Source organism: Plecotus auritus (genome assembly GCF_963455305.1).
Source record: "Plecotus auritus genome assembly, chromosome: 6".
Lineage (NCBI taxonomy): Eukaryota > Metazoa > Chordata > Mammalia > Chiroptera > Vespertilionidae > Plecotus > Plecotus auritus.
In genome coordinates, this window is record NC_137773.1 from 98,720,478 (window position 1) to 98,792,566 (window position 72,089).

The 72,089-nt window shown below is 44.2% G+C and overlaps 1 pseudogene across 1 annotated transcript; it reads right to left on the reverse strand.

Annotated features, from left to right (window-relative positions):
- Positions 1-11,131: 11,131 nt before the first annotated feature.
- On the reverse strand, positions 11,132-22,154 carry LOC308251777 (60 kDa heat shock protein, mitochondrial-like; annotated as a pseudogene). Its single transcript has 3 exons — positions 21,077-22,154; positions 13,282-13,869; positions 11,132-11,142 (listed from the first exon to the last, which is right to left on the reverse strand). The product of its transcript is annotated as a 60 kDa heat shock protein, mitochondrial-like (transcript).
- Positions 22,155-72,089: the final 49,935 nt, after the last annotated feature.

Sequence of the window (72,089 nt, forward strand, 5' to 3'; positions counted from 1 at the left end):
ATCACTGGGAAGAATTGACCTCCGGGCCAGTTGGCTGTAAGGATCAGCTGTGTCTATGCTGGGAGAAGTTCGGTGCTGGAGACAGTCTTATAGGATTAGACTTGTCAAATTGCAATAGGCTCTGTGCTCAGCTTGGATGGGGTGGAGTCTCAGTCTTGGCTTCCTGTCAGCCTTGCCCTTGCGCGCATGTGTGCTTTCAGTCCTCCGCCTTCCCCAGCTCGAGTCTCCGCCTGAGAGTCCAGACTCCCCCCACAAGAGCGTGGGTCCCCAGGGGCTCGCCTGGAACTGGGGTTCACTGCAGTCAGAACTGGGGCTCAGTGCCGTCAGGAGCCTCTGACTCCCTTCCACTAGGGAAAGCCTGTGGCAACTTCCGCAGCCTTTGTGCGCACTGGCACGCGCGCGTGCGCACTTTCAGTCCTCCGCCTTCCCCGGCTCCCAAGTCTCCGCCCGAGAGTCCAGACTCCCCCCACAAGAGCGTGGGTCCCCAGGGGCTCGCCTGGAACTGGGGTTCACTGCAGTCAGAACTGGGGCTCAGTGCAGTCAGGATCCTCTGACTCCCTTCCACTAGGGAAAGCCTGTGGCAACCTCCGCAGCCTTTGTGCGCACTGGCACGCGCGCGCCTTTAGACTTCTGCCTTTCCCAGCTCGAGTCTCCGCCCGAGAGTCCAGACTCCCCCCGTAAGAACGTGGGTCCCCAGGGGTTCGCCCGAAACTGGGGTTCAGTGCAGTCAGAACTGGGGTTCAGTGCGGTCGGAGGCTTCCTTCCCCCTTCCGCCAGAGAAAGTCAGCCAGGCTCTCAGCCGCCCTTCCTCTCTGCGCGCACAAAGCCCCTTTGCCGTACCTCCAATTCTCTGTGAGCTTTTCTTTTTCCTTCTAGTTGTAGAATTTTCACTCAGCCAGCTTTCCTGTGGTTCTGGATGGTGTCCGTTCTGTCTTTTAGTTGTAGTTTTGAAATTGCTGTGCGAGGCAGCAGTTTAGGTGTTTACCTATGCCGCCATCTTGGTTTCTCTCCCTGTAAGATCTCTTTAAGGTATTGCTGGATCCAATTTGTTAATATTTTGTTGGGGATTTTAATATCTATGGTCATCGGGAATAATGGCCTGTAGTTTTGTTCCTTTGTAGTATCTTTATCTGGTTTTGGAATTAGGATAATGCTGACCTCATAAAAAGAGCTTGGAAATCTTTTTTACTGTTGAATTTTTTGGAGTAGTTTGAGGAGGGTTAGTTCTCTGAATGTTTGGTAAAACTCACCTGTGAAGCCATCTGGTCCAAGACTTCTGTTTGCTGGGAGTTTTTTGATTACTGCTTCAATTTCATCAGCTGTTATTGGTTTATTCAGGTTTTCTGATTCTTCCTGTTTGAGTTTTGGAAGATTGCATGTTTCTAGGAATTTATCCATTTTGCCCAGGTTGTCCAATTTGTTGGCAGATAGTTTTTCATCGTATTTTCTTATAATCCTTTGTATTTCTGTGATTTCAGTTGTTACTTTGCCTCTTTCATTTCTGATTTTATTTATTGGGTCCTCTCTGTTTCTTGATGAGTCTGGCTAAAGGTTCATCAATCTTGTTTATCTTTTCAAGGAACGAGCTCTTGGTTTCATTGATCTTTTATATTGTGGGGTTTTTTTTTAGTCTCTATGTCATTTATTTTCACTCTGATCTTTATTATTTCCTTTCTTCTACTTACTCTGGGCTTTTCATGTTGCTCTCTCCCTAATTCTTTTAGTTGTAGGGTTAGATAATTCATATGAGATTTTTTTTTTTTTTACTTCTTGAGGTAGACCTGTAGTGCTATGGACTTCCCTATCAGGACTACGTTCACTGCATCCCATAGATTTTGGGTGGTTGTGTGTTCATTTTCATTTGTTTTCAGGAAGTTTTTTATTTCTTCCTTCATCTCATTGGTAACCCATTCATTGTGCTATTTAGCCTCCATGTGTTTGAACCTTTTTGAGTATTTTTATTGTGGTTGATTTCTAGTTTCATGCAACTCCACACCTTGCTGTGAAATATTGGGTAGACTGTTGAACCTCAGTTTTTCTCTATGTAAAATGAGGAATAAAACAGCACTGATTTTATAGGGTATTTAAAAAGATGAATTGAGAGAATGCATGCAAAGCAGATAGTACATAGAAAGAATTCAGTAAGTGTTGTGTTATTATTATAATATTTAATTCCTGACTTAGAAGTCAAATGCTTTTTATTTAAAATATATAAAAACAACATAAATAATCACTTGAAAAGGTAACACATGTTGGTATACCTCCAGCTAATGCCTTGCTTCTTGTTGAACAGCAGCTATAAAATACTTGTGTTATGGCCCAAAGGTAAAAATAAGTACACTTGTACTTAGGAGAGTAACTATGTCCACATTTGTAGTACTGTTTAGAGCCATTGAAAACCATCAACACTGATGTCCCTGACTTGAGATAACCTAGACAGATAAAAGCCAGTTTCCATGGGAACGAGCTTGGCTTTCTCTTCCATAGAATTAAAATCCATTTACCTAAGACTGAATGTTTTATAAGTACCTTCCAATGAGTTCATTTGGTTTACCAAGCTCAGTGCTAGCACAGGCAATGTACCATTTGCAACATCAGTTAACTTCTGTCAAGTGTTGGGACAGATTCTTCCCGTATCTGGTTCACTTGTAGTTCAGACTTGACAAGAATCAGTTTCCACAGAGTGTTCTAAGCACCTGTGGCATCTAATGTTCTGTAGTCTTTCTGAGGAATCAGAGTTTGGTCAACTTTCTTGGTGAGAGAGGTTGCAGGACGGTGATACACATTTCTTTGCATGTATCTGAGGGCAATGCATACATTTTAGGGATTTTGATTCAGCCATTCAATTCCACTGCATTTGAATGTCACTGTTAACCTCCAATCCACTCACACACTGCATTTTCGCCACGCACCTGCAGATTCCTTGCTTTCTTTGCTCTTTCCTCAGAGAAGGAAGTAGAGGAACTCTCTTAACTCAATCTCTGTTTCCTAATGTTTTTTTTTTATTGTTGTTTACATTTTTAAAACTTATTTTTTAAAATAATTTTTAATTTTTCAATTACAGTTGACATACAATATTACATTAGTTTTAGGTGTACTGCATAAGGATTAGACATTTATATACTTTAGGAAGTGATCACCTAAGTCTAGTACCATCTGACACCATACATAGTTACTGCAATACTATTGACTATATTCCCTATGCTGTAATTTACATCTCTGTGACTTTTTATAACTGACAATTTGCACACCTTAATTCTTTTCACCCATCCCCCTACCTCCCTCTCACCTGGCACCCATCAAAATATTCTCTGTATCTATGAGTTTGTTTTTGTTTTGTTCGTTTGTTCAGATTTTTAGATTCCACATTTAAGTGAAATATGGTATTTGTCTTTCTCTGTCTGACTTATTTCACTTAGCATAATAACCCCTAGGTCCACCCATGCTGTCGCAAATGGCAAGATTTTGTTTCCTAGTATTGAATAACTGTTATCTTCATCATTTCCTATCCTCAGGAAGAGAGTCCTTTTCACAACTTATGTTGTCTAGGCTGTTGGAAGGCTGGGAAGATACCCCAGATTTAGGCCGGGCTGCCTGTCGGAGGAGGGAAGAGGAGGACCATGGAAGCCTACTTCACAACTCGGGAATCAAACACCTTCAGAGGAGAGCATCGCTGACCATCCTTTCTTCCTCCGTGTTGAAAATCATTAGTCTTCTCTTCAGCTATTTTCATTCAGAGAGCCCCAGGAGCTGCCAGGAGCCACGAAGCTGCCCCAGTTCCCTGTCTCTTCCTACTCATTGCACTGGTGGCAAGAGGCACGTGGGCTTCTCTGGCAAACTTTGGGGTCTTCACACGATGTGGCCTCTACCTATTGCCAGGTTTCTGACACCTGCTCTGCTTGGAGGAGACAGATAAGGGCAGGGAGGAAGAGGAAGCCCCTGCCAGTTGGCAGGCATGTCTGTCAACCTAATGCCGAGCTGAGCAAGCGGCAGCCTTTTAGGCTGGAATTGCCTTGGAACAAATCCATGCAGGGAATGGCCAGATCCTGGCAGAGGACAAAGGGAGCCCAGATGGAGAAGAAAGCTTGAGAGGTTAATAGACTTGGAGCAGGCTTCATTGAAGGCATCAGGGATTCCGTCAACATGCTTCCCTGGGCTCCTTGGGCGAGGCTCCAGGAAGGGACCCGGCAGCTTCTCATATGCAGCAGCACCTACCCCAATGCCCTGTTGTTTACTCCACGACTTACAATACCAGGCTTCTCAAAGGTGGGAATTGAGTCTTCATCCTTCCCTCTGTCCCCAGACTTTAGCCAGGGCCTGGCAGTGAATCAGGACTCACTTAACTTTTCCCGATTTGAATGGAATTGAGGGAAATTGGTGGAATATGTTTAGGGCCAGAGAGAGAGAGAGAGACACCTGGATGCCTTAGACAAGCTAACAACTTGGCACAACTTTAAACAATATTGTTAAATATTTTCTCAACAATGATTTAGGGAAGAGGTTGAAGGCTGAGTGAACAAAGAGCTATTAAGGAGGACCTCCCCCCCATCCCCCCACATACCTCACTCATTTTCAGACCCCGTCAGATAAAACAAAGACCTACAGTGAGACAGACCCACCCTCCTTAGAAGCATTTGAACAGTCAGTTGTTACTTTAGCCTGCCCCTTGGGGTGGTGGTGATGGAGGTCTCTACATGGATATTTCCTTCATAGGAGTTCTGATAAATACTTTCTCCACTAGATTTCCAATGATATCTTAATGCCTATTGGAGCAGTGCTCCAGGCCTGGCCTGGATGCTGTTGGCCTAATCCAGTGGTCGGCAAACTGCGGCTCGCGAGCCACATGCAGCTCTTTGGCCCCTTGATTGTGGCTCTTCCACAAAATACCACGGCCTGGGCGAGTCTATTTTGAAGAAGTGGCGTTAGAAGAATAAGTTTAAAAAATTTGGCTCTCAAAAGAAATTTCAATCGTTGTACTATTGATATTTGGCTCTATTGACTAATGAGTTTGCCGACCACTGGCCTAATACAATGTGCAAATGCATCTATCTTTAGAAATGGGGTTAAGTCAACTACTACTGATTTTGTTTTGTTGTGTTAAAAAAATGTATGTATTAGTATAACAACTTTAAAGGCCCTTTCAACAGAAAAATAAATTACTCTCTATCACAAGAGTAATAGGTTTTATTTTTGTGTATTCTGGAGACTTTGGCCATAATCATACATATTTTACATCAATGTAATTCTAGTGAACATAAAATTTTCTTTCTTCTTTCTTTTCTTCACATTACATCAAATGTTTTTCTATATTGTTCCATTCTTTTTCTATTTTAATAGCTGTATGATATTTCATCAAGTGGATAAACAAACTATTTAGATTGTTGACATATTTTCAGCTATCATAAGCAACCATGCAATGACAATTTTGTTATAGCTTTATTTCTTGTTGAAATTATTTTGTTTAGGGTTCATTTTTAGGAGAAGGATCAAAGGCAGTGGTGTGCTGGAGCTGGGTCACACCAGCTTGTGAGAGCTTATTTTGCAAACCTCTTGAACTCCCTTGAAATCAGCTGTAATATGTAGGATGATTTAGACCACAAAAATGGACAAATACTGCAAATCAGGGCTTTTTTGTTTTGTTTTTAGAGAGCTGGCTTGCTAACAATAATGATCAAAGGGTATAAACTTGTTTATAGTGCTTGCTATATTACTGACTGCCATATTATTTTAAAAGAACTATATATATATATATACATATATATATATATACATATAACACACATATATCCAGCTTAGTTGAGACATTTTAATTTATTGAGGTGTAATTATGAAATATTTATATTTCATCAATAGTTGCTAAGTTGTGTTTTGTCAAAACCCCCTTTCCCACTGGGTTTGGGCTCCCTTAATACAGGTTGTCCCCCAAAGTGTATAAACACTGTTAACAGCTGATAGCTCGATTTTGAAAAAGAAATGTACTTTAATAAACACTGCCTTTATAATTATTCAGAGTGTGTACATTTTTTGGGGAGATACCCTATATATCTGATTCTTAAATTTAGAGAAAAATGCAAAGGAACCACAATGGCTAAAGCAACTTTGAAAAAAGGAAAACGAAGTTGGAAGACTTGTCACTATTTGACTTTGAACTTATAAATCTCTAGTAATTAAGACAATATGGTGTACATGTATCAATGGAACAGAATAGAAAGTCTGGAAATGGACCATACATATATGGTCAATCTATTTTCAACAATGTTGCAAAGGCAATTTGGTTAGTGGAGAAAAGATAGTCTTTTCAACAAACTGGGCTGAAATAAATGGATATCCATAAGCAAAAAATCCCCCAAAACAACAATAACAAGAAAATTCTACTTATTCCTTGCACCATATACAAAAATTAACATGGATCATATACCTGTGAACTCCCAAACTATACAACTTCTCAATGAAAGCATAGGAGAGAATCTTTGTGATCATGGATTAGGGAAATATATCTTAACTATAATACAAAATGTATGATCCATTAGAGAAATACTTAATATTGTTAATAACATGGCAAGGAAAAAAACAACTTCATTAGATAGTCAATAGCATGGTGATTACCAGAGGGGAAGGGGAATGGGGGAGGTAAAAGAGGGTATATGGGGATAAATGATGATGGAAGAAGACTTGACTTTGGGTGGTAAACACATAATACAATACAAATGATGTATTATAGAATTGTACTCTTGAAACATATATAATGTTATTAACCAATGTTGCCCTAAAAAATCAAATTAAAAACTTAATATATTTGACTTAGAACTTCTGCCTTTCAAAATATACTAAGATAGTAAGCAGGTGAGCATAAATTAGAGGCATTTATTCACAAATCAGAAATCTTATAAAGGACTTGACTTCAGAATTTATGAAGAATTCTCAAAATTCAATTAAAAACAGTTTTTAAAATGGACAAATTTAAACAGCACTTCAGGAGAAACCAAGATGGCGGCATAGGTAAGCACCTAAACTGCTGCCTCGCACAACAATTTCAAAACTACAACTAAAAGACAGAACGGACACCATCCAGAACCACAGGAAAGCTGGCTGAGTGAAAATTCTACAACTAGAAGGAAAGAGAAAAGCTCACAGAGAATTGGAGGTACGGCAAAGGGTCTTTGTGCGCGCAGAGAGGAAGGGCGGCTAAGAGCCTGGCTGACTTTCTCTGGCGGAAGGGGGAAGGAAGCCCCCGACCGCACTGAACCCCAGTTCTGACTGCACTGAACCCCAGTTCCGGGCGAGCCCCTGGGGACCCATGCTCTTACGGGGGGAGTCTGGACTCTCGGGCGGAGACTTGGGAGCTGGGAAAGGCAGAAGTCTGAAGGCACGCGCGTGCCAGTGCGCACAAAGGCTGCGGAGGTTGCCACAGGCTTTCCCTAGTGGAAGGGAGTCAGAGGCTCCTGACTGCACTGGGCCCCAGTTCTGACTGCACTGAACCCTGGTTCCAGGCGAGCCCCTGGGGACCCACGCTCTTGTGGGGGGAGTCTGGACTCTCGGGTGGAGACACAGGAGCCAGGGAAGGCGGAGGTCTGAAGGCGCGCGTGTGCGCTCAAGGGCAAGGCTGATGGGAAGCCAAGACTGAGACTCCACCCCATCCAAGCTGAGCACAGAGGCTATTGCAATATGGCAAGTCTAATCCTATAAGGCTGTGTCCAGCACCGAACTTCTCCCAGCATACACACAGCTGATCCTTACAGCCAACTGGCCTGGAGGTCAATTCTTCCCAGTGATACCAACAACAATAAAGACTTAATTACAACAAGGCTGTACACACAGTCCACAAAGGGGTGCACCAAGAGTGTCCACCTAAGGTTAACTGGGGAGGCAGACCCACTGGGCCATATTGGAAACCTAGCACACAAATATACCTTACCAACTCAGGGAAGCAGTGAAAATGCGGCGTCAAAGAATCAGGTCACAAACGAAAGAAATAGAGGAAAACAAACGACTGGATATAGAATTCAAAACAACGGTTATAAGGCTTTTCAAGAATATCCTAGAAAAGGCCGATAAATATAACGAGACCCTCGAAGATATGAAAAAGGACCAACTAGAAATTAAACATACACTGACTGAAATAAAAAATATTATACAGAGACCCAAAAACAGACAAGAGGAACACAAAAATCAAGTCAAAGAATTGAAATACAAAGAAGCAAAAAACACTCAACCGAAAAAGCAAAAAGCAAAAAAAAAAAAAAAAAATCCAAAAAGTTGAAGGTAGTGTAAGAAGACTCTGAGACAACTTCAAGCGTACCAACATCAGAATTATGGGGGTACCAGAAGAAGAGAGAGAGCAAGATACTGAAAACCTATTTGAAGAAATAATGACCGAAAACTTCCCCCACCTGGTGAAAGAAATAGACTTACAAGTCCAGGAAGCGCAGAGAACCCCAAACAAAAGGAATCCAAAGAGGACCACACCAAGACACATCATAATTAAAATGCCAAGAGCAAAAGACAAAGAGAGAATCTTAAAAGCAGCAAGAGAAAAACAGTTAGTTACCTACAAGGGAGCACCCATACGACTGTCAGCTGATTTCTCAACAGAAACTATGCAGGCCAGATGGGAGTGGCAAGAAATTTTCAATGTGATGAATAGCAAGAACCTACAACTAAGATTGCTCTACCCAGCAAAGCTATCATTCAGAATTGAAGGGCAGATAAAGAGCTTCACAGATAAGAAAAAGCTGAAGGAGTTCATCACCACCAAACCAGTATTATATGAAATGCTGAAAGGTATTCTTTAAGAAGAGGAAGAAGAAAAAAGTAAAGAGAAAAACTATGAACAACAAATACATATCTATCAACAAGTGAACCTAAAAATCAAGTGAATTAAAAACCTGAGGAACAGAATAATCTGGTGAATATAATAGAATCAGGGGCATAGAAAGGGAGTGGACTAATAATTCTCAGGGGGAAAGGGGTATGGGGGGTTCATGAAGAGACTGGACAAAAATCATACACCTATGGATGAGGACAGTGCGGGGGGGAGGTAAGGGCAGAAGGTGGGGTGGGAACTGGGTGGAGGGGAGCTATGGGGGGAAAAAGGAGAAATAATTGTAATAATCTGAATACAGATTTATTTAAAAAAAATAAACAGCACTTCACTAAAGAATACACTGTTGGTAAATAAGCACATGGAAATATGCTTAACATCATTATTTATGAGATAAATGCCAATTAGAAGCACAATGAGAAACCATTCATTACATACCTATTATGTACACCCCGAATGGAAAAGACGGAAGTGCTGGTGAAGACGTGGGGGAACTGGAACGCTCAGCTGCTGCCAGAAATGTAAAATAGCACGGCCACTTAGGAAAGCAGCTCGGCTGTCAATCATACACCTACTATATGACCTAACTAATCCACCCCTAGAATTTTATCCAAGAGAAATGAAAGCGTGTGTTCATGTAGAGACTTGTACTTACCAGTTATAGCAGCTTTATTTTGTCATAGCCTTAAACTGAAAGCAGCCCAACTGTCCATCAAACTGAATGAATATAATAAACTATGGTATATTTGTTCAATGGAAAACTATTTAGCAATAAAAAGGATTACAGTTCTGATATAACCTACAACTTGGATAAATCACAAAGTGATGTGCCAGGTAAAAGAAGCCAGACACAAAAGAGTGTAAGCTGTATAATTTTAGAAATGCAAAATAATCTTTTTTATATGTTAATTATATCTTTTTAAAAAAATTTATTTATTTATTGTCTAAAGTTTTACATATGTCTCCTTTTCCCCCTATTGGACCCCCCTCCCGCCAGTAATTCTCACCCCCAGCAAGCCCCCACTGCCCCAGTGTCTGTGTCCATTGGTTAAGCTAATATGCATGCATACAAGTCCTTTGATTGCTCTCTACCCCCACTTCCCTGCCATTTGTCTGTGGATCTATTCTTGATCATCCCATTATGTTGATCATTATATCCCACATATGAGTGAAATCATGTGATATTTATCTTTCTCTGAGTGGCTTATTTCACTTAGCATAATGCTCTCCAGTTCCATCTATGCTGTTGCAAATGGTAAAAGTTCCTTCTTTTTTATAGTGGTGTAGTATTCCATTGTGTAGATGTACCACAGTTTTTTAATCCACTCATCTGCTGATGGGCACTTAGGCTGTTTCCAAATCTTAGCTATGGTGAATTGTGCTGCTATGAACATAGGGGTGCATATATCCTTTCTAATTGGTGTTTCTGGTTTCTTGGGATATAGTCCTAGAAGTGGGATTACTAGGTCAAATGAAAGTTCCATTTTTAACTTTTTGAGGAAACTCCATACTGTCTTCCACAGTGGCTGCACCAGTCTGCATTCCCACAGCAGTGCACGAGAGTTCCTTTTTCTCCACATCCTCGCCAGCACTTGTCATTTGTTGATGATAGCCATTCTGACAGGTGTGAGGTGGTACCTCATTGTTGTTTTGATTTGCATCTCTCAGATAATTAGTAACTTTGAGCATGTTTTCACACATCTCTTGGCCTTCTGTAAGTCCTCTTTTGTAAAGTGTCTATTTAGGTCCTTTGCCCATTTTTTGATTGGATCGTTTATCTTCCTTTTGTTAAGTTGTCTGAGTTCTCTGTAAATTTTGGAGATTAAAACCTTATCTGAAATATTATTGGCAAATATGTTCTCCCATGCAGTGGGCTTTCTTGTTTTATTGATGGTTTCTTTTGCTGTGCAGAAGCTTTTTATTTTGATGTAGTCCCATTTGTTTATTTTCTCCTTAGTCTCCATTGCCCTAGGAGCTGTGTCAGTAAAGATATCGCTACGACATTTGTCTGCTATTTTGCTGTCTATGGAGTCTTGTAGGATTTTTATGGTTTCCCGTCTTACATTTAAGTCCTTTAGTCATTTTGAATTTGTTTTTGTGTATGGTGTAAGTTGATGATCTAGTTTCATTTTTTTTGCATGTCTCTGACCATATTTCCCAACACCATTTATTGAAGAAACTGTCTTGACTCCATTGTATGCTCTTGCTTCCTTTGTCAAATATTAATTGAGCATAATGGCTTGGGTCGATTTCTGGGTTCTCTGTTCTGTCCATTGGTCTACAAAATAATTTTTAGTGAAGGAAAGCAGGTCAGTGGCTGCCTGGGGATGCAAGGGATGGGCAGTGGTTTGAGGAATTGGATTACAATTGGGTAAGAAGCACGATTTGGGATTTGATGTATAGGTTCATTATCTTGATTGAAGTGATGGTTTCATAGGTGCTTCCATATATAAAAACTTATCAAATCATATATTTTAAATAAATGTATTTTATTGCATGTTAATTATACCTGGATAAAGTTGTTAAAAATGATTGAAAACTGTGAGCATAAGCTCATTGTGCCATGATATACAGTATCCAAAAATAATACTCCATCTAAAAGGGAATGTCCCCCAAATTTGGCCACTATGTTTCCTATGAACATCAATATTATAACATAAGGCAAACACAAAAATTACATAGATATGTCATACATGAAATGGACAGAAGGTAAACCACACCAAAAATTCCCACAATTTAATCAAGAAATGAGATTCTGTGATGTTTTAGGATAGAAGTAAATATAGAGTCGCTCAATAATTAGCTTGGGAACTGCCAAAATAACCCCTAGCTGATGCCTTTCTATATGGCAAGTGGCCTTGCCTGGGTCTGGGGCTGTAGAGTAACCCTGTAAACTTCTGCAAACCTAGCTATTCACATGGACATTGACACATATTATAGCAGGGATCACGCTGTGTTAATAGTATTATCTAATCTTTTGCTTAGAAAGATCAGAGTCACAAATGCAATAGAAGGAATATTTTTATTTAATTTTTAAGAAATTTGGTCAAATTCAGTAAAAGCCTTTGAATGTCATTGGAAAAACACACACACACAACAACACCAATGGACACATTGCTAGGTTCTGTCCATTTTTTTTTTCTTTGACTTTAAACAAATGTTTATTACACAAAGTTCACATAGTTGGGTATTTCTCTACTTTGTATGCAATTATTTTTACTCTCCACAGAAAGGCTGCTTCTTAATTTCTCATCAGGCAATGGCAAGCACTAAAATCCTGATATTAAGAGGATAGTAGTAAAAATGCCTCAGTGATTTAAGTTGAAAGTAATACATTGATGCATGGCTCTTGCATTTAGTTATCAAGAATGTTCAAATGTATTTTTATTCAAAAATACAAAATAAACTATCTGTAGGCATGGACAATGACAGCAGCAAACCATTGTATGTTATCAGCTGAAACCAGAAACTGATGCTATAGTGATTTTCATTTAAAAAATGTATTTATTGATTTCAGAGAGGAGGGAAAGGGAGAGATAGAGATAGAAACATCAATGATGAGAGAATCATTGAGGAGCTGCTTCCTGCACACTCTATACTGGGAATTGAGCCCACAACCTGGGCATGTGCCCTGACATGGAATCGAACCATGACCTTCTGGTTCATAGGTCGATGCTCAACCACTGAGCCACACAGGCAAGGCTTCTTTTGTGTTTGTTTTGTTAATCCTCACCATTGATTTTTAGAGAGAGTGGAAGGGAGGGGGAGAGACAGAGAGAGAAACATTGATATGAGAGAGACACATCAATTGGTTGCCTCTCGCACTCACCCCAACAAGGGCTAGGAATCAAGCCTGCAACCAAGGTATGTGCCCTTGACCAGAATCAAACCTGGGATTCTTCAGCCCACAGGCTGATGCTCTATCCACTGAGTCAAACCAACTTAGTGATTTTCTTAAACATTAACCATCCTTTTCTTCAGCCATTTTCTTCAACTGACTTCTCTGAAGTTATAGGTGAGGAGCACTGCCCTGAGCTTCCTCACATAGTTCTCATTAATGATAGAGAAGCACTATTCTAGGATTAGAACATGCCACTTCCCATACCACCTCTCATTCAGGTCTCTTCTTCTTCTTCTTCTTCTTCTTCTTCTTCTTCTTCTTCTTCTTCTTCTTCTTCTTCTTCTTCTTCTTCTTCTTCTTCTCCTCCTCCTCCTCCTCCTCCTCCTCCTCCTCCTCCTCCTCCTCCTCCTCCTCCTCCTCCTTCTTCTTTAATATATGTGTTTTTATTGGTTTAGAGAGAGAAGAAGGGAGAGGGATAGAGAGATAGAAACATTAATTAGAGAGGAACATCACTGATTGGCTGCATCCTGCATGCACCCCCACTGGGGATTGAGTCTGTAACCCAGACATGTGCCCTGACCAGGAAACAAGCTGGTTGACCTCTTGGTTCCTGGGTCACCCTCAACTGCTGAGCCACACCAGCCAGGAGGGTCTTTCTCTTCTTCAGGAATTTCTGTGACCACAACTTCTGCTGTTGTTAACAGAGAGGCCACTCCAGCAGTATCCAATAAAGCAGTTCTTACAACCTTAGTTGAATCAATGATGCTTTTTTCCACCATATTCATAAAATCTATAAGCATAGTGCTATAACCAACTTCTGAGGAACTTTGCATAATTTTCTCAACTATTAATGATCCCTCAACACCTATGTTCTTAGCAATGGTCACCGCAGGAATTTTGAGTGCTTTTTAAATAATTCCTATATCAATTTTTTGATCTTCATTAGCTGGAGTTAATGAGTCCAAGGTTGGAATGCACTGAAGCAGGGCACAACCCTCTCCCAGAAAAATGCCCTCCTTAACAGCAGCTCGTATAGCATTGAGGGCATCTGTGATTCTGCCTTTCTTTTCATTCACTTCAACATCACTTGTCCCACCTACCTTCAGCACAGCTACTGCATCTGAGAGTTTTGGCAGATGTTCATTTAGTTTTTCCTTTTCATATTCACTAGTCATGATATCTAATTGCTCAATGATTTCTTTTTTTTCTTTTTTCTTTTTTATTAAGGTATTATATGTGTACATATCTTACCATTGCCCCCCCCAACCCCACTCCCATACATGCCCTCACCCCGCAATGTTTTGCATCCGTTGGTTACTCTTATATGCATGCATATAAGTCCTTCAGTTGATCTCTTATTTCCCCCACCTCTCCCTAACCTTCCCGCTGTAATTTGACAGTTTGTTTGATGCTTTACTGCCTCTGTTTCTATCTTTTTGTTCATCAGTTTATAATGTTTTTCATTATCCCCAAATGAGTGAGATCATGTGGTATTTTTCTTTCATTGATTGGCTTATTTCACTTAGCATAATGTTCTCTAATTCCATCCAGGTGCCTACAAATGCTAGTAATTCCTTCTTTTTTATGGCAGCATAGTATTCCATTGTGTAGATGTACCATAGTTTTCTGATCCAGTCATCTGCTGACGGGCACCTAGGCTGTTTCCAAATCTTAGCTATTGTAAATTGTGCTGCTATGAACATAGGGGTGCATATATCCTTTCTGATTGGTGTTTCTAGTTTCTTAGGATATATTCTTAGGAGTGGGATTACTGGGTCAAATGGGAGTTCCATTTTCAGTTTTTTGAGGAAACTCCATACTGTTCTCCACAGTGGCTGCACCAGTCTGCATTCCCACCAGCAGTGCACGAGGGTTCCTTTTTCTCCGCATCCTCGCCAACACTTGTCGTTTGTTGATTTGTTGATGATAGCCATTCTGACAGGTGTGAGATGGTATCGCATTGTCGTTTTGATTTGCATCTCTTGGATAATTAGTGACTTTGAGCATGTTTTCATGTGTCTCTTGGCCTTCCTTCTGTCTTCTTTCGAAAAGATTCTATTTAGGTCCGTTGCCCATTTTTTTATTGGATCATTTATCTTCCTTTTATTAAGTTGTATAAGCTGCCTGTAGATGTTGGAGATTAAACCTTTATCAGTGATAACATTTGCAAATACGTTCTCCCATACAGTGGGGTTTCTTGTTGTTTTGTTGATGGTTTCTTTTGCTGTGCAAAAGCTTTTTATTTTGATGTAGTCCCATTTGTTTATTTTCTCTTTGGCTTCCGTTGCCCTAGGGGCAGTATCAGTGAAAAAGTTCTTTTGGCATATGTCTGAGATTTTGCTGCCTGTGGATTCCTCTAGTATTTTTATGGTTTCCAATCTTATATTTAAGTCCTGTATCCATTTTGAGTTTATTTTTGTGTATGGTGTAAGTTGGTGGTCTAGTTTCATTTTTTTGCATGTATCTGTCCAATTTTCCCAACACCATTTATTGAAGAGACTGTCTTGACTCCATTGTATGTTCATGCCTCCTTTGTCAAATATTAATTGGGCATAGTGGTTTGGGTCAATATCTGGATTCTCTATTTTATTCCATTGATCTATATGTCTGTTCTTGTGCCAGTACCAGGCTATTTTGAGGACAGTGGCTTTGTAATACAGCTTGAAATCTGGTATTGAGATCCCTCCTACTTTATTCTTCTTTCTCAGGATTGCTGTGGCTATTCGGGGTCTTTTTTTATTCCAGATGAATTTTTGGAGAGTTCTCTCTGGGTCTGTGAAATATGCCATTGGTATTTTAATGGGGAGTGCATTGAATCTATAGATTGCTTTGGGTAGTATGGACATTTTGATGATGTTGATTCTACCAATCCATGAACATGGTATGTTCTTCCATCTGTTTACATCTTCCTCTATCTCTTTTTTCAGTGTCCTGTAGTTTTCCACGTATAGGTCTTTTACCTCCTTGGTTAGGTTTATTCCTAAGTATCTTATTTTTTTTGGTGCGATGGTAAATGTGATTGCTTTTTTAGTCTCTCTTTCTGTAAGTTCACTGTTGGTGTATAGAAATGCCATAGATTTCTTGGTGTTAATTTTGTATCCTGCTACATTGCCGAATTCATTTATTAAGTCTATTAGTTTTTTGATGGAGTCTTTCGGGTTTTTTATGTACAATATCATGTCATCTGCAAATAAGGACAGCTTTACTTCTTCTTTTCCAATTTGGATGCCTTTTATTTCTTCTTGTCTAATTGCAATGGCTAATACTTCCAGTACTATGTCAAACAGGAGTGGTGAGAGTGGGCATCCCTGTCTTGTTCCTGTTCTTAGGGGAAATGGTTTTAGTTTTTGCCCATTGAGTATGATGTTAGCTGTGGGTTTATCATATATAGCTTTTATTATGTTGAGGTATGATCCTTCTATTCCCACCTTGTTGAGAGTTTTTATCAAGAAAGGGTGTTGGATTTTTGCCAAATGCTTTTTCTGCATCAATTGATATGACTCTGTGATTTTTATCTCTCAATTTGTTTATGTGATGTATCACATCTATTGATTTGCGGATATTGTACCATCCTTGCATTCCTGGGATAAACCCTACTTGGTCATGGTGTATGATCTTTCTGATGTACTGCTGGATCCAATTTGCTAGAATTTTGTTGAGGATTTTGACATCTACAATCATGAGGGATGTTGGCCTGTAATTCTCCTTCATTGTGTTGTCTTTATCTGGTTTTGGTATTAGGGTGATGCTGGCTTCATAGAAGGAGCTTGGAAGTGTTCCTTCCTCTTGAATTTTTTGGAATAGTCTGAGGAGGATAGGTTTTAGTTCTTCCGTAAATGTTTGGTAAAACTCTCCTGTGAAGCCGTCTGGCCCCGGGCTTTTGTTTGCCGGAAGCTCTTTGATGACTGCTTCAATTTCTTCCATAGTTACTGGCATATTGAGCTGTTTAGATTCTTCCTGATTGAGTTTTGGAAGGTTATATTTTTCTAGGAATATGTCCATTTCCTCCAGGTTGTCCAGTTTGTTGGAATAGGGTTGTTCGTAGTATTTTTTAACAATCTTTTGTATTTCGGTGGGATCTGTTGTTATTTCACCTCTTTTATTTCTGTTTTTGTTTATTTGGGTCCTCTCTCTTTGCTTCTTGGTGAGCCTGGCTAGAGGTTCATCAATCTTATTTATCCTTTCAAAGAACCAGCTTTTGGTTTTGTTGATCTTTTGTATTGTTTCTTTGGTCTCAATGTCGTTTATCTCCGCTCTGATCTTTATTGTTTCCTTCCTTCTGCTTACACTGGGCTTTTCTTGTTGCTCTCTTTCTAACTCTTTCAGTTGTATGGTTAGGTAATTTATTACTATTGTTTCTTGTTTTTTGCAGTAGGCTTGTAGAGCTATGAACTTCCCTCTCAAGACTGCTTTCGCTGTGTCCCATAGATTTTGGATTGTAGTGTTTTCATTGTCATTTGTTGCCATGATGTTTTTTTATTTCTTCTTTGATCTCTCTGGTAACCCAGTCATGGTTTAATAGCATGCTGTTTAGTCTCCATGTGTTTGATTTCTTTGGGTTGTTTTTATTGTAGTTGATTTCTAGTTTTATGCCACTGTGGTCTGAGAAGATGCTTGATATGATTTCTATCTTCTTGAATTTGAAGAGACATTGCCTATGTCCCAACATATGGTCTATCTTTGAAAATGACCCATGTGCACTTGAGAAGAATGTATACTCTGTGGCTTTGGGGTGAAATGTTCTGAAGATGTCAATTAATTCCATTTGGTCTAGTGAGTCATTTAGGATTGATGTTTCTTTGCTGATTTTTTGTTTAGAGGATTTGTCAAATGGTGATAGTGGGGTATTAAAATCTCCTACTATGATTGTATTGCTGTCAATCTCTCCCTTGATATCCTCCAGGAGTTTTTTTTATGTATTTGGGTGCTCCTGTATTGGGTGCATATATGTTTACCAGAGTTATTTCTTCTTGTTGGATTGCTCCCTTTAGTATTATAAAGTGGCCTTCCTTATCTCTTGTTATGTCCTTCACTTTGAGATCTAATTTGTCAGATATAAGTATTGCTACCCCAGCTTTTTTTTCAGTTCCATTTGCCTGGAAAACCTTTTTCCATCCCTTCACCCTCAGTCTGTGTGCGTCTTTTTTTCTGAGGTGGGTTTCTTGTAGACAGCAGATATATGGGTCGTGTTTTCTTATCCAATCCGTTACCCTATGTCTTTTGATTGGGGCATTTAATCCACTTAAATTTAAAGTTATTATTGATAGGTACTTATTTGTCGCCATTTTTATTCTTTACCCCTGTGTTCCTTCTTTGCTTCCTATTTCTTTTTTTTTTTTTTTTTTTTTTTTTTTTTTTTTTTTTTTTTTTTTTACAGCAGACCCTTTAGCATTTCTTGCATTGCTGGTTTGGTGGTAATAAATTCCCTTAGTCCTTTTTTGTCTGTGGAACTCCTGATTTCACCTTCAATTTTGATTGCTAGCCTTGCTGGGTACAGTATTCTTGGATTCAGACCCTTCCTTTGCATGACTTTGTATATTTCATTCCATTCCCTTATGGCCTGATGAGTTTCTGTTGAGAAATCAGTTGCTAGTCTGAGGGGGGTTCCTTTGTATGTAACTTTCTGTCTCTCTCTTGCTGCTTTTAAGATTATTACTTTGTCGTTGGTGTTTGCCAATTTTATTATAATGTGCCTTGGCGTCGGTCTTTTGGGGTTCATTTTGCTTGGGACTCTGTGAGCTTCTTGGATTTGTGTGGGTTTTTTCTTCCCTATATCAGGGAAATTTTCTGTCATTATTTCTTCAAACAGGTTTTCTATTCCTTGCTCAACTTCCTTTCCTTCTGGAACCCCTATTATGTGGATGTTGTTTTGTTTCATGTTGTCCCAAAGTTCCCTTAGGCTCTCCTCCTGCCTTTTAATTTTTTTTTTCTTAGAAGTTGCTCTACTTGGGTATTTTTTCCCATCTTGTCTTCTAGCTCACTGATGCGGTCCTCTACTTCTTCTAGTCTACTCTTCATGCTTTCTATTGAGTTCTTTACAGCAGCGATGTCATTTTTCATTTCTTCTTGGTTCTTCTTCATTTCCTCTTGGTTCTTGCTCATATTGTCGAATTTGTCTTCCATTCTTTTCAGCCACCTTATGACCATTTCTCTGAATTCTTTTTCTGGAAGGTTGCTTGCCTCTATTTTGTTTACTTCCTTTTCTGGTGATGCCTGCTTTCTTTCATATGTGGGCTGTTTCTTTGTCTCCCCATGGTCTCTCTTCTCTGGGTGTCTGGTTATGTAGTTCTCTCTCTCCTGTGTTGATTCAAAGGCACAAAATACAGCACTACCAGGTACAACTCACAAGGCACTGAACAGAAATGTATTCATGATATTAATAACCTCCAATAAAGGTGACCACCAGAGAAAGGCAATTTAGGGGATAGGAGAGAAAGAAGAAGAGGAAAAAGAAAGAAAAGAAAAAAAAAAGGAGTGTCAAAATGAAATTGGGAAAAGGGAAAAAAAAAGTAAGAGAGACAAGAAAGAGACTAAGAGAGAAAGGGGAACAAACTATATATATTGGAGATAAAACTCCAATAGAACAATCACTAATCCCAGCAAATGCCAGCAACAAGTACCTGGGGATTAATACAAACTACAACACCAACTAATATTGAGTGAGGCAAGGGAAAACAGAAGCACAAAACAAACAAAAAAATAAACAAACAAAAGAAGAATAAGCAAAACAATCTCACAAAAAAGCATAAAAATTCGATATAATCTACATTCAAGTGAACAACAACAAAAGGGCAGAGAGAAAAACAATTTTTTGGATAGTTAAGACAGCGAAGAGAGAGGTGTGTATGGACTTGGAGCAGGGGATTGGAGATTAGATATGTAAGTAGGGTGAGATTTTAACAAGGGGTAAACAGAAAGAATAGTGAAAATCTAAAGCAGGAAAGGGGTAAGATAAACAGGACACCAAAAAGGGGAAGGTTAGGAAGAGAGTGATGGCATAAAGGTAGAGCTGAGATAGAGTAAAACGATGCTAAAGGAAAGATAAAAATAGAATGTAGAACACTAATCCCAAAATAAAATGAAGAGAAAATAAAATGACACTTTAAAAAAAATAAAAAGATAAAATAGCAGTAGTAATAATACGGATTGAAAATAAAAATGTAATAATTAAAAAGGTAAAATCAAGTGAGGAAAAAAGAAAAACATATTAGTTTCTTGAGTAAAAGATGCGAAAAATGAAAATAAAAAAATAAAAAAATAAAAAATAAAAATAAAATGTCGAGTAGTGAAGGTCATTTACTTCCTCTGTTGTTCTTTTTGGCACACCTGTTTCTCAGTTCAGACAGTATTGCAGTTCCCTGCATTCCACTGCTCTTCAGTGTTGTAAGCCAGTCCTGATTTTAAGCAGGCAATGTGTCTTAATTTCTCGTATTCCTTTATTTTTGATTACACAAGAGTCCATTTGTGATTCAGCCCCTGGGTGGCAGTGTTTCTGGATTGACTTCTGGGTCTATCTATGGCCTCTTTAGGCAGTGTTAGAGCTTTCTTTCCCTGTGGCACTCACTACTGGTTTGTGGGAGTGGGCTGCCTCAGAGCTGGCTCTCCAATGGTCACTCCCTGCTCCAATCCCCAGGTTCCAGAAAAACACTTTCCCCTGCAGTCTCCCAGGGTGTCCCCAACTGGGTGATCCTATGTATCGGGCTTAGTAATCAGAAGCAAGGATTTGAAGAGGAAAAAGCCCAAGTGTGCGAACTCCGGGGCTGCACGTAAGTCTAGGCAGCCGGCACACCTTTGAAATTCTTAGGGTGTCCCTGCACGTCAGATCAAAATGGGTTGCTTTTTAGAGAGCCCTTCTGTTAGCAGCTCTGAGGACCCCCTTCCACATTCACAGATCACGCCAGCCCCAACAGCCACGGATTTTTCTAGGCACAGACTTCCCTGGTCCTCCAGCTCCCGCAAAACGCGTGTTCCTTTCTCCCGCCGGGACCAGAGACCTCACCTTATCCCAGGCGAAATCTGACCTTTCTGTGGTGGAGTGTAGAGCTCCTCTGAACCCGTGTGTTTGTGCCAATTGGGGAGCGGTGTTCTGGGGCTCACAGCTGTTCCGTGGGTGCCGCATTTGTGGATTCTCAGGCGTCAGATAAGCTCCACTTTCCCGTTCAAGATGGCGCAAACTCCTCGTCAGAGCCCGTAGCTCTGGGAGGGGACCCAGCCTCAGTGGGGGCTGCCAGGTCAGGGGAACCCCGTCTAGCAGTCCCCCACCTTCTTCTGGAGTTTAGCTGTCCCTTAACTTGCCAACAAACACTCCTCGTGCGACCCTCAGCTGTTCTTTCTTTCTGCTCCGGGACAAGGCTCGGAACACGTCTGTCTATTCCACCTCCATTTTTCCTCCCACTCAATGATTTCTTGAATACGTTTTTCAACTTGAGCCTTGTCACCTTTTCTTTCAAGAGCATGGCATCACCTTTGGTCACAATGACCTCTCCAACTTCTCCTGAGTCATAAGGCTGAATATCTTCAAGATTTAGAGTCAATCTTTCTTCTCCCACCACAGTAGCAATAGCCATGACTGTAAGCTGGTTCTTTCTATCATCACCCAAACCTGGAGCTCTAACTGCTACAAATTGAAGACCAACTTTTAACTTATTCAAAACAAGTGAACTTAGAGCTTTTCCATCAACACATTTAGCAATTATGACCATAGGCTTACGGTGAGCATTGGAGTTTCAAGAACAGGTACAATGGACTGAACACTAGACATTTTCTTTTCACTCAATAGAACACAGGCATCTTGGGATTTACATTTCTGACCTTTTGCTGTATTAATAAAGTATGAAGAAATATAACCTCCATCAAACTTCATGTGTCCAATCGTTTTTAATTCATCACTCAGTGTTTTTTTTTTCATCCTTTACTATGATGACACCCTTACTTCCAACCATTTTCATTGGGTTGAAAATTATGTTGCCAATATTTTGGTCTCCATTTGCAAAAATTGTAGCAACTTGAACTATTTCTTCAGGGGTTGTTACAGGTTTAGGCTATTTCTCAAATTCAGCAATTACAGTATCAACAGCTAACATCACACCTCTCCTGAATTCCACCTTTACTAACCTTCTCAAAGCCTTCCTTGGCAACACAGTGTGCCAGTACAGAGCAGTGGTGGTGCCATGCCAGCCTCTTCATTAGTATTTTTGGCAACATCTTGAACAAATTTAGCACCAATATTTTATATTTATCTTTTAAGTCAATGGACTTTGCAATGGTTACACCACTTTGGTTACTTTGGGACTTCTCCAGCTCTGTTCAGCAATTGCTGTTCTTCCCTTTGCCCCCATAGTAATGGCTACAGCATCAGCTAAAAGGTCTTACACCTTGAAGCATTAAGGCTCAGACATCTGCACTAAATTTTACATCTTTGGCATAAGCCCACATGAGATGAGGAGCCAGTGCCCTGGACACTGGCCTAATCTGGTGAAGAACACAAAGCATTTCAGTGGCAAGTGAGGGACCAGGTTCTGCCTATTTCTGTTTTTGTCTCTTTTCCTGGAGCAAATGTGGTTTGAATTCCTGCCCTGAAACACACATGGACACTTGTTCCAGCCTGGGAGCAGATCTTGCATGATCATCCTTGGATCTCAAGAGCAGAACGGAGTGGGCTGGATTAAGCAGCAGATTCCTGACCTACCACCAGATCTGTGCACACAGTAGGACTTGTCTTTTTCATGGTACAAAAAAACCTAGACAAAATATTTTAAGCAAAAGAGGATGTTGATTACCTCAAGTGATTGAGAAGTCCCGGCAGAGGGCTGGCTAGCTGTAGGTCTGGCTAGATCCAGGCCTTAAATGATGGCATCTCCCTGGTCTCTCTCTTTCAACCTTTTTTTCCTTCTTGTTGTTTCCAGATGGTGGTCTCTGGAAGCTCATGATTGCAGTTCCAAGCCTAGTATCCTCTCAGGGTTAAATCCAGTGGGAAGGAGAGCCTCTACTCCATAAGAATCAAATGAAGCAACTGGGCCACTGAACCCATCACTAAGACCAGGGAGAATGAACTTTATTATGTGTGCATTATGGTCTGGGATGTGAGAAGAAGTGTTTTCCTAAAGAACCTGGAAGAATTCATTTCCCACAATTGCAACAGGCAGTTGCTGGGTGAAATTCACTGATGGCCCTGGGTTCAGTGTGTCTGGAGCTCATTTCCGTTTTTTGCACTCTGCCTAGTGATTCCAGTGAGCTCAGGCTTTCAAAAGCTTCATTAAGTCCTAGACTGATTTACTGTTAAATTCTCAGGGAAAAATATTTCAGGGAATCTAATTTTTGAGATAAGGAGAGTAGAGAGAAGAAAGACTGGATTCTCAAGCTCTGGAACTTTAGGTACTTTATTTAAGCAGCTAAAGTTGGAGCGAACACATGGTGTAGAGTTGGACCACAGTGAAGCAGACATAGCCTCATTGTTATTCATTTTTTTCTGTATGTGGGTGTCTGAGGAGGCCCACCCCAGAAACTCGGATGTCCTGGATTCTCATAGTTAAAGAAAATGGATTTAGGAAGACTACATCTGTGAAATCTTTTCCTCAGGTGTCAGGCTTAATCCTAACATTAATAATGAGGCTAATCATGGCAATAACAATTAAGCAGGGATAAAAATATATAGATAATTCGTTTGTAGCAGAATTTCTTTTTGGGAGAATGCTGCCTTATCTAGAAGCTTGATAAGATGCCTAGAGTAGAAAGTCTTAGAACACAGACATTAACAGTTGCAAAGACAATAAAACGGAGAAAAGGGTTTTCTTCCTGAAAAAATGTTGACGGCAAACTGTGAAGTACATGGAGTGAAGTGGCCCATGCAAGGTCTAAGGGCATTTTAGAGAGAAAAAGCTTAGTATTCCATTTTAAGTTCTTTGCTTAACTACCAGATACAACCTCTCTCTTGCACCTTCAGTAAAGTCTACTAAACACACAAATGGCTGTGCCTGAGTGTTATTCACTCATTTATTTATTTACGTGCACCAGGTGTTGTGAAGATACCACTTCTTTTCCCATTTGTTTTCCTCTTGGTACGGACCCTCGCCCTGCACCCACAAGTACCTGAGTCTGAAGTCTCTGTTCAGGCAGTGAACAGCTGAGGACCTGTGTCTGCACTGGTCCAAGGCAGACTCTCCGCTCCCACAACCAGCCTCCTGAAAGCCAATGCTTGTCCCTTGATGGAGGCAAATCTCAAGCTCCTGCTGAGCTCCTGGAATTCTGGCTCGGATATAGACTTCTGAGGGAGACTTGGGGTTTTATGGAGGTGACCTTGAGACCCTTTTCCTGCAATCTTCAGAGAAGGGCCTTGGGAGTGGCAAGTACATCATGGTAGTACCCAGAGTACAGGTGGAAGAGCATGGACATTGGAGTCAAATAACACTGGGGTCCAATCCCAGAATTGCTCCTGTCAGTGCATCTCTGCACCTAATTTTTTTTGTCCATAAAATGTGGAGAATAATGACTACTTCTAAGGAAGATTAGGAGAGCCAAGACATTATAGAGGCCCGATGCATGAAAATTCATGCAAGAGTAGGCCTTCCTTCCCCCGGCTGCTGGCACCAGCTTCCCTTCAGCCATGGACCCACACCTGGGACCCAGGAGGCTTTGCTTTGGCTCTGGTTTCTTCTGGAATGACATCTGGTCTAATTAGCATATTACCCTTTTATTATTATAGATGACTATTATATGGTGATATATTAATGTTCTATATAACATTCTCTGGGAAGTGTCTATCATTATTGTTAACACATAGTAGGTATTTCAGAAGTGGTAACTAATATCAGTTTTCATGATGATATGTGCAAAAAGATGTTTACCATAACATTGTTTATAAATACAAACCTTGGGAGTGGCATCAATGTATACTAATAAAGAAATGATTAAATCAGTTAGATATACTCCTATGATAAAATATAATGCAGGCATTGTAAATCCTGACTTTTTTTAAAAAGAGAAAATACTCACAAAAGAAATGTCAAGTAAAAAGAAGATCCAAATCATATATATATATTCAAATAATAATTATATATATGTAATTCTATACCTTAGAATTATCTATATATATAAAAGCCTAAGAGACCAAATGACTGGTTGACTGGTCGCTATGACATGCACTGACCACCAGGGGGCAGACACTCAACACAGGAGCTGCCCGCTGGTGGTCAGTGCACTCCCACAGCGGGAGCGCCACTAAGCTGACCAATGGATGCCAGACGCTGCCTAGCTCATGGCTGGCGGGCGCAGATGTGGTAGAAGGAGCCTCTCCTGCCTCCAGCAGCGCTACAGAGCAGAGCAGTGGGCCAGGATGAGTGGGAGCAGGCAGAGCCCCACTGGGCTAGAGCTCTTCACCGGCTGCCTGCTGCTTTGTGCACTACTATGGGGATTGGGCCAAAACTGGCAGTCCGACATCCCCCCAGGGGTCCCGGATTGCGAGAGGGCAGAGGCCAGGCTGAGGGACCCCACTGGTACACGAATCCGTGCACTGGGCCTCTAGTATATATATAATCTTAAAATTTATGGGGGTGGGGAAATGAAATTATGCTATGTACATGTACCATTGGATAGGGCTCTATCCCTCCCTCCAAAGGATTTGGAAAATACCACCCAAAAGCTGTAGTTTCTCTGTCTAAGCGGTAAGAGAATGGGTGGTTTTCATTTTCTTCTTTACCCTTTTTCTATTTCCCTGATTTCCCACAATGAACATTTCCTACGATTATAATACAAGAAGCAAGCATTGCTTTATGAAAGCGATAGGAGAAGCAGCACCTCATTGTTTTCACAAAGCAACAGCTGCTGGGAACCGTTAACCTTCTCCCCCATCCATCCTAATGACCGACCGTGGCCTGGCAAGGGTGGGACCCGGATGGCTCCCAGTCCTCAGCCAGCACCACAGATGGGCTCCCCGGGCAGGGGGTGTGCCCAGCCTTGCCGGGTTGACCCTCCTCCTCCTCTCTGTGGCATCTCCTCCTCTATTTATTCACTCACATAGCCTATAGAGTTAAAAGAGGTTTGTTTCTTTTCAGGCTGTTGAGTGCAGCCAGGGTAATTTAGTAGAAAAATGTCATGCTAATGCAATTCAAAGTTCAAATGATCTTTCATTTCGAGGGAAAGAAGAATGTGTGTGCAGTTGGAATGTTAAAACTCACTACTTGCCCTGCAATTCAAATAGAAATATGAGCTCCAGGGGCTACATAAGTCACATGAAGTACTGTGAGTGAAATGTGCAAAATGAATAAAAATGATCCGGAAGCCGTTTATTAGCATTGCTGGGGGCCAGCACCAAACAAGAACCGTGGCCGTCAGAAGCTGCGTGGGGAAGAAGGAGTGTTTGCATGAAATTACAATAATCCTGAAATAATGAGGAAGAAAGTGATCAGTGAGGTCCTTCTTAGAACATGGAAGGCCACCCTCAGCCCCCCAGAGAGCGGTGCCCTTTCCAACCCACATGCCCTTTCTTCTCTCCCTCGGCTCCTGGCTCCTGCTCGGCTGCTGCTCTTGGCAGGTGAGTGGGGCTGGAGTCCAGGGGAGAGGTTGCGGGTGCTCACAGTGCTGCCTGGGGGCCACAGAGGTCAGATGGGGAAGCTGTTGCCCCTGGGGCTCTGGTCACCAGAGAATGTGGTTGGCCCCCTCAGCAAGTTCCCTGGATGCACCGGGATGGGGTGTGTGTGTCTGTCCTTGCTGAGTTAGGCCCACTCCTACTCCACTTCAGGTTTCCAGGCTCCCTTGCCATAAAGATGTGCTTGGAGAAAGATGTCAGTTATTTATATCTTAATATAAATTTGCCACCTTACTTCAGCTCATAAGAGGTTAGAGTTTTCAGATATAGTTGTTACAATTCATTGAAATACTTTCTTTCACACCCCCTAACCCTTTGCATCCCCCACAACTTGGGAAAAGGATGTGAGATGGCAGATTTTTTCTTCAGATTTTAAAGTAAAATTTGATCTACCACTGAGATCTTTCTTGTCACCCTAAAAATGACCTTCTTTGCTGTCATCATTATAAACTCCATCCGTGTTATGTCCCTGAAAAGCCCTACCTCCCAGTGTGACTGTATTTGGAGATGGGGCCCCTAAGGAAGTAATTAAGGCTAAATGAGATCATTAGGGTGGAGCCTGGATCCAACAGGATTTAGTGTTCTTATAAAAGACACCAGAGCCTCACTCTCAAAGGGTCTCTCTCTCTCTCTCTCTCTCTCTCACACACACACACACACACACACACACACACACACACACACACACACACACCCCTATTCCTCCCGGCAGCCTACACTGAACCAAGAACAGGCCATGTGAGCACACAGTGAGATGGTGGCCCCCTGCAAGCCAAGAGAAGAGGCCTCAGAATAAAACCTCCTTCGCCACACCCTGATTTTGGACCTCCAGCCTCCAGAAAGGTGAGAGACACATTTCTGTTGTTTAAGACACCCAGTCTGTGGTATTTTGTTATGATGGCCTGACCAGACTAATACATTTTTTAAGAAACTAATATCCAAGGAACAGTGGGGATATGATCCTCACTTACACAGACAGTAATGTGACAGCCCTAAGAAACTAAAAGAGCACTAGAACTCAAGGCACACGTGTGTATGTGGTGTGTATGCGGGCAAGAATGCAGGTGCTTCTTTGGAGAGAACTAATGTTCTATTATGTTTCATCTAAGTGGGTGAAGTTTTTTTCATGTATGTTTCATTGCAGGGTAGAGGAGTGTGATGCATAGATTTGGTGATGGTGGCGGGAGGGGGAGTTTCAGAGGTAAGAAGAAAGAAAAAGGGGCACTATTTTCTTTTTACATCTAACCCCAAGAGCAGAAAAAAAGAATTAATTAATTTATACACATGTATCTCAATATACTGTTATGCTTTATTTCCCACATTGACTCCCATAGAATACCAGTTCCGCAAAGGGATATTAATGGAAGTTATTAAAGAATTTCTTTGGTCAAGTGATTTTATGACGTGCTTTTGCATGATTTTTCAAAACCTGGGAATTGTGACTCTCTAAGAAGCAGACCAGGCCTGTAGAAGGTTCCAACATACCTGACCAGGACTCCCTTTTTATTGTTCATTTTTGGGGAGCATGCTCAGAGCCAAGGCGCCGCCATGGAAGAGCATGACGAGAAGTCGCACGGTTTAGGTCTAGTTGTGTTTGTGGCACCATCCTCAGCAAGTCATCTGTTGGTGACTCAGTTGCTTTGCTATGGAATGAAGGGTGGGTTGTATGATGTTAGCTCTTCCTTTCCTCTGGCATCTTTGTTTCTGTTTCCATGACTTACTGACCCTACTCACCTACTTTGTACTCTCAGGCAGGGTGTCCATCTCCCTATCTATTCATAAGTATAGAAACACTTAGCCTGCCTTCCACAGAGGTCTCTTGTTAAGATCAAATGAGTTAATGCACAAGAAAGTACTTAAAAAAATAAAGTGCTAAATAATTTCAAATGCCTTCAGGGAAAGCATTCTGACTTCCCTGTCATTCTAGGAACTGTACAAACAAGGTGAAGGGAAGTGTGAGGAATGCCACAGCCCTCAGAGCTCCAGCTCTGGAGGCAGACTGCTTGGATTCAAATCCCAGCTCTGTTCTTTCCACTGAATGATCTCAGGCAAGTTGCTAATGTTCTTTGCCTTAGTTTCCTCTGCATTAAAATGACGATAACTTCTCCTGGGATTGCAATATGACTCTATGGGTTAAGTGCTAAAAACAGGGCTGAGTATTTAGTAAATGCTCAGTAAATATAAGTATTCATTATTATCATCATTGTCATCATGATATCATCAGTCATCATCATCATCGAATGAAGGAACAGCCACAGCCACAATAGCAACAACTAACGAAATAAAAAATAAAAATATGCAGTGGTGGGGTGGCCAGTAAATGGCTAGCTTAAAGGCTCTTAACTCTTCAAATGAGCTGAATGTCCCCCTCAACTCTCTGCTGGCCTCTGTGGGCTAATAAGTTAAACACATAGATCCATCTTATTTTTAGCAAGTGTTCATTGGGTCCTCCACTTTGTAAGCCATAGTGCTCACTGTAAGGCATAGATAAAAAGGCAGGCTTCTCCCCCTTTAAAAAATTATAATTTAGCCCTGGCCGGTGGGGCTCAGTTGGTTGAGCTTCGTCCCATGCACCAAGAGGTCGCTGGTTCGATTTCCAGTCAATGCCCAGGTTGCTGGTTCAGTCCCTAGTTGGGGTGCCTATGGGAGGCAACCAATTAATGTTTCTTTGTTACATCAATGTTTCTCTCTCTCTCCCTCTCCCTAAAAAAATCAATAAAAACATATTTTTTAAAAAAGCATAATTTAGAGAGAAATAAAAATTGTAAACTCCCCAAGCAATGAGAGGAAAACAAATGTCTGACAGTGTCCTGCCTTTCTTTGGTATGTCTGTGAATGTTCGTGGGAAGAGTAATATGGTTGGTTTCACAGAAAAGGTGGGGCTGGACCAGGTTCTCAAGTGGGATGGATTTGGAAAGCAGAGAGAAGGGGAGAACATCATGAGTAGAGAAACAGAAGTGCGCATGCTGTGTCAGAGGTAGCAGCGAGTGGTGGGCCATGCATTGGAAGGTAGGTCCTTGACGATGAGGCAGAGGAATTTATACACAAGAGACAAACAGTAGAGTACAAATTGCTTTTCTTTTTAAATTGTCTGCTTTCTCCTTGTGAAAGTGGAAAGGTTCTACAATGAAAGTGAGCCATCATTCTTTTCCACTCACTTGGCAATCAGCATAAATCAATGTTTGACTTGGGGGAACGGGCAGGTAGTTATTTGAAAGGCTGAATCAAATCATGCAGCTGATATGGGTGTTACCTGCAGCCCTCCTCTATCTATGCTGGCCAGGGTTCCATCCAATGAAAGTGCACTAGCTCTGAAGGGTTGGTAGGGAGGGGGTTCTCGAAGAAGGCTGAGGATGGGGACCCTCACATATTGGGGGATCTCATGGATGAACTTGTTTCTGAGATGTTGGAGGTAGAAAAGTGTCCTGGGTGGGGTGGGAATATCTGGAATTTTAACTCATACCACTGGATAGATGAGTGTATCCTAGAACAGGGAGAAGTGTTATAATGTGCATGAACAAAACAAAGAGAAATTGTCTTGATCTTATGACCCTCCTAGAAATTTTGACTTTCAACGTGGGGCATTTAAAAGCCCATTAAACATGGCCACTGTGCCATTGCATCAGCCCTGTACCCCCCACTGTCAACAGTGTAGCCTGTCCTTCCTGAACCTGGCCACCAACATGAGCAGCCAGCTATTTAAGCAGAAATCATCTTTTGTGAAAATCTATATATTATTTAATGCCTTTGCCCTTTGCCTCAGCTCTATCTTTCCACAAGCTTCTCAGCTAGGATTTCAATCTGCTCTGGATGCTTTGCAAGGAGAAATGTACAGCCAGCTCCGGTGGGAACTGTGGCTCTCTGTCCCTGATGTCTGGATCCTTGTAATTTATAGTTCTTTCATGCTGGGGCTCTGCAGCTCTTAATGGGGCCTCGCGGTAAAGTTTGGGTAGGGAGAAATCATTCCACTTAAAAATGGCTCTGCTTTGACGGTCTCTGTTTTACTGGGAGTTTTTCTTCTCCTTTGTCTTTAAAGCCAGAGTCATTTCCCAGAATAAATGTTGCCCAAATGGCAGAGAAGAAAGTGGGAGAGAATCAGGTCTCCAAAAGATTCAGACACCAGCAGTGCTGGCTTTGGCAGTTCACTGTTCAATCAACAAATATGTAATAATCTCCTACGATATATAATGATAGGGACTGTGGAGAGTAATCAAATAGGATTAAAATTCTGTCCATCTAATTGTCATAACTCAATAGCTTCTCACTGTTGACCAAATTCAAGGCAAATTCATTGCCCTGATATCCAAGGCCCCGTGTAGACGTCCCCAACCCACCTTTCTGCACATGCCCCTTTTTCCAGTTAACCCAGATTACCTCATGTTCTTTTTATCTGAGGATAAATGCCTCTTGGACCTGCAGATCCCTCCCCATCACTTCTATTAAATTTCGTTCGTTTTTTACAGGGTAATTTCAAGCGCTACCTTTTCTGTGAAGCAGGGCTTGATTTGAGCTCAGTTGGATTTGAACTTCCTTTCTTTCAATCCCCAGGGAACTTTGCATTTTTTTTTTTTTCTCTCCAGAGAACAGTGCTTGACTGAGTAAGGAGATCAAAAAGCATTTGCTGATTGACGAATTTAATAGGGGTGAACGGCTCTTAGGGTCTCAGGGGATTGTCAATATCAAAATGTCAGAGAGAGGATGTGGTTTGAACTTTGAACTTGGATACCAATTCTGAGAATTAGACGAGCAAGAAAAATTTACCTGAATTGCCAAACAGATAAAACAGTAAGAATATATGTTCATATTCATGCACAAGAGTGATGAATCTTTACAAAGATTGATGTTTATCTTTGTAAACAGCCCCAAATGTAGCAGACTCAGATGAATATTGCTCTTCAAAACAGTCACCTTCAGAGATGTACTTCACTGCTGCTGCTGCTGAGCATGATGTCAGCATTGAGAGGGTCCCATCCCTTGGTGCTCCCTCTTCAATCCACCCTTTCTGTTTGCTGCTGTTGTAATGTGAGCCATTCTACACAACTCCCACTTGGCTGGAGTGTTGGGGACACCAAGTGTGCACAGGACTGTGTTCAGCTCAGCATAGAGAAAGTAAAAGGCAAATTGTGGTCATGAGTTACAACTACATATGAGAGAAGCACATGAAAAAATCAAATGATAGTGCAAAACAGTTTATAATACAGAGCTGAGATGAGCCAGCCAGACAAGGTCAACCTGAATTTAGGAAGGAGTGTGTGAGTGGGAACTAAGCAGTGGGGGGCCAGATGTGGAAACTGAGAGGGTCCCTGAAAGACATCAGGGAATGGGAGTGGAGGTTGGGCTTTCTGGCTGGGAGACTCGAAGTGTCTCAAATCATACCTAACAACTTCATCCCACATCAACCTTTGTACTCCACAAATATTCTCTAAAAATCAACCCCGTTTCCTCTTTATTACTGAGTGTACTCACAGTCTCCAGAGCCAAACCTCAGTCAATGTTGCCTTTTCGCTTTCACTAGACACCTACATCTAATCAGTCACTCCTTATTACATTTCTCGCAGATTGCCTTTGTCTCCAAGTCCTGCCTGTAAGTAGAATGCCAGGTCCACATAGCTTCAGTCTTTTCAATATTGTTCCAGTTTTCTACGGCTGTATAACAAAGTACCCAAAACTTAGTGGCTTAAAAGAACAACCATTTTATTATCTTTATTATTATTATTTTATTGTTTAAAGGAGACATATGTCTCCTTTTCCCCCCATTGACCCCCTCCCCTGGCCATTCCCACTCCCAAGGGCAAGTCCCCACTGTCCCAGTGTCTGTGTCCATTGGTTATGCTAATATGCACGCATACAAGTCTTTTATTATTTTTTAAAATTTAAATTCTTTATCGCTTAAAGTATTACATAAGTTTCTTTCCCCCCCCCATTGACCTCTCCCCGGCCGTTGCCACCCCCCAGCACATGCCTTCACCCCCCACTACTGTGTGTGTCCTTGAGTTATGCTTATATGCATGCATACAAGTCCTTTGGTTGATCTCTTACACCAACCCCCACCTCCGCCTTCCCTCTGAGCTTGGATAGTTTGTTCGATGCTTCTCTGTCTCTGGATCTATTTTTGCTCATCAGTTTATGTTGTTAACAATCATTTTAATATACCTCATGATTGTCGGTTGGAAATCTGGGCCAAGCAGTCATTCTGTTTCACTTGGCATCAACAGAGGTCACTCACTGGTACTTACTGGTGTGTTGGCAGGTCTGGAGAGGGAGAGAGGGTGCATTCTCTGTCTCCTTGCTGGGGGTGAATGGAAAGCTGGGCTCAGAACTGTTGACCAGTATGCCTACACATGGCCTCTCCAGCATGGCGGCCTCAAGGTGGTCAGACTTCCTAAATGGGAGCTCAGAGTGAAAGTTCCATGAGATAGTAAGTGGGAGCCACTACTGTCCTAAGCGGTATGGACACAAGTGCAGTATCACTTCTACCATATGGTATTGGTCCTGCAATTATGGAACCAGCTCAAATTATGGGGGGGGGGGGGGGTGTTGATGCTATCTGTGGATGGAAAGATTGTTAAAGAAATTGTCCCCATCTGCAAATCTATCACAAATACTATACTTTGCATTTTGACAGCAAGTGACAATGGGAGAATCTCTGTGTTAATATCCAGGGGACCTTGGTGCTGGTCTCAGCGTTCCTGTTATTTCACCCACGTGTGAGCTTGAGGGAACCCCCTCACATCCACAAATCTTCGAACTTCCTCAGTGATGGTGGGTTCAGTGGTTCCCAGTGTGTCCCTGGCCCAGCAGCATCAGATTTCACCTGAAAATGCATCAGAAAAGCAAATTCTTAGGACCCACTCAGAACCACAGAATCAGAAATCTTGGTTGAGGCCCAGTAATTTGTGTTTATCAAACCTTCCAGTGACTCTGATACACACAAAGGTTGGAGAATTTGGGGTTAGCTGATCTCCAATGTTTCATTCAGCTGTCTGTGATTCTAACTACAGAGGAAGCCTTCTCACCCCAAAGGACCAGAATTGATAGTAAATTAACTGAAAAAAAGAATCAATTAAAATGAGAAATGCTACTTAAGTAGTTGAAACATTTTATTTCAAGGAGAGAAAGCCAATCTTGTGATGTAGGGTCAAGGTCTTTCTTTGAGTCTGCTGGTTGGATTTCTATGACAGTGTTTTCATAAACCATATCCTTAACGCATGATCTAAGATGTTCAGGTTTCTTAAAAGCAGAGGGAACATTAACGATTTTGCAAAGGAATCTGAAGAGCTCATTTTAGTGACTCATCTTTATTGTCTATTCTTAAAGCATCAGACTTGGTTTATATAACAACAACTTCATTTCTAATATTTAATTAAGTCATGTCATTACATAACAAGAATAACTGAAATAAACAAGATTAGGAACAAGTTCAACTGGTGGGAGCAGAGGTTCAGTGAACCGGACAGTCATCTGCTCATCACAAGCATTCACTTTCCCATGGGCATCAACCGTTTCATTTTGTGGAAGAGATGAAAACCACGGTCCATCTGGAGAGTTGGTTGAGTAGAAATTGAGTAAGAAAACTTCTCCCACATTGCCGATTCCTCCTTACCAGAACTCTTGTCTTCTTTCCTCTCCTTCATCGAATTCTTGACATAAGTTTAATTCAAATCCCTTTACCTAACACTGAGCTATTCCAAAGTTGCCCTTGATGGTCCTACTGTTTCCCTACTTACCTCCTACTGTCTGCTTAAACACAGGATTACAAAAGTCATCTCATTCCCACTCAGCAGGATAGAGTGAAAGAACCCTGGATTGGTAATATTTGTGATGGTTTTGAGTCTCAATCTACTACAGTATTTCTAGTTGTGGATCATTGGACAACTCATTTTCCATCTCTAGGCCCTTTCCCTGAAACAAAGGTAAGAGAAACCAGTATTACACATACCATAGAGGTTGTGTGAGAATAGATGATGGCATTTTGAAACCTAAAAAGAATGCTACAATTTTAACTTTTTTTCATTATTATGTGATAAAGCCCCGCATCTAACAGTATGGTCTTAGCTTATCTTTCCAGCTTTTTATGAAAATCTCCCAAAAAGGTCCTTTCTACCCTAGTGAAACTGCTGTACTGATGTTACCATGCACAAACTTAAATATTTCCTTATTTTGGCTACTGTTCCTCAAATGCCTTGTTCCTTTCCCAGCCCCCTGAACTTTTCCCCTGAGTACAAATTCCAACTGAGGTCCAACTTCCAGTTCCAGAGATGACTCTAACCAGGTTGGTTTATCTCCAACTGAGTGGGTCTTTCCATAGAGACACAGACTCACACAAAAAATGGGCAGAACACAAGCAAGTTAAAGCAAGCCACCTCCTGCCCCCCTAAGATCCAGTGGAGAAGAAGACAGAAGGTTTCTAACTAGAGAAGAAAGTTCAGGGTTACAATTTCTCACTGTTCTAGGCAGCGTTTGGCACACGCTGAAAGTAGGGAGGACAGTATTTTATTCTGACAGCCTGCAGCTCACCAATGAAAAGACATCATTCCTTCTCTGGTTGAGACAGGATTGCATCCTTGTCAATGGGACTTAGAAGATGCAGGAATAACAATGCAGATTTGGTGTATGCTGGACCCTAGTGGGTCATCTATTTTGTAGTCATCTAAGTGTTGGGGTTACTCTTATTCAGACAAGACAGTAATTGGGGGGTTGAGTGGCAGGCACACAAGTAAGCCTCAAGTCCCTTGTAGATTACAAGCCAATTACCCTTTTACATTTAAACACAACCTGATGCCTATATCAGTTAGAATTCAATTCAGGTGCCAGCAATAGAAAATGTGACCAAGAGTGGTTTAAATAAATAAGGGGTTAATTTATCGAATGTAACATGTGTTCTGGAAATAGGCAGTCCTTAGATGCAGCTGGTCAAGACAGTCCTTGAAGACCCAGACTTCTCTCTCTTCCTGCCCTGTCATCGTTAGTATCTTTGCCTCCTTTCCTCTCTGTCACTGCAGGATGGCTGCTATGCCTCCAGGCATGGGGTCTCCATGTTCCAGGCAGGAAGAAGGGAGAGGGCCTGTTCCTTTTAAAGAACTTGCCTGGAAATGGCATTATTTACTAGCAGTTTACACCAGGTATCCTTTATAATTGGTTATTTACTTTGATTATTACTGCTACTTAAAAGTTCTACCCAGTAACTTCTGCTTTATCTCATTGTCCAGATGAACTTTCTTGATTGGGAGGAAGTGCAGAAAATTGAATGCATTTACCTGGGCACATTGCCACCCCAAAACAGGATTGGGTTTCCGACAGTAAGGAAGAAAGCAAGAAGAGATATTGGGCAGGCAATTAGGGGAGTCTGTCATAATTTCTAAATTCAAACTTGTGTATTATCACTAAGTTGCACACCCAGCTTTATATTTAAAACCCGCAGACTTCAACTATTTTAGGGACAATTAGATGACCAGAGAGAGAAGGATTCATTTTAAGTGGCATTTGCTTGGGGATCCTCAGGTCACACATCCTCCCAGACCCAGCTCACATACCACAACCTTCAGAAACCCTGTTCACCTCAGTTCTCCTCCTCTAACACCCACTGTTTGCCTGGTTCACTTGGCATTCCCCACCTCAACCAAATTATAAGCTCCTTGGGGGATAAAACCACTTTTTATTATTCTTATTATTTATCCCCTATAGACCCCCAAACACAACATAAGTGCACATTAGATATTTATTGTTTGGTTCATAGGAAATAAAATCATGGAGGTAGCCTTGAACCAGATAGAACAGGGGCAGTAAGAAGAAAATGTTTCTGGGTCTAAGAATCTGGGTGAGGGAGCAATGAGAGAGAATATTAGAAAGGTAATGTGAAGCCATCTATTCATTCATTTGTTCATTTAATCCTTTAACGTATTTATTGAGCACCTATTTTATGCCAGACAAAAATGTGGTCACCTTGGATTCTGTATTCTATTGGCCTTACAACATAGAAAGACTCCAACACCAGTGAGATAATGTTGTAAGAAATCATAGTTGCAGACTACCTGTAAATAGGACACCTTCAATTGTCCTGGTATGTGGATGGGAGGCAGGCACGGGTGGAGTCCTATGTCCTTTCAGCCATCAGGCATCATCCTCACTGTCAAACATGTGTCCTCAGTTAATTCTCCAAGCCACCCTTTGTCTTTTTCTTACATTTGAGGAAACTGAGGCCCACGTTTCTGTGTGTTGCTCTAGGTCACATGGCTGGTCAGAGGCAGAGCTGGACTTCTCTACCCATGTGTCAGCCTTGCTCCTGCTCCAACCTGGTCCCTCCCAGAGGAAGCACTAATTGTCCAGGAGAGTGATGGTATTGTCTCCTGAGAAGTGAGCAGAAGGTGGAGAGCACATGCTGGGGGCTCACAGCCCTTATCCATGCCAGACGTTGTTGTTGTTGTTGTTAAGTGAAGCAAGGTGGAGGAGGAGGGAGAGGCAGCTGTGGGCAGTCATGGCTCAAACCTTGCAACTTTCTCACTGGGTGCTGCTTCACCCTCCTCACAGCTGGCTCAGCCCGGATGCATGGACAAACATTTTGCACAGGTGGAATAGCAGCTGTGTTCTGCAGGGGTTGAAAGGTCACCTTTCATAGCACCTCCTCTGACTGATAGCCTGACTCATGCTGACAGCTCCTCCTCTTACTCGCACCCTTGTTGACAGGGGAGCTGTTTGAGTTCTCAGCTATCTGATGCTTTGACATGGACAGGACGTTCAGTGATTCCAGCATTCATTGTGTACCTACCTTATGCCAAGGACTAGGTATTAGGGAAACAGCAGTGACTACGTTAGACAAAAATCTCTGGCCTACATTATGATAAGTAGATTTATCCATTAGCTACCGAGGCTTTGAAGGAAGGGGGTGGGTCAGTTAGAGATGTTGGCATCTGGTACGTGGTCAGGAAAATGCAAGCATTGCTGCACAGTGGGAGGCCTGGGGTGTGGGACACTAGGACACCCAGCACACCTAGAACACCCGGTAAATGAAAGCAAATTGTTTCCCATCTCACACTTTGGTCCTGAGCCATCCAGTCTAGCCAGAAACAATTCAGAATCTTTGAACTCTAACAAAGAAAAACACTCTTATTGAATTTCTTTAGAATGAGTTCCCTGAGGGCCCATGTCTGCTTGGATCATGGCCTCCTTGGTGCCTTGCCCTAGTACGTGGGCAGCAGATATTCACTGAAGGAATTGCTGACTAAATTTGCACAGGTGCAGACACTGTATCTTCATGCATATTTTTACTTTCTCGTTCAAGTCCAGTGGCATCCATATGAGGAAAACACGGGGATCCCTGTTTTTTCCATAAGAAACCTGGGACACAAAGCTGTTAAGTGCACAAATAGTAGGATCAGGATTTGAAGTCTGGGTTGTGTCTCTCTAAGATCAAGGTCAGTACTCTTTTACTTGCCTCTGTTCTTCATTCTGCTCAACTGTCTTCTCACCCAGTGGTGCCACACTTTGCTATCCTAAGAGCATGTCTTGATTCTGAGAACTCTGAATCCCTTTTGGTCCCTAGGAGCACAACCCTCGGGTACATCTCTAAGGTGTAGTCTGAGGTTTTGTCCTTCACTCCCTGGTTGGTCTCACTTACTCTCAGGACTCCACAGACATCATATTCATGCTTTGCCATTTTGTGAGACCTTTTGCCTCTAAGTATGGGAGGTCATGATGCCCCTATTACACTTGACAAAGGAAGCATATCTGATCTGCTGGCAAAGCCAACAGACCAGCGATTCTAGGGCGATCTAGACAAATGCCCATGGTTATGATCATCTTAGTTGGGAAATACTAGCCTAAATACAGACGTTTCTTCCAGAGGCCACAGACCCCAGTTTACCTCCCAAATCCAATTTCAAACATTCAGTTCATGAGCTGGGAAATCAGGTCAGCACACACCCCATCTTCTGCAGGCTCCTGGAAAGCTCTGAAACTGGCAGTCATTCGTAACCTGTCCACTGGGGAGCTCCATTGTCCCGTTCGTGATGTCATTAGGAAGTCTCCGTGTTGCTACCAGCACAATAACTGCTTTGTCTAGCTGCCTCTCTATTCCATGAAAGCAGCTAGGTGCCAAGGCTGTGAGACTGTAAGGATATGTATCCAGAGGGTGAAGAGGACCTGGGATGGTAATTTTCTTCTCTTGGGCTATTCATGCCCACCAGGTCTTCTGTGACATCAGGGTAAGCATGAGAACAGAGCTGAGTCATCAGACCCCCAAGACATGCGCTCCCCATTCATGCTTTCCTTGCTGTGCAATCCCACTGCTGGCAAAACATAAAATTAGTCAACGATGAGTGTGAAAGAAAAGAAACCCTATTACCTGAAAGCTTTCTCCACTTTAATATTTTTAAGTAAGTGAAGTTGGAGGAACTCTCTCTGTTCCACTCTGCTCATTTTTGTGTGGAATTCTTATTCATTATATACATGTAGCTGAATGAAAGGCGCTGGGGCAGTACTGAGGAGATGGTCACTCCATGCTCCTGCCCTAAAAGCATTCTTATATTCATCCAATATCACCAGAAATGGGAACTACCGGGACAGAAGGGAGACTCTCCAACCAGCCCCTTTCACTCACTGACTTGGAAAAAAGTAGAGAGGACGAGACAGACCCAGAGCCCAAAGCTTGGAGCTGAATGACAGAATAGTGCATCTCTTTGATTGGCTGGGTCATGTTGGCTTGAGCTACCTTCCCTAGCCCACAGCCTCTCTCACAGCCTTTTCTCCAGCACGCCAGCTGGAGATTCATTTAGAGAAAAGCAAACAGATCAAGGGCAGTGAGTCAGGGTGCAGCCCAGCCTGCCAACATAACTTGGGTTTCCAATCCTGGACCCACCACTTGTGAGCTTGGTGAGCCAGGCCAAATTTCTTAAAATCTCCCAGCCTCGTTAGCTCATCTGTGAAAAGGACATGATAGCCGCACCTTCAGGGTGGGGTTGCTAGGCGAACTGAAGGGAATATTGCATGTACAGCACTCAGCAGTTCCTGCCACCTAGTTACTGCTCAGGAATGTTAGCAAGGATCATTGTACGGCCCGTTTGAAAAGAGAGGCTATGGAGGCCATACCATGAGCCAGCAATAAAATTGCACATGTGGCTTCACTTTGGAAAATTCCAGGCAGAGCTGCACTACCTCAATTTATGCCACAGACTCTTCTTACATTCTTCCTGACTCTTATTTTTTTTAATACAATATTTTAAAATACATTTTAATTTATTTCAGATAGAAAAAGGAAGAAGGAGAGAAAGATAGAAACATCAATGATAAGAGAGAATCATTGATCAGCTGCCTCCTGCATGCCCCACACTGGGACTCGAGCCCGCAACCAGACATGTGCCCTGACTGGGAATCAAACTGTGACCTCCTGGTTTATAGGTTGATGCTCAACCACTGAGCCACACCGGCCCAGTTCTTCCTGACTCTTTTAGTCTAACATTTTTTCAGTTTCAGTTTGCATCAGCTTGCCCACCTTTATTCCATCACCCAGGTAGCAAATGCAGAGGATGCTAAACCATTAACCAAGTAGGGACTTCACAAAATAGGACACAGACAGAATAATAGGCTAGAATATGGAACAGGAAGTGCCTCCTGCATTCAAAGGGGAACCATGGAACCAGAGGTGCACTTGTTAGTAAGAACTTCATGGCTGCCTGTGTGGGGCTTAAGCTGTTTGAAATGGATTAGAACAGAGGTGGGGAACGTCCAGCCCATGGGCCATATGAGGCCCACAAAATCATTTGGTCTGACCCTACTAAGGCATTAGGGGCGAGTTAATGAAATGTTTGACCAAATATAGCAGGCTAATTTTTAAGTTGGTAATTTTGTATGGCCTACGAATGATGGTAGAAATATCCAAATGGCCTGTGGCAGAAAAAAGGTCCCCCCCCCGCCCCGCTGGATTAGAGGATACTATGAAGGCCAAATCAGTCCCATTTGAAAATGAGAAAGAGAGAGAGAGAGAGAGAGAGAGAGAGAGGCAATAGGCCTGGAAAGACTGACTTGCTTTTCCTCTTGCCCCTCTCAAGCCTCATACTAAAAGCAAGTTAGTGAAAGGGTCAGTGATGCCCACAAGATCCCAATCTGAAAGCAATTTCATCTCCCGAGGAAAGTCCAGGGAAGCAATTCCCAGCCCTGATCCCAGCTTTTCGTTAGGCAGCAGTAGTTGGGAAGGAAGAAACTGTGTAGAGAGGCAGGGGCCTGGGTTCTCATTTGTGTGAGGGTACTCCTTGTCTTGCATGTGGGTGGCAGGTCCGTCTTTGTCTGGCCTGGCCTCTGTGACATTATGGGTCTCAGGGGATGTCCACAGGCCATGGGTTCCAGAGAGCCTGACATGTCACTTCCTGGCCTGTTCTTTCCTGAGATTCCTTCTCTGTGGAAGGCAACGCTTAGACAAGATGATCTTTCGGTTTCTTCCTCGCACTGTCATGCTAGGAGGAGCCTGCCTGCCTGAGGGCCAGACCACTCTGCTGGGGTTACGAAAGGGTTTCTGGCCACAGGCCTTTTCTTCGGGAGAATTTTTTGTCCCGTGTTTGCCAACACTCAGCTTTTTTGCCAGACCATGGCTGAGGCCCCGGGCTGTCTGAGCCAGCGTCCTCACTTGGCAAGACAGACCTGCTCCTGGTGCCTCAGAACCTCGCTCCCCCTGGGGGTCATTGGGACTGGAAAGAAAGGAAGGGCTGGCAGCTCTGGGTGGCTGAGGGAGCCAAGGCCTGGGACTGGAGAGATAGTGTGGTGCTGCATCCCAGGTCCTGTGTAGAGGGGAAGCAGAGGATGGGCGCACCCAGGAGGCCCGGAGGAGCCCGAGTTGGTCCAAAAGCCATTGGCTGGGGCGGGGCAGGGAGGCCTCTGCAGGTTCACAAAGACGCCTGTCGGCCCTGTCAACGCTGTGCTGTATGGACTCCCACAGGGCTGGTTCCTGTGATGCTGCAGGACCCTGGGCTGCTCCTCCCCTGGGGTTGGGGAGCCCCTGCTACGGCTGAGTTTTATTTTTTATTTTTTATTTTTTTTTTTCATTACAGCTGAGTTTTAAATGAAGGAGCTGGCCGGACTGTATTCTTCCTAGCTGCAATAATTACGATAAAATTTGTAAATGTAGAGAGGAGGCTAATTTATACTGTGGATGCCATTGATGCCGGCAAGCCTCTGAAGCTCCAATTACAAGACAAATTTCCTTATGAACTGACTGCCAGAGAATGCCCTGGTTGTTACGCTGACAACAGAAGCTAACTCGTTACTCTTCCCTTTCAGAATAAACAAGGAGGAAAGAAACAAAAGACACTCATCTCCCTCTGTTTACAGTTGAGTTGATTCTTCTTCTAAGACTGAAAATGCCTAATGAGTCAGGATCTAAGCCCAGCTCCGAGGAATGACACTAAGCCCAGCTTACATGGCTATTCTTGGCTCCGCAAAAGAGAAGAAAATGACCTGGTTTTGTAGCAAGGGATCCTGAGATGAAGCCAAGGGAAGGTGCTGTGGACCGAACTGGGTCCCCTCAACATTCCTGTGTTGAAGCCCTAACTTCTAAATGTGTTGGTATTTGGAGATGGGGCCTCTGGGAGGTAATTAGGTCTAGGTGAGGTCATAAGGGTGGGTCCTGTTTTAGTCCCTTTGGGCTGCTATAACAAAAATAATAGACCGGCTGACCTACACCACTGGAATTTATTGCTCACAGTTCTGGAGATTGAAGACTGAAATTAGGTTGCTGAGAGACTCAGGGTCTCCCCTCCTGTTGCGTAGGCGGCTGTCTTCTCCTTGCATCCTCACATGGCAGGGAGACAGAGAGGAAGCAAGCTCTCTCGAGTCTCTTCTTTTAAGGAGACTAATGCCATTATGAGGCCTTCACTTCCATGACCTCATTACCTCCCAAAGACCCCATCTCCAAATATCACCTTGGGGATTAGGGTTTCAACATGTGAATTTGAGGGGAAGACAAACATTCAGTCCTCAGCAGGCCCGCATGATTCGTGATCGTACTGGAATCCTGACCTTGGCCCTCCAGCCAATACTTTTCTGAGAGAATCTGGTGCTTGGATCAGAGTGGCCTGTATTTTAATCTCTACTCAGATTCTTATTAGCTCAAAGTGTCATTATCCCTCAGATACTCAGTTTCCTCTTCAGCAGTTTGGAGATAGGACCTTCCTTCTAGCATCCCTTTGGGAGGGAAAATGAGATCGCTGCATGAAGCACCCCCAGTCACCCTGCAAATCATAATTCTCCTTCCCCTCTTGAAATTGCTCTATATCCCAAATGGGTGGTTTCCTATCAGTCTTGATATCCAGGGCTGGGAGTACCAAATGTGTGTGTGTGTGTGTTTGTGTGTACATACATGTGTATCTATATGTGAAAGTACCTTATACTTGTAAACTGTAAGACTCTACAATTAAAAAAAAGAGTTGTTATTTATCAAGGGTGGGACCAATAGGCCCATAGGAAGCATTAGATGGTGGGATGCTGCCATGAAAATAGAGAGGAATAGGGTTTAATGATCCATTTGTTGCTAGGCATTTTTTAAAAAAAGGGGAGTTGCTAAACCTTTGTGGAGCTTCCCATTTGCCAGGCACTGTACTAGACACTTTATGTAATCACAGATATATCATGACATTGGGCATTCAGAACTAGACTGTGACTACTAGAATGATCAAGTATTGCCTAGAACTGTAATTTACAAATTAGATGATTTCTATCCAATATACTATAAGCCCCTTAAAGGTTGAGGCCATGTTTTATAAGTATCCACATTTCCTGGGATGGCGAATCAGAGAAACTTGAGAGATATGTGATTATATTTATTAATTCCGTAATTATTTGTTGAGTATCTACTATGTTCTAGGCACAGTTCCAGATCCTAGGGATACAGCAATTAACAAAATAGACCAAGTCTACTTTGCTATCACAGAACTCACAGTTCAGCAGGGGACTACGCCACTTCAGGTGTGAAGAGATGCAAGGTCGGGGAGGCGATAAAGAAAGTGGTCAGTGGGTTGGGAGATTACCTTCTTAAAGCCACCTGGGAGCCATCTGGATCCCCCCTCATCAACTGTCCACCTGAGCTTGGTTTGACCCTCACATCCTGTGCTTATTGAGGACAGTGCTCATTAAAGGAACTTTTAAGAAATCTTGTGACCTTGAGCCCAAGGAGCCATAAGTAAGCCCCCTCTTAAATTAATACCATTTATTTTTAGAGCAGTTTTAGGTTTACAGAAAAATTGAACAGAAAGTATAGAAAGTTTCCATATAACCTCTTGCCCCCACTCCCAAATTTCCTTTATTGTTAACATTTTGCATTAGTGTGGTGCATTTGCTACATTTGATGAGTCAATATTGATATAATGAATATTTATAAATATTAATATACTAGAGGCGTGATGCATGAAATTCATGCAAGAGTAGGCCTTCCTTCCCCTGGCTCCCAGCATCGGCTTCCCTCTGACACCTGGGACCCATGCTTCCCTCCAGCACCCGGGCTTCCCTTGCAGCCCAGCTTCACCCGGAAGGACATCCAGAAGGATGTTAGGTCTAATTAGCACATTATGCTTTTATTATTATAGATAATCAACATAATCAATATTTATATGCATTAATATATTAATGTTCATTTATATATGAAATAGTAATAAATATAATTATTAACTGAAGTCCGTAGTTTACATTAAGGTTCACTCTTTGTGTTGTGCCTTCTGTGGGTTTGACATATGTGTCATGTATCCATCATGTATCAAGAAATGAAACAGAGTTTCATTGCCCTGCAAACCCCCGTGCTTCACCTATGCATCCCTCCCCTCCAACCCCTGGCAACCACTGATCCTTTTACTGTCTCCATTAATTTGCCTTTTCCAGATTGTGGTATAGTTGGAATCATACAGGATCCTTCTCTTTCAGCAATTTTGTTTTGCATACGTTTAATTTGGCTTCTGCCTTCATCCCAGAGTGATGGAACCCAGAGCCCTCTGTCCCTCCACGCTCCTCCAGGCCACTCATGGAGCTGAGAGGCACGACTGTAAAGATAACGTCTTCTCCATGTGGCAAATAGCACAGACCCACTGTTAGCCCAGAGGGGAAAGATTGGATCTTTTCAGTTTCTTCGATCCAGTAAGACACATTTAATCACTTAAATGCTTTTTGATGATGAGCTGGGGCGATTTTTATCATCGTATCCAACTCCCAGCGGTCTCCAATGTGTCCTGAATAAGAGAATGGAGAAAAAAGCAGGGACTTGGGCTTTTTGTTTGGGTTTGTTTTGCTTTATTTATCTGTCTGCATTATCCAGTTTTGCACTTAAAATGGCCCAAATTTGCTAGGCAACTGCAAAGCTTCCGTGTGGATGCAGGCGCTGTGGTGTCGGTACCGTGGAGAGGCTGGCTGTGCGTCTCCCCACGCAGAGCCCCAGGGTGACCGTGAAGACGGAGATGCACTCCTCACAGAATGAGGAGCAAGAGGACCTGCAGAAGATGGGCTGGGGAAGAGCAAGTGTGGGTGAGGTCTTGCATGTGTGTTTTTTGTCAGATTTATGACCGCGAGTAGCACTTATCAAAGTGACATTTATTGGGTGTGAAATGTTCTCATTTGTTAGATAACACAAGCTGTTTAGTATTAAAGCAACTTCCACACAGCACAGTCTCCTCTGTCATTAGGGACCTCCTAGGATTAATTACTGAGATCTATGCCCCGACGTTCAGATGCCTCTTAGAACCATACACTTATAAATCATGCATGAGCTGATTGCCAGGAATTTTTCCTCAAGCCATGCTTTCTCTTTGAGGGGGCCAGGGACAAGGTAAGGGAATAGTCTGGAGCTCACTGGAGACCAGAGTCCCTGTCTGAAGCGCTGAGGATGTCCCTGCTCCCCTTGTGCTGAGGTTGCTGCAGTAACACCCCATGTTGCTTATGCAGTGTTTAGACCTTCAAAGCATTTCATCCACATAGGTGCTTTCTTTGTCATTTATCATTCTGTTCCTAACACCTGGGAAGCATCTGGCACATAGTAGGTCCTCGATAATAGTGCTGGACGAATGAAAGCCCCAGAAGAACGGGGATCTGCTTGGCTCTAAGAGGTGGGGGTGTCACTTGTCTCAAACCTCACAGGTTCTCAGGGACTGAGCTAGTTCCAGGAGCCCAGTCTCTTCTCTGAATCAATCCATCCTCTTTCCTTCTGAGTCCCTCTTCAAAGCAGCAGGGTCCTGTCCCAGGCCTGGCTCCTGACCTCTCCCCTCGGACTCCCCCAGCAGCACCACTTTCAGGGATTGTGATTAAAGCAGGATTCAAATGCAAGGAAGTGAGCTGAGGAATTCCGAAACTACTTAGAACGAAGCTGGAATCAACAGAAAGGGGAAATGTACCTATTAGTTATCAGGACACTTTGGCTCACTAATAATTCTTTGGCACAAGAAAAGGAACATAAAACCCTACACGAATAAGGGGGGTCATTAGGAAGAATTGTTATGGGTGTCTACACACATTGATGTGTATCAGGGAAATAAAGGTTGTTGGACCTTTTTTATTATACGTTAATTTTGTAAGACAGTGGGACTATCTCATCCAAAGTGGTCCCAAAGCGTGTGGATTCACTCTCCAAAATGATATCCCATCTCCAACACCATCACTCTAGTCCAACACCTCTCACCAGGAGGTGCGGCAAAAGCCTTCCACGAGGCCTTCCCATTTCTGCGTTTGCTCTACAGCACCTCACAGCCACTGCTTAAAACACCGCGGCAGCTTCCCTTCGCACACAGAATAAAAAGTCTTGATCATGACCCAGGAGGCCCTGCAGGAGTTGGCCTCTTCTTACCACGCTCCCTCTTACTATCTTCAGCCAAAATGGCCTTCAAACAGGCATCCTCTTTGCCTTCCATGGTTGTTACCATGACTTTGGAGAGAATTTGCCTGGGGGTGTGTCCCTGGTTAATGGAGAAGATAAACAGAGATTAAGCGATCCATCTGGAGTCTCATGGATGGTTGGCAAGAGCCAGGACTAGCTCCCTCCCCAGACACGGGGTCCAGGCATCTCCCACTGACACCTGTGGGAGGACTTTCCTTTGTCATGAGACTGAGGGTTGCAGTCCCCCAGCGTCTGCGCTGACAGCCTCTCTGGCCACCTCTGTGCGCAGCTCCTAGCTGCCTCCTCTCCTTCCTGCATCTCCCTGCCTCTCCCTGCCGGTTCTCGCTCACTTTTACTTAATGACTCTCATCTCCCACAAAGTTCCTCTCAGAATCCACAATGGGCGGCATTACGAACTCCTCATGTCTGGTGATAACTTTTTATGAGGTTTTTATTCTTTTACAATATATTAAAGCCATATTTTTGCCAGGTTTTTACTTCAGTTTATTTCTTGTCCTTGAATCATTCCTCTTCTTCTACCCGCCCCCCCCACCCCCGCCCACCCAGCTGCTCCCCTCCCTTCTACCTGAGCTGCTTTCACTGAGATGTTTAATTCTCCTTTAATCCCAATTCCCCGAGGTACATGAAAGCAGCTTTACAAGCCCATAAATCCAAGAAGATAAAGTGCATTTTTATTAGTTGTGTTGGCATCAAAGGGAAAAAAAATGGAATCTAATGTGAAATAGTCAATAATGAATTTGCTTAATAGCCCTCCTCATCACCTGGGCTCTCACTGAAGGCAGGGGCCTCCCAGCAGGGCGCGGGGACTGGCAGCCTTCCTCAGGGGGAGAGGCAAGAGGACCACCCTGCCTGCTTGGACCTTTATTTTCATTTCCTCCAGCAGGAAGATATTTCTCCCAAATGCAGCAAGGACGCTTGAAGGCAGGGGTGGGGAGAGGAGAGGTTAGAGCAGCAGCATGAGGAGAAGGGACCTGTAGGGGGCTGGGGGTGGGGAGAGGAGAGGTTAGAGCAGCAGCATGAGGAGAAGGGACCTGTAGGGGGCTGGGGGTGGGGAGAGGAGAGGTTAGAGCAGCAGCATGAGAAGGGACCTGTAGGGGGCTGGGGGTGGGGAGAGGAGAGGTTAGAGCAGCAGTATGAGGAGAAGGGACCTGTAGGGGGCTGGGGGTGGGGAGAGGAGAGGTTAGAGCAGCAGTATGAGGAGAAGGGACCTGTAGGGGGCTGGGGGTGGAGTGAGGGGCTGCCAGGGGTCCTGTCCACCCTGCTCTCAGCCCAGGTGGAGGTTTTGTTCACTGAGAGCCACTTTGGTGACAGAAACATGGGAGGTGGAGTCAGGGATGCAGGGATGTCAGTAAGAAAAGGATGTGCTACCTCCAGGAGCAGGTCAGTCCTGAAGGTGCACTTGGAGAAGGAGGAGCTCACCCAGGTGCCAGACCAGGGCGGAGGGGCGGCCCCAGGTCATCCTTGCTGTCTTTCAGGCCACAGCCTGTGAATGTTCATGTTCCTCATTTCAGATCCCACAGGAAATTCAACTGCGATGGGGCTGGGGTGTCTCTGGCACACCCTCCCCCACTGGCCTGGCATTTGTGCATCTCACCCTAGCTCTCCGTGGGTCTGCGAACACTGATCACTCCCCTTCCCTCTCCCTCTTCCTCTGCCTCCTCCTCTTCCTCTCTCCCTACTGCCCACTCCCTGTCTTGGGGACCCCTCAGTTCGCTTGGAGAAAGCCTTCTTCCCAGCCTATCACCCCAGGGAGGGCCCGATCCCAACGTCTCTGGCAGGTGTTCAGGTAATTTCTTGAGAATACTGGAGCCCCTGGTGGTCTTGGTAGTGTTTAGGACCCTGGGTTTGAAAACCAGAGCTGTTTCCTTCCCTCTTTAAAGGAAGGGAGAAGGGCTTTCATGGAGTTAGAGGGGAGTGTGGTTTATGCCACGCAGCCACTAGATGGCAATAGGCCAACACGCAAAAAAGTGAGCAGCTGGATTCCAGCTGCCTCCCTCGCCCTCTGGAGGGAAGGGTGGGGGGTAGGGTGTTGAGAGAAGCAGGGAACCAACACACAGGTGGCACTGAGGCATCTGTCCTGGGAAATGGGTGGGCCTGCAGCAGCTTCAAGGCAGTGGGAGAGGATGAGGCGGTCTTCGTGGAGAAGGCTATGCCCCTGTCAGGGCCTCATCCTCCGGAGACACAGACCCTGGGCTCCAAACTGGAAACTCCCTGTGAGAACGAGGTCCCCACAGGCCAGGTGACATCACCACACCTGTTCCTGCTGTGCCAGGTGGACCCCTCAGGATGCTCGGCCTTAGGCCTTATCGGGGAGAAGAAATGGTTTCCTATTTCTCAAGGCGGCTCTGAGACTAGGTTGTACTTTCATTGAATTTCAGGGATGCCTGGAGGGCATTAAGAGAAGGGCATGGTGCTGAGATTTGCATAAGGTTGTAGCTTAAATTCTCTATCATAAAAGCTGCCCTTCTGCCTGGAGGAGCCTGGAGCCTGGACCAGCCTGTCAGTCAACACATCAACAAACACAGTCAGGGGATAATGGTAGGTGTTCAATAAATATTTGTTGAATTGAGCTTAATTGAATAGTCTCTGCCCTTCAGGACCTTATAATCTAGTGAGAGAGAGAGAGAGACTGCTCAAAGCAATTAGAGAAGAACTTAGTGCAGGATTGTGGCCCACTCTCAGTGGAAGCAACAGAAATCACACAGGGCTCATGACATTTGAGCCAGGTCTTCAAGGGTTCAGGGGAGAAGTTACAGCATGCCTAATGAAGACAGGAAGAGCCTGGCACAATGACAACATGGTACCTGCAGGGGTGGTGAGTTTAGTTAACAAGATAAGGTGGGCTCAGGTTGGGGGTGGGTGCTTGAAAATCAGGCAGAGGAGTTTGTTCTTGATACCAAAGTGAGAGGGAGCTATTGCAAGTTCTTAAGCAGGAGAGTGACCTCCTGGAAGTGTGGGGTAAGAGAACTCTCAACTATGGCTCCTGACTGAGAGGTCATTGAGTGCAGGGAGGGTGAGTCTTTCTTTTTCATGACTATCAAAGGGATCAGGGTCATGATGCTTGGTCTTAGTAAGTGTTCAGTAAATATTGAACTCAACAGATGTGCAGCAGGAGTCCCAAGGACACTGAAGCCAGTGATGGGCCCCCTCTGGGAGGTCAGGTTCACTGGTGAGTGAGGGGAGCAGAGCTGGGGCTGCCAACGCTGAGCACCAGTTTTCTGAGGGCTGCTTTGTTCACCGGCTCAGCAGAGCATGTGAGATGCGATCACAAGCTTGGAATAACACAGACAGTCTCTGCTCCCTGCCACTTCCTATTTTGCTGATCCACTTATTTGACAGTGCTGAAGAAAAACCTCCACCTTCCCTTGCTCCCTGCATAGCCCACTGTGGGCATTCCTGTGATCTGAGGAATGCCAATGTCAGAGGTGCACTGCCCACCATCCCTGGACAGAGTATCATCGGGGTAGAGGGGGCATGTGGAGCCAGCCTTATACAAACACTGGTAGGCGAACCGTCTACGTGCTTGCTGGCTTTCTGCCATGTCAAGGGCAGAACTGACTGAACAAACATGGTTTTTCAAGGTGCCTCCACCTTCACTTTCATTCCTGAGTTCTGCTCTGAGTTTGGCATCATTTCATCCATGTGCAGTTGAACAAGCTGAGGAGTGATGATGGTAGGCGATTTACAATAGATGGATAGATGGCATTGTTCCTGATCTGGGGAACTTGGGGTGGACCCCTGCCCTCTTTTTTTTTTTTTTAATCTTCACCATAGGTTATGTTTTTTCATTTATATTATTTATTTATTTATTTATTTATTTATTTATTTATTTAGAGAGGACAGAAGAGCAAGAGAGAGAGAGAGAAACACCAATGTGAAACATCGATCAGTTCCTCCTGTATGCTCCCTGACCCAGGATCAAACCTGCAACCTTGGTATGTGCCCTACTGGGAATCAAACCCATAACCTATAGGACGATGCTCCAACCAACTGAGGCACCCAGCCAGGGTAAACCCCTGTCCTCTTCATTCCAAGCCCTGTGCCTGTCCATCAGGTCCCTGTGTGGACTGGGATGTGAGGAGGGTGAGCCTAGATGTGGAGGTGAGGGCCATGTAGGACTATGGAAAGCACTCTCAGAGTTCAAGAACACAGCAAGTTCTAGAATGGCGTTCTGCGCTAAGGCTGGTCCATGAAAAGGCTGGCCATGGGTATGTCTGGAAGTCAGGTAGCAAAGAGATGGGATCCAGTGTCCAGTGAGAGTCAGGGTCAGGAGCTTAAGTATCTGGCAAAAGAGGCCAGTGGCTAGTCCACAAACATTTATTGAATACCTGCTCACCACAGGTGTGGAGTAAGACCTACTATCCGACCCTGGTGCAGACAGATAAGGAAATGGACAGTTACAGTATAAAGTTTCTTCATAGTAATAGGGTGTGTACAAATGCTAAGGGAATCTGGAAGAAAAACCAATGACCTCTTCTCTGGGATGGGAACGAATGGTAAGGACCTTGGGAACACAGGGCAGAGCTCACGTCATTGACTGGGTCAAGGATGGGGCGAGCAATCAGGCATGAAGAGTGCAGAGCCTTGGACTGGGCTGCCATCATCCTGCCTCTTGGACCTGCGGTACAGGGTCTGTGCAGAAGCATCCCTGCAGGTCTCAGCACTGTGAGCGCAGATAGCACCGGGCTCCTGGGCCTGAGCTCCAGGATGTCTTCTCTTCCTCCTCACCCCTTGGAACCTCATAAATCCCAGTGCCAGAGCCAACAATCTTATCACCGGCTTTCAGGCCCCATTTCTCCAGGTCCAGGATCTCACCCCTCATCAGGACACTGGAGACCTCTACCAGGAGAGAGATCTCATCATGGTTTTAAGTCATCTTTTCATGTCTCAGGGACCAGGAAAGTGTGCTGTACATCTGGCTGGATCCGAGGCTCAGGAGCACCATGTGTGGATACACTCACCTCCCCCGAGGAGACAATACATCTCAAAGGCAGTGAAGACCCTCAGAGGGAGGGAACATCAGTGTGCCCTGCAAATAATAATGAACTCAATAATAAAAATAATAACTACCATTTATTAAATGTCCAAAGTCACGTAGCAAGGAAATGGAAGTGCAAATGAGAATTTATCTGTGTTTGAGTGGGTTTCATGATGAGGCTTGAGATGTTTGGTGGTGGTGGTGGGGCGGGGGGGGGGGCGCGGGGGGCTCCTGGCTTTGAGTTTGTTGAACAGAGGGAGGGAGGAGCTGTGGTGGGGGGACCCAGGTATGCTTCTGGCTCTGGAATAACAAACAAGTGTGTGACAGCAGCTTTAGGCCTTTGCTCTCAGTCCCAGCAGGCACTCCTGAATCTCTCCAGGTGACAGTGTCTTCCTACATACTGCACTTGGGTCATTGAACAGATCTGGGCCCTTATCTAGGCACCAAATTAGACTCACCTAGTCAGGGGCACAGAACATTCTACAGTATGAACTTGAGCTTGATTCAGGTTCAAAGCCGACTAGCATTGATTTTTGTCTATAGTATCACATTTCATCTGTGTGACGATCTGGTGTGCAGCATTGTTCTCACTTGTTCAGTTGAGAGACCCAGGGGTGTGCCTTAAGGTTCCATGATGGGTCAATAAGAGTGGCAGCTCCTTCCCTCCATTTTAGCTATTTCTGAGGTCCTTTCAATATTCGATTACCTGGGACTGTGGGAGAAACATCCCAGCAGTTCATTACAGCTGGGGGTAGGATGCCAGACACTTGCAACAGGACAACTCTCTTTTCTATTACTAATGATCTCTCCTCTCAGGTGCTCTTTCATCTGGAAAACTGACAGCTAATGTTTCCGTTTCCTTATTGTTGTTTTTCATAGCCCAGGGAGCAAAGTCAAGGACAACATGAACTTAGGGACAGCAGAAAACGTGTATCATGAAGCCAGTACACAGCGGCAAGAGGAGAGAAAGGTGGGGATAGTTAGTAGATCTTCAATTCAGAAACAGGTCCCGGGTACAGCCTCAGCTGCTTAAGGGCGGGTGGATGGGCTCAGGAAAGTTACGTGAGGTGCTTGGTGTGGCTGGCACCAGCTGTTTACCAGCCACGTGTCCCCTTCTTTTGGGGTAACAGCTAAACTGCATTTTCCAGCCTCTGTGAACTTAGGGTGATCAAAGGACTGAGTGTTGGCCAATGCGATGTGGGTGGAAGCTGTAGGTGCTACTTCCAGGCCTGGCTGGTAGGAACCTCTCACCCATGACCTTCTTGCTCTCTCCTCTTCCTCAGCAGCCTTAGAAGCCAGAAGGTGGTGGAGCCATGGATGAAAGAAGCTTGGGTCCCTGCATTCCCACTGTGAGAGAGTTTACCCATTCAAACAGCTAGCACAACCTCGGCTAATACACTCAGGTTCCTCTTAGGGAAAAGCAGGCTGCAGCCAGAGTGATTTCTGAGGTCCTTCAGAATTTAACAGCTTCTGCTTCTATGGCTCCATGAAAGACGAGAGCGGTCCCAGCTGCAGAGCACTGGGCGTGATTCACAGCACGCTGTAAGCTTCTCTGTGGCCCCGGTCTTTGGGGAGCTTCCATTTGAGGCCAATGGTGGTAAATAGTTCTTCACTGTACTCTGTTCCAAATGACCCAGGGCAGGACCGTTCTCTTCTCTGTGAATTGTGTATGATGATGAGGGCCTCTTCTTATCTTTTAGAGGAGTACTAAAAACCAAATCAGTGTTTTGCAAAGATTGCTTTTGTGCACCCCAAATGCTGTATAAGGGATTATTGTTCATTACATAATGATATTTTGGTCAACGATGGATGGTATATATGATGCTGGTCCCATGAGATTATAGTGGAGCTGAAAAATTTCTATTACCTGATGACGTCATAGCCATTGTAATGTCCAGGTGCAACACATTACTCACATGTTTGTGGTGATGCTGGGGAAAACAAGCCCACTGCACCACCAGTTGTATAAAAGGATAGCACATACAATTATGGGGAGTACATAAAAGTTGATAATGATAATAAACAACTACATTACTGGTTTATGTAATTACTGTATTATACTTTTTATTGTTATTTTAGAGTGTACTCTTTCTACTTATAAAAAAATAGTTTGCTGTAAGACTGTATGCTGTGTTATGCCGGCAGCAGCCTCATACATCATGTGTTTACTGGGTCTCTTGTTTGTATCATTTTCTCTTGTGCTTCATTTAATCTCATGTTGTTTTGTACAGTAACATGCTGTACAGATTTCTAGCCCAGGAGCAATCGGCTGTACCATCGGCTGTACCAGTAGCCTAGGGTGCAGTAGGCTACACTGTCTAGGTTTGTGTAAGGACATTCTATAATGTTTGCACAATGACAAAATTGCCTAATGATGCATTTTATGACATTAAGCAGTGCATAACTGTATAGATTCGGTAGTAGTTGGGATTCAGAAGCTCATGAGTGATCATTTAAATATGACATTTACTTTCAGTGACCCCAGCCAGTTTATACAATATTAACCCAAATGGTGATATAATTGATTTTATGTAAATCCAATAGGCGAAGACTGAAACTTTCATACACACACAAATTAGAGAATGATTATTTTCAAGTCAGGAATCTTTATCAGTTTTCCTGATTTTATCTCAATACTGAAAGAGGGAGGGCATTTCAAAGGAAAAGTTAGCAATTAAAGATCAATTCAAAATAATCATAAAGTAAGAGTGATGAGGGAGGGCGAGGCAGACTAAATAAAATCCCATTTAAATATGATTTTTAAGAAAGCAGTGCACAGGGTGAAGTATAGGCTCTTAAGACAAGTGTGCAGAGGCAGTTCCATCAGAAGTTTCTGCCCCTTCTCATGCTGGGACACAGCAGTGAGCTGGACATAAAAAGTCCCCACTCTATGGGGAAAATAGCAAAGCACACTTAGAGGATGCCATGTCAGGTAAACACAGCCAGCAACCATTGCATCCTACCATGGTTTTCACTAGCTATTTTACAGGCACTAACTCATTTAAGCATCGTTAGAGCTTTATAGGATAAGTGCTGTTACTCTGATCTCCATTTTACAGATGGGAACATTGATGCACAGAGATGTTAGTTGCCAAAGCCAGGGAGCCTGCTCTTAACTACTAAACTATACTGTCTCTTACTAGTGCTAACTGCTAGAAAGAACATAGATGGGGGAATAAGATATAATGGAGAATGGGAGGCTAATTCAGTAGGATGTTAAGAACAGAGGACATTTGAACAAAAACTAAGTGAGGAAACCAGTTTGAGGACATCCAGGGAAAGACTGTGTTCTAGGCAGAGGTGACAGTAAGTGCGAAGGCCCTAGAGGGGAAAGAATAGTGGGTTTCAGGAATATCAAAAAGATTGGTTTGTTCTGAGTGGATGATCAAGGGGGAAAGTGACAGAAGATAAAGTTGGAAAGACAGCCAGGGGCTAGAACTTGTAGGGCCTTATTATCCATGAATATGGCTTTGGCTTTTCTTTGAAGAATTATGGGAAATTATTATAGGGTTTTGAGCAAGGGCACTCATGGGATCTAATTTACCTTAAAAAATAATGAACTATTTTGGCTGCTTAGTGTGCGGCAGTAGTGCCAGGTGGCAGAAGTAGAGACAGGAGGGACCAGAATGGACAACTGCAGTAGTCCAGGCAAGAGATGCTCTAGGATGAGACCAGAGTGACAGTGATGCAGGTGCTGGAGCTCGAAAGCATTGAATGTGGAGTGGGAGAGAAAGAGAAGAATAAAGATGATATCAAGTCTCTTTTGGCCTGAGCAACCCAGTGTGAGGTGGTGGTGGTGGCAGTTGCTGAAATGCGGTGGAGTCTGGTTGGAGGTGATGAAGAGCACTGTTGTGGACATGCAAGTGGAGATGCTGAGTAAGAAATTGCTTACTCAAGCCTTGAGTTCAGGGGGAAAATAGGCATGGAGACATTAGTTTTGGAATCCCAGACACAGATAGATGAGATTACCTAGGGAGAAAGTGGTTGAGAAGAGACATGTTCTAGGATTTCAACACTCAGATCTCAAGAAGAAGGGAAGGAACCAGGAAAGATGATGAACAGAGGGGCTAGAGAAGTAGGAAGAAAACAGAGAAAGTGAGTTTTCCAATAGCAAGACATGAAAGTGTTTTAACTAGAATGGCATAATCAACGGTTCAGTAAGGTGGGGGCCAATAATTGGGCACTGGATTCGGTAGCACACAAGTGGTGTTCACAAGTTTTTCCGTACAATCATGGGGACAAAAGCCTGTTTGGAAAGTCAGAGTTTGCTAAGGCTGCAGTAATGATCAACTGCCAACTCTCAAGACTTGTCAAACAGCAATGTTTTGTTGTTGCTGTTCATTGGCAGCTCAGGGCCAGCTATACGTCTGCTCCTTATAACTTCTCATTTCAAAACCCAGGCTGAAGGAGTAGCTCCAGCCTGCAATTTGCAGTTATTGTGGCCTAGGGGAAAGTTGCTGAGGGCAGCTTGGCATGCCTCTCAAAGCTTCTCCTCCAACGTGGTCCATCTCAGATAAATAGACTGGTGATGGAGTGGCAGGTGTACTCCACCTGCAGGAGGCACCACAGGTCACATGACAATCAGCGATAGCACACTGGTATGCCATAAAAATGTTCAAAACACACAATACCTGACTATTTAGTTAGGGCACTGACCTCTTTTCTCTTAGATTGCCAAATTAAAAAGTGATAATAGCCACCAGAACAATAGGCGTTTGGTATTTATGAATCAAAATTATACCTATTTTTTTTTTGTCACAATGACAAAAAGTAAATTCTTTGGTGTGCTGCAGAATTTTAGTAATTAGTTTATGTGTGCCACAAGATGAAAAAGGTTGAAAATTTAGAGAGATGCAACTGAAACAGGAGAGCAATAGAACAACTGCAAGGATAAAGTAGATGGGAGGAAACAGGATCCTGTGGACAAGTGGAAAGGCTGACCCCTAGGCAGAGCTTTTCTCTATGACAGAAAAAAAGGCCAACTCTGGGAACTGCGGCTGTAGGAAGAATAAAAATTTTTCTGACAGATTCTATGTTCTTCATGAATAGACCATCATCTAAGAGTGAAAGGGTGGGAAGGGGTGTTGGGTACTTGAGAAGTGAAAAGTTGTGATAGAATTATCACATGGAGTCAGAGCATAAAAAAAAACAGGAACATGAAGTAGGAATGCTGGCCCAGCTGAGGTCTGTGGTCATGGGTTTAAGGTGAGAGTGGTCAAGGTGTCTGCATGGTTTTTATCATTTTCATTCAGTTGGTTGTTGGTATGAGGTGGAGTTCAACCAAAGGTTAGAGGCTCCCAGGATGACTTCCATGATGGAGAGAAAGGTGACAACACAATTTATGGTTTATTCAATAGACTGATTTTAATAAGGGAGCATAAAATTAAGAAATAAAAAGTGTGATAGATAGTGAGCATAAGTTTTGTGATCTGGAAGTTCTGGAGGATCAAAAATGGCTAAAGTAAGGGTACTAGAGAGAAAATTTGTGATGATGGTCAGTTGAATGTTTTACATCATTCTATTAGAGAGAGTACAGTTAGTAATGACACAATCTGGGTTATGGGAATGGGACTAGTTGGGTGAGGTAGCACTGAGATGATTACTGAGCTGATTACTGGAGGTGATGCCAGGCACTGAGAAGGTAGGGTGTTAAATGGATCAAGTGTGTAGACGTGGGAGTCACTAAGAGGAAGGATATGGGAAGGATGGAGGGAGAAGGGTTTATAAATAAATACAAGAAAGAGGGATGGTGGGTATTATTGCATGGCAAAAGCTTCTGAATCTTATAATGTGATCCTAAAGATCTTGCCTCTTCTTCTTTTCAGCAGTGGTGGGGAAAGATGTGTTCTTGATGGCTAACTGTAGATGTTTTACAAGGGCTTTTGCGTAGCCTGGCATATGGAGGATGGAGAAGAGGCTCTGGGGTCTTACATAGGAATGTGGCTTTACTCTTGCTTTCCTTCTGGCTTCTGGCTGCTGAAGCACAGAGGGCCTGATGGATGCTGGCCGGCTGCGAGAGCAGATGGAGCCTTCCCACAGCAAGTCAACAGGAATAGAGGCCAACACTGGTGCCAGACTTGGGGAAACACAGTGACAGCAGTGGTTGAACCATGCCACACAGTGGCAGGAAGAGGTCCAGTGCATGTGTTGGGGGGAAGGAGAGTATAAGGCAAGGAGGAACATTGTCTTGTCACCCCACGAAATGGTTTGTAACAGTTTCCCATCCATTATATGAGGTTTCTCAGAGGCATCCCTCCCCACTTCCATGATTCCCCCCTCTCCCCCGCAGCTTGGGAAGACCATCTTGATTCCACAGTGAAGTTATTTAAGGTCTGAGGACTCACACCTCTTAGAGTTGGGCATCTGAAGAGAGCTGGACTAGGGACACTTTTTGATGGCATTGCTTTTAGTCCATTTTATCACAGAGCTCTGAGATGCAGCTGATATCCCATAATTGAACATTTGGCTCAGCAAAATGACAACTGTTTAAATAATAGGTTCTTCAAAATATAGTCTTTTTCTAAGGCTTATTGTAATGTTTAGGTTCCTGAACTTTTTTTCCTTAAAGTTGCTTCTCTTTGAATTTTTCTTGTTTTTTCTTCTTTGACCATCAGAAAGTAGCAGCTGACCTGTCCCCTCAGCTGTGGTTCTGTTTTTTGATTTCACAAGGGTTGTGTTTGTCACAAGCTTTTGAATACTATTATGTTCAGATGGGATCTGGGAATTGGTTGAGTGTAAGTGTTGACACACTATAGTCATACAGATCTGAGTTTGAATGTCAGCTGTGCCACCTGCCTGCTCTTCATTAATGCTCTCTGCACCTCAGTTTCTCCATCTGGTTAATGGGATGAGAATAGGCCCTCCCTCACAGGATTTGGGAACCACATGAAATAAAGCATCTCTAGTTCTGAGCACAATAGCTGACACGGAGTAAGCATCATCAAGTCAATGATAATAAGATTACTATAATCAAGAATATCATTATCAAAATCATGCCGAAACCGGTTTGGCTCAGTGGATGGAGCGTCGGCCTGCGGACTGAAGGGTCCCGGGTTCGATTCCGGTCAAGGGCATGTACCTTGGTTGCGGGCACATCCCCAGTGGGAGGTGTGCAGGAGGCAGCTGATCGATGTTTCTCTCCCATCGATGTTTCTAACTCTCTATCCCTCTTCCTTCCTCTCTGTAACAAATCAATAAAATATATTTAAAAAAAAAAAAAAGAATATCATTATCAAAATCAAAGGTACAATTGTGGATCACCTTCCAGCAGATCATCTTAACCCTCTGTCCTATGAAAAGGTATTGAAAAGTCTGTACTCGAATTAATAGCCATAGAAATAAAAACATCAGGGCTCTGTTCTAACATGCTTCCAGGAAAAGCGGGGTATGGAATATCCTCTAAAATTTTCTAGGAGGCTTGGCACATTGGTCAGGACTCTTCACTTTCAAGGTTCAAAAAATCCAATTCATACTAGCTTAGGAAAAAATTATAACCAATTTTCAAATAAACAGGCATGAAGATAAAGTCACAGAAAGTCCCCCCCCCCCCCACCTTGAACTTTATTTCTCTCTCCTTTCTTCATCTCTCAAGTAAGTCTCCACCTTTGTATTGGCTCCTTTCTCTCATGAAATCCACAGGGTCATGAGCAATTCTGGAGTAACATCCTTACACCTGGAAATCCCAGGAGAATGAAAGAGCAATTTCTTTACCTCCAACTAGTAAGAATTCCAGGGAAATACTCTGAGTGTCCAACCAGGATCACGGTCCAAGCCCAAGGGGTGAGAAGCCTTGGGTTAGCTGGAGGAAGGACAAGTTCTCTAAACAACAGTGGGAAGTACTGCTAATGGAAGGAAGTAAGAAGGTAAGAGGATGAATGCTTGACTGGTCCCAAACAGCTAATGTTCACTGCAATTGGAAACCCTACAAACCAGCTTTTAAAAGATTCTCATAATCATGTCTCATTCTAGTCTGGCCTACAAACCACAGTGGTTAAAGGTGTAGGTATGAAGTCTGACCACCTGAGTTTAGGTTTGGAATCTACCTCTGATGCATCTGTGACCTTGAGAAAATTTACTTACTCCCTCTTGTGCCTTAGTTTTCTTACATATGAAATGGAGATGATAGTAGTACCTACTGCACAGAGGGCTTTTGCCCTGGTGCATATTAAGTGCATAGGTATATTATCATTAATACTCCATCATGTCATCATCGTCATCATCATTAGTTCCATAAGGCGGCCCTCAGTCCAGGCACTGATGATTACTTCTCCACTGAGCTTCCTTAATGCAGCTCACAGCACTCCAGTGCTCACAGCCCTGAGAACCTTCCTCCACCAGTGTCCTCGATGCTCTCACCTTACCAGAGATCAGGGTGAACCCTTCCTGTGCATTGGCTGAGTTGTTTTGTGGGAAAGAAGCGGTTGACCATAAGATATGACACAAGGCACCTCAAAAAACACACCAAAGTCAAGAGCTTACTCTAACAGTAAACAATTGAGAAAAGGCTCAGACAGGTTAAATAACTTGCCTAAGATTATCCAATCTATAGGTAGAGGCAGGATTCAAACCCTGGTGGGCCAAGTCCAAAGCCAGTGTTCATTCTACTCTCCTCTCTGTCATGAGGTCTTCATAGGCCAGGGCAGGAAGGTTGGGGTTTATCCTGTAAGGACAGAGTAGCTATCTTTTTATTTTTAAACAGAGGAGGTACCTGTTCTGATTCATATTGTTTCTAGCAACACTTTGGGTTTGAGGGAGGCTAAGAGATGGATTGGGAGGCTGTTGCAATTGTCCCCTGGAGGAGGGACGGGAGAATGGGACACCTTTGCAGGATGGTTAGGAAGGAAAAGCAGCAGAACTTGTTGGTGGCTCCATGAAGATGAGGGAGAAGACATGAGCTGAGGGCGAAATTTGGAGCCTTGGGGGCTGTGCGTGGGTACCGAGAGCAGGAGATGGGACACAGCATGAGGACACTTGGTTTGGAAATGTTGAGTCAGGGATTTGAGGACTTCTGGGTGGAGGTGTCAGCAGGCAGCTGTGCGTAGGCAAATCTGATGGAGTGGGGGGAAGTCTGGCTGGAGATGGAGACTTGGAACTCTTCTGACTCTAGTGCGGTTTACACCTGACAGTGCCTAGGCTCACCAGGGGAGAATGTGTCCAGGGGGCTGAGAACACCTGCAGCTGGGGAGAAGCCCCCAGGAGTCAAAGAATGAAAGCCACACAGTACCAGCAGGAAAGCCAGGCAGTGGGCACTCCCCCAGCAAGGACAGGAAAGCATCAAACACCAGAAAGAACAAACACGCCCCTTGGTGGTGACCAGGAGGTTACTGTGGAGAGCCACCTTCAGGGGAGAGTTGGGGCAGAGTGTGGTTTTGGTGAGTGAAGGAGTGAATAGAGGTGTGGAAGTAGGCGCTCAAATGTGGACTATTCTTTGCAAACTTTTGGTTGAGAAAGGGAGGAAGGAGTGTAGCCAGTAGCTGCAAGAGATAAAGAATCTATGAAGTCTCTATGAGATGTTTCACTTGGGACAGGACACTGAATCTGATTTAGATGCAAAGCCTGGGTATGAAAAGTGTTTCTGAATGCCCCTTGGTCACTGCTGAAGAGCTTATGTAATATCTTACTCATTTCCATTTCCTTAGACTCTACTGATACATTTTACTTAGAACTCCGTGCTAGGACTAGGGACTCCTGTTCCTCCTTGTGAATAAATGTGCCCTCTTACTTTCATCTGACAACAAGATCTCCACGTGCACTGCTTCTCCTTTTCACTTTGCCTGCCAGGAAGCCCAGAGGCAAATGAAAGGCTAGTTATAGGGAAGGACTCATTTCTGCTTCTTGGCATAGCGCCTCTTCCTTTGCCTATACTGTGCAGTTTCTGATTTCTTTCAGACTTCATACTCACATGTATAGGAGTAATTATGTTAAATGTTCAGTATAAGTTTATTGAGCAAATAAAACCTGAAAACGGTGATTTTCTTCATAAATTGAAGCACTTAAATTGTCATAACATGTTTTCGGCATGTAGTTTTTGACCAAATGTGGAAATGTTTCTACAGTTAAACTTCAAATGCTAGTCATTATGCAAATGTGGTTTTATTTTAAGCCACTGAAAATCCTTCCTGACAAAGGGAGGGTATGAAAGACAAAACACGAGAAGGGCTTAACCTCCCTGGGTCTCAGGTTCCCCATCTGTGAAATGGTGATAATCATTCCTGCCTGCCTGACTCAGGAGATAATGGATATGAAAGCCATTTAAAAGGTAAAGCATTCCACAAAATCAAAGTAATATGATGATTTCTCTATTTCTTGTATTCCTCTTATGCGTAGTCAGTGGCTGATTCGCTGAAAGTGCATGTGTGGGGGGAGGGTGTCTCAGTGGCCTTTCTGACTCTAAGATTCCTCATGTCTTATTTCCAGAGGATGGCTACTGTTTGCTTTATGGGAAAACTGTTCACCTGTATCATTTCCCAGGTGTTTGAGGGGGTGAGAGTGTGGTGCTTTGGTAGAGTTCTCTAAAGAAACAGAGCCAATAGGATATTTACAGAAACACAGAAAGAGATTGATTATGAGGAATTGGTGGATGAGATTCTGGAGGCTGACAAGACCTCCTATCTGCCTCTGCAGGCTGGAGGCCCAGGGAAGTCGGGGGTGTAAGTCTCAGTGAGTCCTGAGGCCTGACAGCCAGGAGCGCTGGTGTAAGGGCAGGAAAGATGATGCCCAGCATAAGCAGAGAGCAAATTCACCCTTCATCTACCTTTTGGTTCTTTTTTGGGCCCTTCATGAATTGGATGATGCCTGCACTGGTGAAGGTGATCTTAACTTAATCCACTGATTCAAATGCTAAACCCTTACAGACACACCTGGAAATATATTTTACCAGTTACTTGGGCATCCCTTAGCCCAGCTGTGTTGACACATAAAATTAACCATCACAGGGAAAGCAGCTGGTTAATAGGTTACCTGCCAATTTTGTTACACCTGGAGACAGGCCTGTCTCATGGGGATTTCCCCGCAGGTCTGTGGAAGTCTGACCCTGGGAGCTACAAGAGGGATGCTGATGGAGGGGAAGCAGTGGCAAGGCTGATGAAGAGCTGCCAGCCGCCCACAGACCTGGAGGGGCCGTTCCCCCCTTGCTGTGAGGTCTGCAGGGTTATCGAGGGGAGGATGATGGATAGGAGTGGGGCTCCCTTCTGCTGTGGCCCACTGGCTGGACCATCACTCACAGCCCTTGATGAACTACCTCACCCTGCACAGGCATGGCTTTGGGGTGGGTTATGGATGAGCTGCTGTCAAAACTATTTTTTCTAATTACATTTCTGAGCTTGGGACATGGCTGTCCATGGAAGGTGGGAGGTGCCTGATTCTGGAGGAGGAGGTAGAGAAATAAAGTTAGAGGAGGGTGTGGGTTTTTTTGTTTTTGTTTGTTTTTTTTTCAGTGTGGATGACTCTATTTAAAGAGCCAGGAAGGATCTCCAGGTTTCAGGAACGGCTGTGGATAAAGCTATGAGTAGCCTTTGATGATCCTGTCCACAGTCACTCACTTATTCATCTATCAAATGCTCTCTGAATGACTGCAGCGTGCAAGGCACTGTGCACGAGGTGTTCTGTAGATAGAGCTTAGTTACATGATTGTGCATGCAAAGCACTGGAGATCTTGCTAAAACTAGAGTCTCATTCAGTGGTTCTGGGCAAGGCCTGAGACTCTTCATTCCTAATCAGCTCCCCGGCCCACTCATTCACAAACACGATGGAGTGGCAAGGGCCGAGGTGAAATTCAACTATTGCTCTGGAGGAGCTTTCAGTCCAATGAGGGAACCAGATGTGTAAACAACTTACTGCGATGAAAGTGGACAGTGCAGTGCTGCGGCAGAGAGACGAGAACAGCGGAAGGGGCAGGAGGACAGTCATTAATTCCGACTGGGAGGATCAGGGAAAGCTTCGTGACTTAGATGTCATTTAAATTGTGCCTTGAGGGTGAGCCGAATTTTAATAAGTAAGGAGAGTAGGAGAGGGAGGGTGGAGAGGATTATAGTGAGCTCGCTTTCCAAGGCTGATAGGAGAGCATTGCTATGGACTGAATGTTTGTGTCCCCATCCCAAATTCAAGTTGAAACCTAACCCCCAGGGTGATGGTACAAGGAGGTGGGGCCTTTGGGAGGAGATTAGGTCAGGAGGGTGGCGCCTACCTGAATGGGATTAGTGTCCTTATAAAAGAGACCCTGACAGCTCCCTTGCCCCCTCTGCCATGAGAGGAGACAGTTTGTCTGTAACCAGGAGGCAGGTCCTCACCAGACCCAATGTGCCAGCTCCTGATCTCAGACTTCCAGCCTCCAATCTGTGAGATTCTGTAATGTCTGTTGTGGGAGCATCCAGTTGTCTGATGTACTTTGTTATAACAGCCCGGATGGACTGAGACAAGCAAGAGCAGAGGCACACGCATGGTTAGGTTAGTCCCGAGAGGCAGTAGGCTGTCTGGTCTGGACAATTAAGTGGTAAGGAGCTTGGAGCTTATTCTGAAGTGAGAAGCCATACTGGGCAGGAGTGGCGAGATGGAACCTGTGTCTGTGCCCTTCTTTGTGGGAGGACCTTAAAGGGGCTGGCTGGGCTGGCTGAAGGCAGGGGCTCCTCCCAGTGTCAGGGGGAGAACTGGAGAGACAGGGCTGCTGGTGGGTGAGAGAGGGACAGAGTGGAGGTCTGGTTAGCCTGGGGCTCTACACTGCCCACACTTCTGTCTCTACAGCTCTCATTGTTCACCCAGGAGCCATTGAGCTTTATGTTTTCAAGTTTTTCATGAAAATGCATCCTATTGCGGTACCTTGAATATGGGCTTTTGCACCTGCCGAAGTAGCTTGGACTCGGCAGGTGTTCATTAGACATGTGTTGATGGCAAGCACGTGAGGAACGTGGTAAAGATGAACTGCCTGGCGCCATCCCATTGTGATTTTCACGGTTTCCATCATTCAGCGTGTCCTTTCTCTTTGTTTGGCTTGGACATGTCTGAGTAGCAAGATTGAGAGAAAGTTGTCCCAGAAGATTTTAAAACTCTGTAATAGGTGATAAGGTGCTGCATGATTTCCCCAGAGCCCTAGCCTTTCAGCAGCAGAGGTCTGAGGAAAGCCCAAGGCCTTGCTCATCACCCTTGCCCCAGTCTCAGCTGTGGTCCTGGGATCTGAACGATGCTGAGAGACTGACCCAACACTCCTGCCTGAGGGAGAAGCCCCCAGGAGTCTTAGGGGTTGTCCCAAAGCTATGCAGCTGGTTAGTGGCTGCTGTTTGCCATGTAGCAGGCTGGCATCACAGACCCACGAACAGACCCAGGAGACAGCTTTTAAGTTCTGGGTGAGCAGATGCTGAGTACACTGCCTCTGCACAAGACTAAGCCTCCTCAGCTCTAAACAACCTTCTAAGAAGGAAAGAAGTGAGGCCTTATTAACCAGGCCTGCCCCGGCTGGGTGGCTCAGTTGGTTGGAACATCATCCCGTAAACCAAAAGATTGCAGGTTCGATTCCTGGTCAGGGAACATACCTAGGTTTCAGACTCAATCCCTGATTGAACAGATCAATGTTTCTCTGTCACATTGATGTTTCTCTCTCTCTCCCACTCTCTCTCTCACTTCTTCTCTCTATACAATCAATAAAAACATGTCCTCAGGTGAGGATTAAGAAAAAATCAACAGGCCTGTCCACACATGCTCAGAAATTCAGTGCAGTCAACTCCAACAGGCCTCAACCCAGTGGAGTGCCCCATTGCCCAGTTTGAAAGGAGGGTCATGGAGGCTCAGGGAGGGGCAGCGACATGCCAGGACTCCCCAAGGAGGAGCGGGGCTTGAACCCACAGAGAGCACCATGTGCTGGGTGCTATGCTGCCCAGTGGCATCACAGAGATCTGGGGGAACATGTGCTTTGGACGGTGAGCATCAGCATTTCAGCAGAAGCCAGAAGGCTGCAAGGGGAAATGGCTACAAGCAGCAGGGACTCTGGGAAACCAGGGAAAGTGGTGACTAGGGGTGTCTCCTCCTCTCCCCACTGGAGGAAGGTCCCTGGCATTGTCCTGCAAGCCGTACAGAGGCCCCAGCTCCCGAAATCCCCACCCCTAGCCAGGAACATCCTCTCCTCTGCACCACATCAAGGAACAAAGGAGACCTGTTTGGGTGCAGACCTCAGTGCCAGTGTTACAGAGAATCGGAATAATCAAACAATGCTTGGAGAGTTTGGAGTCACACTTTATTCACCGGTGGGCTTAGAGAAAATGAATTCAAATTCTAAGCAAGGCTACAAAAAGAACTTCTCTTTTTATTAAAGAGCCAGCCCTATGTGCGCTTAGTGGTTATCTCACTGCTGGCCTTGAAAACAACACAGTTCTATCCAATTAAAAATTGCACCTGGCATGGCATTGAAATTATGGGCATATCTAGTCTCTGGCCTACAAGGTTAGACAGCTAAGTTTATCTTCCTCATTATTTAAGCAGGCTAGAAAGCAAAGTTATTTTTTTAGAATAAGGGTTCGTCTAAAAAGACAGCAGAGAATTCCAAACAGTAGTTTTACAAAATAAGGATTAGCCTTCTCATTCCCCCCCACCCTCCTTGTCCCACAAGCTTTTCAGCCTTGTGGTACAATAACCATGGATGTTACAGTGAACAGGGGTGACAAAACTCTTTTACTACTTCCTGCTGAAAGGGGACGACATCCAAGGGGTTAACATCCCGTTTCTTCCTCTTGGGGAGGTTTGTAGGGAATTCTTCTGGCTTGTAGGACCATTTGAAGTTTAAAGGCATCTAGATGGGATGAGATAATGTGACTTAACAGATTTAGAAGACATGGTCCTAGGGTTATGGCTATGAGTAGCATTAACAGTGGTCCTGTCAATGGGAGGAGCCATTTCCAGACTCCCTTCCCCCCCCACATGCAGCTCAGGTTTCAGATAACTCCTGTCTTATTTTTGAAGCTCGATCAGCTAGTTTCTTGGCCCCATCCCTTACAATACCAGACTGGTTAGCATAAAAACAGCATTCTTCCTCAAGGAACAGGCACAGCCCCCCTTTCTCCGCTGTGAGAAGGTCTAGTCCTCTTCGATTCTGGAGTGTAACGGCTGCCAGTGAGTCAATCTGATCCTGTACTGCAACAATACTTTGAGCTATTTCTTCTAAACTGTCAGCAAGGTCTTTGGATAGGCTCTGATAGTAGGAGAGGGAAGTTGCCAGTCCCCCTATTCCAGTGCTAACCCCTGTTGAAATGTCAAGTGTTATAAGGAGAGGGATTAGCTGGACTGCTCTTTTAAGAGGGAGAGGGTGAGATTGTGTTCGGTAGAGATAGTGAGGACTCATGAGGCTCTCAAGAGGCAGAGTGTAGACCTGAGAGTGGTCCAGATTAAGAGAGTTCAGTAACAGGAAAAGAATTAGCCTTAGCTTCATCTTGTTCCTTTGCTGTGTAGGAAGCAGTAATTTTATGGTGCTTCTGTGTTCCAGTAAGGGCAGAAGAGTTCTCCTTCTGGGATTAGCCTCGGGTTCTGGTGGCACTCATAAAAAGACAAAATGAGAATTATTAGAAAGATAAAAACAATGATTATCCAGAAATACCAGAACATTTTGCCTTTAAGAGAAGATAAGGAAGAAAGATCAGTGTAAGGAAGAATTCAGCAGGGCATTTCTGAATTCCTTGGAGCAGGTTGATCAGCCAGGTCCATTGTCTTCTTGAGGGTGATCCGCAGGGGGTGTTTCTGGTCAGAAGTCACCTTCCACTCAGGCTGGGCGTCGCTCGGCTGTTGGGCTGCTTTCACCCAGGAGTGGTGTATCTAGTTGTTCAGTCCTGCAACCGTGAGAGCTGTGGGAGTGGTTAGTATGACTGGATAGGGTCCCTTCCAAATTGGCTTAAGGGGCTCTTTTTTCCAGTCTTTTACCCAAACCTGGTCTCCAGGTTTATAAGGATGTACAGCTGTTTCTAGAGAGATGGGTAGTCGGTCAGTAACCCATCTGTGGACCTCAAAGACAGTTTTTCCAAGTCCTTGTAGTTGCTTCTGGATTTCTAAGTTTCCTATTTTCCCCAAATCTCCCCTTGGCCGAATTAAGGGAGGGGGTCTACCATATAGAATTTCAAAGGGAGAGAAACCTACCCTGGCCCTCGGGGCACAGTGTACCCGCAGGAGTACAAGAGGCAAGATATCTGTCCAGGGTAGGGTTGTCTCTTGGCATAGCTTAGCTATAGCCTGCTTTAGAGTCTGGTTCATGCGCTCTACTTTCCCTGAACTCTGAGGCCTGTGTATGTAGGTTCCATCTAATTCCTAAAGCCTTAGCTACCTGTTGTACTATTCCCACTACAAAGGCTGGGCCATTATCAGACCCTATGGTCAGAGGCATTCCATACCATGGAATTATGTCCTTTAACAATGCCTTAGTGACTTCTCTCGCCTTTTCTGTGCGAGTGGGATATGCCTCGACCCAGCCTGAAAGAGTGCAAATAAAAACTAGTAGGTATTTATTTCCTCTGCTAGGCCCGACTTCTGTAAAGTCTACTTCTAAGTCCTCAAAGGGAGCTTGCCCACAGCGCTGAACTCCTGTGAGTTCCACAAGACCCTGTTTGGCATTGTTCTGTGCACAGAGGAGGCAGCGCTGAGAAACTGAAGCACACAAGGAGGGAAGACGAGCAATTAGGTAGTATCTGTCTAACAAAGCTTCTAGAGCAGTCTTTCCTAAATGAGTAAGTTCATGCTGCTGGAGGACTACCTTATGGGCTAACTGTTCTGGGACATAGACCCTATGATCTGGGAGTATCCACCAACCTTCTCTTGTTCTTTTGCCCCCTTCTTGCTGAGCCCATTCCTCCTCATGTGGAATGTACTTCGGAGGTTCAGGTAATTCGGGGGCCAACATGATCCGTGCCGGTGCTGCTTGTTCTTTGGCAGCCTGCTTTGCTGCGGCGTCAGCACGCTGGTTTCCTTCTGACACTGAGTCTTTCCCTTCCTGGTGACCTTTGCAATGAATGACAACTATTTCTTTAGGCTCCCAAACTGCCTCTAGTAACTTTAAAATCTCATTTTGATTTTTGATTCCTTTTCCTTCCACTGTCAGAAGCCCCCTTTCCTTGTATATAGCCCCATGAATATGCAGTGTAGCGAAGGCATAGTGTGAATCAGTGTAGATGTTGGCATGCTTATCCTTACTGAGTTCTAAGGCTCTGGCCAGGGCCCAAAGTTCTGCCCTCTGCGCTGACCATCCTTCAGGCAGGGCCTGTGCTTCAATTGTCTCAAAGTCTGATACCACTGCATACCCGGCTCGTCTTTTTCCTTTATCTAAGAAGCTATTGCCATCTGTGAACAATACTAAGTCCGGATTCTTTAGGGGCTTATCTGTAAACCTCCTCTAGGACTTCCAGGCAATCATGCTCAGGGGCCCCCTCAGCAATGGGTAGAAAGGTGGCAGGATTACGAGTTCTCACTGCTTCTAATCATACCTGCGGGTTCTCACTTAACAGTCCTTGGTATTGAGTCATCCGAGCATGAGTTAGCCAGTGCTGCCCCCTAGCTTCCATTAGGGTAATAACAGAATAAGGTACTTTTATATTTAAGTTTTGTCCCAGGGTAAGCTTATCTGCTTCTTTGACTAATAATGCCATGGCTGCAAGGGCCCTGAGACACGAGGGACACCGGAGGCAACTGGGTCAGTATGCTTGGAGAGGTAGGCTACTGGTCTTTGCCAAGGTCCAAATTCCTGGGTTAGAACTCCTAGGGTTACCCCGCTGTTCTCATGGACGAAGAGATTAAAGTCCTGTGTCACATCTGGTAGCCCTAGTGCTGGGGCCTCAGTGAGCTTTGCCTTTATGCTGATGAAGGCTTTCTCCTGCTCGGAGTCCCATACAATGGGTGCCTTCTCTTCCTCTTTTAAAGCTTCATAGAGAGGCTTGGCCAGATCTGAAAACCCTGGGATCCAGATTCGACAGAACCCTGCTGCTCCCAGGAATTCCCGAATCTGCCGCCGGGTGCTAGGGACTGGGATGGCACATACTGCCTGCTTTCTTTCAGTCCCTAGCCTTCGTTTCCATTGGGTGATTTGGAAGCCTAGATACTTGACTTCCTTCTGACAAATCTGTGCCTTTTTCTTGGACACTGTATAACCTGTTTCAGTTAACAGTCTCAGGAGGGATCGTGTCCCTTCCCAGCACTGAGCTTGTGTGGAGCTGGCTAGTAGGAGGTTGTCTACATACTGGAGTAGAACACACCCCGAGTCCTGTCCTGGGAACTTAGATAAATCAGATGCTAGTGCTCCACTAAAGAGAGTGGGGGAGTTTTTGAATCCTTATGGAAGTCTGGTCCAGGTGAACTGCTCCTTGGCTCCTGTAGTTGGGTTTTCCCACTCAAAAGCAAAAAGGGGCTGGTTGATGGGGGCTAATCGGAGGCAGAAAAAGGCATCTTTCAGATCTAGGCATGTAAACCATTCGCATCTGATGGAATGAGTCCTAGAAGTGTGTAGGGGTTTGGCAGCGCCGCATATAATATTATAACAGCCTCATTAACAGCCCGTAAATCCTGTACTGGGAGGTAGTCATTAGTCCCAGGCTTTTTGACAGGCAAGAGGGGAGTATTCCATGGTGACTGGCATCTTTTAAGGAGTCCCCACTGAAGTAGCCAGTCAAGTCGACCTGAATTCCTAGGCGTGCCTCCCGTGGAATTGGATATTGGCGGATTTTGACAGGCTGTGCCCCAGGCTTCAAGTCAATTAGTATTGGGGCATGGTCTTTGGCCAGGCCAGGGGGATTTCCTTCTGCCCAGACCAGCGGGTATTCTTCCTCTAATTCAGGCTCTAAAGGTGAGGCCTTTGACTGAGGGGCATAAAGTCTCCATTCTTCCTCCCGGGCACTGCTAAGGACAGGATCATTGGAGAAGTCTCCGCACTTAGGTGAAGCTGTGCTGAGCCATTTGGAGCAAAAGTGATGTCTGCCCTCATTTTGGCTAAAAGGTCTCTACCCATCAAAGGTTCTGGACAGTCTGGCAAGTACAGGAATTCATGAATTACTCGGTGGCCGCCAAGTTGGCATCGGCGAGGCCGGCAGAATGGTCTACAGGTCTGGTCCCCAGTAGCTCCAATAATGGTGACCTCCTTTCCTGAGAGAGGCGCTACTTTCTGTGTGACTACTGAGTGCTCTGCTCCTGTATCAACCATAAAGTCCACAGTCTGGCCCTCAATTTTCATTCTGACCATGGGCTCGTGGGGGCCCAGCTGAAAAGAGCCCGGTCTGTCCTAGTCAGAGTCAGCTGCTGCCATCCCAATAAGGTCTGCTTCAGGTGGTTCTGATTGATAGCGACTAGGTGGAAAAGGGGACCCTATTTTCTTGCTCTGCCATTTGGGACATTCATTTTTCCAGTGCCCTGTTTCCTTACAATAGGCACACTGGTCCCGTCCCAGGCTTGCTCTTCCTTTCCCTCCTGTCTGTCTTCTTGCTTCCCTTTTTGGTCTGTCTGGGGGCCCGAACCTCTGAAAGCCGATGCTATCATATTGGCCCTTCTTTGTATTCTCTTTTCTTCCTCCTTTTTTGCTGCCCTGTCTCGGTTGATGAAAACCTTGTTGGCTATCTCTAGCAGTTCACTAGCATTTTTTCCTGCAAACCCTTCCAGCTCCTGTAATTTTCTCCTGATATCAGGCGGGGCTTGGCCTACAAAAGCAGCATTTACCATGGTTTGAGTGTCTAGGGCCTCAGGGTTAAAGGGAGTGTAGATCTGGTATGCCTCACACAGTCTCTCATAGAAAGCTGCTGGACTTTCGTCAGGCTTCTGGAAAACCTCAGAGATTTTAGCCATATTGGTGGGCTTCTTGGCTCCGCCCCTGACCCCCTGGAGGAAAGCCAGCCAATATCTTTCTAGCCTGGTCTTTCCATCTTCTGAGTTCGGGACCAATTAGGTTCCACATCGGGGAGGGCCTCCTTTGCCCATCTGTCTGTGTCTAATGTCCCTGCCGGGGCCTGGGTCTGGAGCCACTTCCGAGCCTCTGTCATTACTCTCATGTGCTCCTCAGTGTTAAAGAATTTAAAAAGGAGCTGCTTGCAGTCCACCCAGATGGGCTTCTGGGTCTGGAAAATCATTTCTAGGAGATCTACCATGGCCTGAGGTTTTTCAGAATAAGCTGGGGTGTGTTGCTTCCAATTCAGAATGTTACTTGTGGTAAAGGGCTGATAATAATAGGCCGGCCTTCCTTCCTGTAAGGTCCCATCTTCACCAAGTACTTGGGCACCCCGAATCTCCCTGAGAGGCATCTGATGTGCCGGCTGTTGTTTGGGCCCTTGATAGGCTGAATGCAAGCGCCGCCCAACTGGCTCTGGAGAACCTGGTTGAGGGGAGACGGAGGGAGGCGGTGTTTCCAGACTTTCTGGACCTTCCAGTCTAGCAGGGGGGGCACTTGGTGCTGCCTGTGGCTCATATGGAGGTGGTAAAACTGGTGGGACTTCCTCGGGGGGGTCCTGTAGAATAAGGGGTTGAACTTCCTTCTGAGGGACCTGCTTCTCCTCTCCTGCCTGCTTTTCCTTAGCCTGCTCCTGCCCTGCCTGCCTCTCCTTAGCCTGCTCCTGCCCTGCCTGCCTCTTCACTCCTGCTACTAAAACGTTACTCTGTCACTTCTTACACATGCAGAACCGGACCCAAGGCGGCAAGGTTTGAGCAATTTCTAACCAGCTGTCTATGTAGGGAAACTGATCTGGGTGTCCAGGGTCTCCTGTGACTACATTCCATACCACCCTGACCAATCCTTCATCTAAAGAGCCTTCCGAGGGCCAGCCAACCCCGAAGGCTGGCCATTCCACTTCACAGAATTTCCTCAGTGTTTCAGAATTCATTTTAATTCCATAGTCTCCATCAAATCCCTTTTTAAAATTTTTCAACATGCAATTGAGAACAGTGGGTTTACTCCGTCCCGACCCCATGATGATCGGTGGCGCGAGACAGACAAGGGAGGGGGGTGACCTGTTTTCACAGATCCTCACTCAGATGTCCGCCTGGCCGCGTCCCTTGGGAGCTTAGATTCATCTTAGCTAAGGT